Source organism: Triticum aestivum, chromosome 5A (assembly GCF_018294505.1).
Source record: "Triticum aestivum cultivar Chinese Spring chromosome 5A, IWGSC CS RefSeq v2.1, whole genome shotgun sequence".
Taxonomy (NCBI): domain Eukaryota; kingdom Viridiplantae; phylum Streptophyta; class Magnoliopsida; order Poales; family Poaceae; genus Triticum; species Triticum aestivum.
The window spans coordinates 611,540,562-611,612,650 of NC_057806.1; the positions used below are offsets into that span (position 1 = coordinate 611,540,562).

Below are 72,089 nucleotides of genomic sequence, written 5' to 3' on the forward strand. Positions count from 1 at the left end.
GATACAGAAAGTTGCGGCGGTGGAATTAGGTTTTTGGCTCCGTCCCCGATCGTTTGGGGTACGTGGATATATATATAGGAGGGAGAAGTACGTCGGTGGAGCTTCGAGGGGCCCACGAGGTAGGGGGCACGCCCTAGGGGGGCGCGCCCCCTACCCTCGTGACCACCTCGTGGCTTCCTTGACGGAGGGACCAAGTCTCCTGGATCTTATCTGATGAGAAAATCACGTTTCCGAAGGTTTCATTCCGTTTGGACTCCGTTTGATATTCCTTTTCTTCGAAACCCTAAAACAGGCAAAAAAAGCAATTCTGGGTTGGGCCTCCGGTTAATAGGTTAGTCCCAAAAATAATATAAAAGTGGAAAATAAAGCCCAATAATGCCTAAAACAGTAGATAATATAGCATGGAGTAATCAAAAATTATAGATACGTTAGAGACGTATCAGTCGGTCAGATGCATTGCGCGATGGTGGTATGTGTTCTGGCGCCTCGTCGTCGAACTGAGGTACTAATTTGCGTTTCGGGTAGCTTTTGGCCAGGCGATTGAGGCTGTATTCTTCGGCTGCTAGGACGTCGGTCCATTTAGCGTTGAGCAGATCTTGGTCAGCTTGAAGCTGTTGATGCTTCTTTTTCAGGCTCCTTGCAGTTGTTATTAGCTGGCGCTTGAAGCGCTCCTGCTCAAGAGGTTCCTCAGGCACGATGAAATCCTCGGTGCCGAGACTCGCCTCATCCTCGGAGAGCGGAAGATAATTACTGTCATTCGATTCCTCGTGTGTGGCCTGTCTACCAGGGCTAACCTGCCCATCTTCTCGTTCATCTCGTTTGGTAGCTGCATCAACGGGGTCTTCGTTGTCTTCGGCACCTTTCGGAGTGTTATCTTCTCATGTGCCGGTGTTGCTATCTTTACTACGCCACCGCTGACGCCGGCGTTTCGATTGTATCTCAGGAGGTTTATCCTCAACTGGGTCTTCTTTGTCATCGCCGCTATTATCCTTTGGTGCATCCACCATGTACACATTGTACGAGGAAGTGGTCGTCCAGCATCCGGTGAACGGCGTGTCCTGGGCCTCTTCTTCTCTGGCATCATTGTCCATACGTCGATGTCATCGGAGCCGTAATCGAGCATGTCGGTTAAGTCTTCGACGGTGGCTATAAAGTGGGTGGCGGTTGGGGAGCGAAATTCCCTATCATCAGCTTCTAGTTCGAACCGGATATAGTTCGGCTGTGAGTCCCCTGCCAAGGACAGGTTCTTTAACGAGCTTAGCACGTCGCCCAAGGGTGAGTGATGGAAGATGTCTGCGGCACTGAACTCGAAGATCGTTAAACGATCAAGTTTGGCATCTGTGGACTCACATTGTTTGGAACTTACACCCGGAGACGAGTCCGGGGTTCCGGTGACAAGAATATTGTGTGAGCTTAAGTCCATGTGCGGCTCCAACACCGTGGAATCTGTGGCCTACATGGTGGGGTTGAACCTCTAGTCCTTAGATGGCACCGTATGCTCCGGATCTAAGGCCAGAGCAGTTACAGGAGCTATCTCCTGGATATGGTCCGATGACATATTTAGCTCATGTTCATCGAGGTGACCAGGAGCGATCACCGCGGTCTCGAATTCAGCGAAGATAAGATCTCCACGGATGTCCGTGACGTAGTTCAAGCTCCCAAATCTGACATGGTGGCCAGGGGCGTAGCTATCGATCTGCTCCACATGGCCAAACGAGTTGACTCGCGGTGCGAAGCCGCCGAACACGAAAATCTATCCGAGAAGGAAGGTTTCTCCTTGGACAGCGTCATTATTGACGATTGAAGGGGCCATCGAACCTTTTGAGGACGGCACAGTGGAACTCTCAATGAAAGCACCAATGTCGGTGTCAAAACCGGCGGATCTCGGGTAGGGGGTCCCGAACCGTGCGTCTAAGGTTGATGGTAATAGGAGACAGGGGACACGATGTTTACCCAGGTTCAGGCCCTCTCTATGGAGGTAATACCCTATGTCCTGCTTGATTGATATTGATGAATACGATTATTACAAGAGTTGATCTACCTCGAGATCATAATGGCTAAACCCTAGAGGTCTAGCTTCTATGGCTATGGTAATGAGTCTCTCCCCCTCTCCGGACTAAGCCCTCTGGTTTATATAAACACCAGGAGGATCTAGGGTTACATAAGGTCGGTTACAAAGAAAGGAATCTACATATTTGATCGCCAAGCTTGCCCTCCACACCAAGGAGAGTCCCATCCGAACACAGGTGCAGTCTTCGGTCTTCGTATCTTCACAGCCCATCAGTTCAGCCCATGGCTAACAAGCTGGCCGCCCGAGGACCCCTTAGTTCAGGACTCCCTCAGTGCCCCCCTGCCCCGTATATAAAGGAGCAAGGGGGGAGGCCGGTCGGCCCTAGTAGGGCGCGCCAGGAGGAGGAGTCCTCCTCCTAGTGGGAGTAGGACTCCCCTTTCCTAGTCCCACTAGGAGGGGAAGGAAGGAGTGGGATAGGGGAAAGGCAAGGGGGCGCCGCCCCCCTTCCTTGTCCTATTCGGACTCAAGAGGAGGGGCGCGCGACCCTGCCCTGGCCGGCCCCTCTCTCTCTCTCTCTCCACTAGGGCCCAACAAGGCCCATTAACCCCTGGGGGGGTTCCGGTAATCCCCTCGGCACTCCGGGAAAATCCCAATTTCACCCAGAACTATTCTGATGTCCAAATATAGGCTTCCAATATATCAATATTTATGTCTCGTCCATTTCAAGACTCCTCGTAATGTCCGTGATCATATCCGAGACTCTGAACTACCTTCGGTACATCAAAACACATAAACTCATATTACCGATCATCATCGAACTTTAAGCGTGCGGACCCTACGGGTTCGAGAACTATGTAGACATGACCGAGACTCATCTCCGGTCAATAACCAATAGCGGAACCTGGATGCTCATATTGGTTCCTACATATTCTACGAAGATCTTTATCGGTCAAACTGCATAACAACATACGTTGTTCCCTTTGTCATCGGTATGTTACTTGCCCGAGATTCGATCGTCAGTATCTCAATACCTAGTTCAATCTCGTTACCGGCAAGTCTCTTTACTCGTTCCGTAATGCATCATCCCGCAGCTAACTCATTATTTGCATTGCTTTCAAGGCTTATAGTGATGTGCATTACCGAGAGGGCCCGGAGATACCTCTCCGACAATCGGAGTGACAAATCCTATTCTCGATCTAAGCTAACTCAACAAGCACCATCGGAGACACCTATAGAGCACCTTTATAATCACCCAGTTACATTGTGACATTTGGTAGCACACAAAGTGTTCCTCCGGTACTCGGGAGTTGCATAATCTCATAGTCATAGGAACATGTATAAGTCATGAAGAAAGCAATAGCAACAAACTAAACGATCATCGTGCTAAGCTAACGGATGGGTCAAGTCAATCACATCATTCTCTAATGATGTGATCCCGTTAATCAAATGACAACTCATGTCTATGGTTACGAAACATAACCATCATTGATTCAACGAGCTAGTCAAGTAGAGGCAAACTAGTGACACTTTGTTTGTCTATGTATTCACACATGTACTAAGTTTCCGTTTAATACAATTCTAGCATGAATAATAAACATTTATCATGATATAAGGAAATATAAATAACAACTTTATTATTGCCTCTAGGGCATATTTCCTTTAGTAACGACCTGGTACATCAGGAAAATGTATATGCCTCTTCTGATTCTTCACAGTTTTTCAGAGAGATGGAAGCGCTTCTTCAATGTTCTGTACTTGAGTTAGCACCTTATGCCCCCCCTAGCCGATGTACTTGCTAATGTAGGTCATGAAAAAAATCTGCCGCAAATCTGGTATGACCAAAGAATATCTCAGGCATAGTAAACTAAAGGTTAACTATTTAAGATGAATATTAGAGGATTTGTGGCATTCCTGAAGCCAACTCAAAGCTAGCAGATCAGTTCTACCTGACATAGCATCTCCATTACCAAGGAGCTTCTTCCTTTCTTACAGGGGTATATTTTCGACCAAAAGGCACTTTTTCTCGCAACAATATTGGAAGCCACTCCGCTGACCCACTTCTCTATATTTGTCCTTGACATATTTGCTAGCCCTGAAATTTGTAGGAAAATTTTTTAAGACGCAAACTATGACAGAAAAGTGTGAAGCACACTGATAACAAAATTAGCTCACCCCTTCATACTGCTGTAGAGTAGAGTATTTATGATCTCTGGTCAGTGTCGTAAGTTGATCTTCTTTAATCCCAAAGGCAAGTGCACCATGGGCATGTGCTTCTTCAAAAATCATCACTAAAGCAATCACATCAGAAATTCATGAAAATGGTTTGTAGTGTCTACAACAAGAACAAGGAAAAAAGGACCATAAATGGGCATCCAACATGAACCTAGCATCACCCATACAGGGGGAGGGGGAATGGGGATGTACCTTGACAATTTCCATGGCATCCCGAGAAGAACTTCCTCTTCAAGCACCTCCGTCATGGATCCCTAGAGAAGAGGGGATCCTCAATGAGCACCTCTCCCACTGGCACGATGAGGATCTATGACGGCGTCCCAGTCAACATGTCACCTTGCCTCCAACTCGCGCAGGCCGCGCCCGCCCCGATCGCGCACCACGCCCACCGGTTCTCCAGATCGCGCCCGACCGCCGCGCCGACTTGGCTCTGCTCTACTTGTGACGGCCGTCGTGTCCGCTCCTGATGCGCCGATCTGGTCCGCCGCCATCGGCCGCTGCTGCTCCTCCACTGTCGGCAACCGCAGCTTTCTACTGGTTGCTGCTTCCACGAGCACGTCGGCTACAGCTGCTCCTCCGGGGGCCGCATCGAGCGCTGCTGCTCTCCTCGAGCTGCTGCGCAAGCGAGGGAAAGAGGGAGGAGACATGTGTGGGGAGGAAAAGGCGTTCCGTGCGGGGCGAGGCAGGTACAAAGCTTCCTTTGAAATTTCCTCTCCCACCGTTCACCAAGCAGCGTGTCTCATCTAGTCAGCCCTTGCGCTCGCTCTCCAATCGACGCACAGTAAAATCAAACAGTAAATCGACGTGGCTAGCATGAGTGAGCAGCCTTGATGCATACCTTATTGTTTTTGATAACATAATGTAAACAAAGTAAGACCAAACGATATGTTCAAAACCGGTCATTTTATCTTTAGTAGCAACAATACAATATGTGCCTTGCAACTCTTATCATAGGGTGAGGACACCACAAGATTGAACCCACTACTAAGCACCACTCCCTCTGAAGATCTAATCATGCAATTGGCCAAATATGACTCACAGATCGAAAAGCATACATAGCTATAAAATCACACATACATAAATATGAAGAGACTCAAATAGTTTCAATGAATAATCTGAGCATAAACCCACAATTCATCGGATCCCAACAAACACACCATGAGAGTTACATCGAATAGATATCAAAGGAGATCATTGTATTGAAGATCAAGATATATATATATATATATATATATATAGAGAGAGAGAGAGAGAGAAAGCCATCTAGCTACTACTATGGACCCTTAGGTCCTGAAGGAACTACTCACACATCATCATTGATGCAGCAAGGTCGATGAAGATTGCCTTCCCAATGGTTTCCCCCTTCGACGGAGTACCGGAATAGGCATCCAGATGGGACCTTGGAAGAACAGAAGCTTGCGGCGGTGATAAATTGTTTCAGGTCTCGCTTCAGGGTTTTTGGAATATTAGTAAATTTATAGGCCAGGAATTAGGTCAAACGAAGCCTTGTGGGCCCCACAAGTGCTGATGGCGCCCCCCTATAGGGCGTGCCTAGTGAGCTTGTGGCTCCCTCGTGTGTCTTCTAGTCTCTCCCTGAAGCTTTTAGGGTCTCTCGTAGTCTAAAAAAATCATCGTAAAGTTTCATAGTGTTTGCACTTCATTTGGTATTACGGTTTTTCTGTGAAACAAATAAATACGCAAAAAAATAGAAACTGGCACTGGGCACCAAATTAATAGGCTTGTCCATAGAAATAATACAAAATGAAATATAAAGCATACAAGAATGATAATATAATAGCATGACACAATCTAAAATTATAGATACGTTGGAGACGTATCAATCATCTAGATGTAATTCTTGTAGTGAATCTTTTAATATGTGATCTATATATAGTTACTTTATGTTCAAACCATTATGGTTGTGGATAATTTATAAATATATATTACTCTCCATTTTTTAATCTATTAGTTATCCAGTTTAAGTGAAAGAACAATAGTGCGAGTGATGTGCATTAGATGGGGTATATACCTATTTTCGAAGTAATTTTACAACTAGTAAGAGAGGAAAAAACAGACTAATTTGCCTCACCAATGTAAAAATGGTTGTTTGACTTATCATTCGTAATGAATTGTGTAAGTTTTTTTGACTAGCTTTGGTGTTGATCAATATAGTGGATTTATGGACAAATGAGCCATATAACATCATCCCATGATTTCCATAACTCTTCGATTGATGAATTACATGTGTGTGTGCACGCAGGCACGTGCATGTCTGACATCAAACGCATGAAAAAAATCCATAATAAAAATCTATAGAATACTTAGCTCGCACCTTTATAGCTATTATTTATTCCAAAACTACAAAATATATTTCATACCATCCCTGTTGCAACTAACTAACAAAGCTAATGAGATTGGCAACATCACTTGAAGTGTTGGAAACATTAATAGGGTTTTAATTGCACTGCAGTACCACCTGACTAAGGCTTGAGTAAAAATTGTAGGAATTCTTGTGACATCCTGACTTGATAGAAATGATAGACTACTCATATCAACAAGGAGTACCTTCTTTTCGGTGCCAATCCAAACACTGCAAAATCTGCTCTATTTTCCAATGTTTCACTTGTGTCACGTAAAACCGTTTTTCGTCACAAAAACCGCCCTGGTGACGTTTTCTGGCCGTCACCCCCACCATCACTGAAGCGTCGTGACAGAAAAATAATATGGACAGTGCCACTTCCTCCGTCATGCAAGATCTTGTCTTAGGTGACGAACACAAATTCATCACTGGTGGTCATTTTTGGTAATGGCTCAGACTGTCACCTATGATAGGACAATCTTTCACCTAACATCGTTTTTGGTGACTATAATCCGTCACCAGTAATCAGTCTGTGGGTTTGACCGGTCAAATATTCTGACAGCTGGGGCCAGTAGTTGCTAAAGTGGTTGCTTCCATGTGGGTCCGCCGTGGGTTTTATCGCCGACGGTCCCGTTAGTAATAATTCGTGTGCTAGTTTTGGCCGGTCAATGCTGGTGACATGTGGGCCCAAAGATGCTGATGTGGCTGCTTACATGTGGGACCAGACAATGGTGACGACATACATTTCTGTCACAATTACCGTTGCTCATAGATAAAAAGATTTAATTCATATATTATTAATTTTGCCGGCCAATCTGTATTTAATTTAAAATTTTAGGAAAATAGATTCAAAATTTGAATCACTTAAATATGAGAATTCTAACATTGGTAATAGATCTTTCATTTGAAGTGAGAGCTAACATTTACAATGAGAACCAGAGGGCATAGTATCGGTCAGTACAGATTGGACAAAGGAAAATTAAGTTGACTAAGCATGAGACCATGGGTGTTTCTCAGAAGCTATCTTGTCACAAGTACATGACCCCCTCTTTAGCGGCGTTCGAATGTACACTCTAGCAGTGTCTTAGAGGAATACTGCTACTGTGACGTGGCTGGTAACATGTTAGTAGCAGCGTCTCAATCAAACGTGCTACTAGGTCCTATCTTAGCAGCGTTCGCGCCAGACGCTGCTTGTACTTTCACTTCAGTAGCGTTTGGGGCTGAACGCTGCAAATGTAGTCAAAACTAGCAGCGTGTCTTACGCACTTTGGAACGCTGCTAACATGCAGTATACTTCTGTACCAAATTTGCACTTGCTGCATTTGGTTGGAAATTGGTTCATTGGCAACAAAATAAGGATCCAAATAATGAAGTTGCACATGCACTTTAACCAATAACTAGTATTCGCAAACATCGACTTAAACTGATAATTGTCGTTAGACACTTAATAAAGTACTCCCTCCATCCCATAATATAAGAATGTTTTTGATATTAGTGTAGTGTCAAAAACGTTCTTATATTATGGGACAGAGGGAATACTTAATTAACACATTTCAAAAGCAAAGTACTTAGTAGGACAAGCGCGCAACACGATAGAGGTGTACTTTTACTATGCATCACAAGGAAGTTCTTGACACATGATACTAAGGAAGCTAGCAAGCCTACTCATCATCGTCAGCCTCCTAGTTGTAGATGGTACGCATGAAGGGGACAGGCTCATCAACATGTCCTAGGTGGAGCACGACGATCAACTTGTCACCTTCATCATAGTAGTAGTTGTCACGAATGTCCTTCTAACCATTGACGACAAGATGTCCATCCTCTCATGACATGCAGTACGTGGTTGCGATGTCAATCGTGTTAGAGATGACAATTCGCATGTCACCACTACCCCGATTCTGCATTTTCTCAGGTACCACAACATATGCGAGTATGTTGCAAAACACACAATTAGTAAACATACATGTGTATATTGGAAAACATGAATAACTTGACATTGAATACAAATTGCAATGCAATCTTACTAGGAGTGGCTTGTCCTTCTAGACATTACTCTTTATTAGTAAGTGTACTAATGGCACAAATGACCCATTGTATGGGCCAGCTTGGACATCCACAACACGGTCGTGGATGATGTCCACAAACTCTACTAGATTGTCCATCTCCTGCCAAGTAAGAGTTGTACCTACAGAGACATGCCTCCTATCTAGTATCTTATGTGTGTCTGAAGACACATTCCAGTAAACTGTCCAAATGTATATGTAAGCAAGACGAGTTATGCAAAACAACTAAATTAGCGTTAGTTGCAAAAATGTGCTTCATATTTTATAAACATTTACACGGGGGAAGCACTAGAGGAGTAGGAAGATTCAGGGTCATATGAAGATTTCCTTGGCCAATGATGTAGAAGTTGATCCTCATCCCTACATGACAGTCCTATGTCTTGGTCAATCCTTGCCACCCAGGACAACTGAAGAAGGTGCTGGAAGGGTTGCTTTTATTGATTGGAATTCAGTAGAATTAGATGACCCTACAGATTTGTTCACTGCACCAATGGCTGACATTGATATGGCAATTCTTTTTAGAATTCCAGTAGATGATAGAGATAAGGAGGAAAGGGGTGAATATAATTTGCCTACTGATGCTAACTGTCGGGGATATACCCCGCGGTATGACCCGGCTGGAGTTGTAAACCGGCTGGGACTTGGTAAACCGGCGGATGGTAAACCGGCGAAGAGTTAAGACAGAGAGTCAAGACAGATGGCTAAGACAGACGGTAAACCGGCTGGTGTTAAACCGGCAGACAATGTTAAACCGGCAGACAATGTTAAACCAGCATACAATGTTAAACCGGCAGACGTTAAGAAGCCCAGGAAGGGAGGTCAAAATAGTTTAAGTTAAAGTTTGAGTTGGACTCCACATGTAACCCGCCCCTTCAACATATATAAGGAGGGGCGGGGCTCCTCAAAGGGGGAGAAGCAAGAAACAATCTCTAGGGCTAGACACAACTAGAGGAGAGCCGGTTTACGGCGACTCCCTCGTGATGATAATGAGATCTAGCCTCAAACAACATGTAGGGTTGTTACCGGATGATGTTTCCTGGGGCCCGAAGCTGTCTAAACCCTTGTCTTGTGTTGCGTCTCTCGATTCCGCTCAACCCCTCTCAAGCTACCACATAGATGTGTTGGCCTCGCGACTAAGTCCTCACACTAAGGACATCTGACGTGACAATTCCACGACACTAACAGAGATTCATCCGAAGATGTGGATGGATAGTTGATGGAAGATGCTGCCAATGGTGTTAGTGATGCATGCTACTTGTGATAGGGCGTTGGGGTTTCCCCGAAGAGGAAGGATGATGTAGTATAGTAGCAGATAACATTTCCCTCAGTTAAGAACCAGTGTTATCGAACTGGTAGGAGACTCACGCAAGAAAATGTAAGGAGTATCTGCACACACGCACACACACACACACACACACACACACACAACAAATACTTGCACCCAACGCGGGCAAGAGGTTTGTCAATCCCCTTATAGTCGCTAATTGCAAGGATGAATTCTGATAGTAATAGATAGATAAATTGCAAAGGAAATAAAAGTAAATAAATTACAGCAAATATTTTTTATGGTTTTATTAAATATAAAGTGAATGGGCCGGGGGGCATAGCGTTCACTAGAGGCATCTCTCTCGTGAGAAAAGCAATGGTGGGTAAACAAATTACTGTTGAGCAATTGATAAAAAATTGCATAGTTATGATGCTAATCAATATATAGGCATTACGTCCGAGACAAATATACCAACATCCATCTGCATCTACTACTATTACTCCACCCCAAGACCGCTATTCAGGATGCATCTCAAAGTATTAAGTTCATAACAAACAGAGTAATGCTTGAAGCATGATGACATAATGTAGAAAAAGTAAGACCAAATAATATGTTCGAGCCCCATCGTCTACCCTTAGCAGCAACAATACAAATACGTGTCTTGCAGCTCCTCCTGTCATAGAGTAAGGACACCGCAAGATTGAACCTACTACCAGGCACCTCTCCCACTGAAGATAAATCAATCTAATTGGCCGAAAGAGATAGACAAATCAGAGAGAAATACAAGGCTGTAAATCACACATAATAAATCTCAGCAAAAACTCTATTACTGTCAATGAATAATCTGGCCATAAATTCACAATTCATCGGATCCCAACAAATACACTGCAAATGTTTACATCAGATTAATCTCAGATAAGATCATTGTATTAAAGATCAAAAGAGAGAATGAGAAAGAGCCATCTAGCTACTGCTATGAATCCGTAGGTCCTATGAAAACTACTCACACATCATCATGGAGGCAGGAAGATTGATGAAGATCCCCTCCGTGATGGATTTCCGCTCCGACGTGCAACTCTGCCACTCTTCGTGATCTACATGAACCGAGACACCATATACTAGGTAACCTTGGCCACAACTGAGAATTGTTCATACCTCCATCACCGGGTATCAGCCACAGCCCGCGAACCAAATCAGGCAGCACACATTGAAGATCGGAGTTGGCTTCCCCCGCGCCGCCGAAGACTACCACACAAGTCACTGACGTGCACTGGTGAACACTGTGGCACCGGCCGCCACCATGCTCCGCCTACGCGTCGAGCTAGATCGCTATCTGATTAAACAACCACCGCCGACTTCAGTCGTGCGGGCTATTCTGGTGGCTCCGAAGATGAGATGGTTACCTCGTTGTCGCCGTGCCATAGTCTCCATATCAGCACAACCATTGTTCTTTGTACCCACATTGAGTTGATGCATAAGCTGCAATTTCCTTTCCACGATATTTTCTTGCTTACTAGCAATACAAGGTGCGCAAAGACCCTGGTTTGTTTGGCTGGTTGTGTAGTACCGAAAAGTGTCACCTGGGTCAAGAGCAAGTGAACCAGTCCAACTTGAAACTAACGGACGAACTTTCCCTCGTCAAAACAAAAACGGAAAATAACATTCCACCTGATCGAACGGATACGCTCATCTTCAAGAACAAAGCCAATCGTACGTCACCACGTATCACATCTTTCCTTGATCCACGAGCCCCGGTCTTCTGCGCCAGAAGTGCGGTGTGGCCTCCCAAGCCAGTCACTCGTCCCCTTGGCGCACGCGCGGATTGTGCGTGACGGAAGCGGTGACACACGGACGCGGTTTGCCTGACACCGAGCGAACGAAGCCCCGCGAATTCTCCGGCCGGTACGTAGACGCACACGCACGAGACGTACTAGACCATTCCGGAAGCACGCGATCCCACCCTCTGCTCTCCGCCTATAAATCCTCACCCTCCTCCCACCATACTCACTCCTCACCCGCACACAACACAAACACAAACACACACAGACAAGTCGATTGATCCAACCAACTCAACAGCAATGGCGGGCGAGAAGGGTCTGGTGCTGCTGAACTTCTGGGTGAGCCCGTTCGGGCAGCGCTGCCTCATCGCCCTACGAGTACGTCGAAGAGAACCTCATGGCCGGCAAGAGCGACCGCCTCCTCCGCTCCAACCCGGTCCACAAGAAGGTCCCGGTGCTCCTCCACGACGGCCGCCCCGTGTACGAGTCCCTCATCATCCTCAACTACCTCGACGACGCCTTCCCGGACACCCCCTCCCTCCTCCCCTCCGACCCCTACGAGCGCTCGCAGGCTCGCTTCTGGGCCGACTACGTCGACAAGAAGGTCTACGACTGCGGCACCCGGCTCTGGAAGCTCAAGGGCGAGCCGCACGCGCAGGCGCGGGCCGAGATGCTGGAAATCCTCAAGAATCTGGACGGGGCGCTCGGGGACAAGCTCTTCTTCGGCGGCGACGTCTTCGGGTTCGTGGACGCCGCGTTCGCGCCCTTCACCTCGTGGTTCCACAGCTACGAGAAGTACGGCGAGTTCAGCGTCGCCGAGGTGGCGCCGAGGGTCGCGGCGTGGGCAAAGCGGTGCGGCGAGCGGGAGAGCGTCGCCAAGAGCCTCTACTCGCCGGACAAGATTTACGAGTTCATCGGCGTGCTCAAGAAGATGCACGGCGTCGAGTAAGTCGGCCGGCCGGTCGGAGAAGCAATAAGTTCGATCCACTGAAAAAAAAATAGGGCGCTATAGCCTATTGAGAATTGTCTCGTTAAATAAAACGGTGTACAATGTCTGGCTAATAGCACGCTATAGCGTGATATAGCACGCTAATAGTATATTTTGAGGTTGATGCTATTTTTCTGTAGCGCGCTATTTTTTCATTGGTTCGATCGTGTGTACGATTATTGGTGGTACGTAGTACTGTAGTTGTTCGTTTGGTCGTGTACTTGTGACGTGTGTGTGTCAATGGTAGTCTTCTTCAGTGGGGGCAGCACCGAGTTGCCACCTGCCATTCTATTCCATGTGAAGAATAATTTAATAAAGGGTATATTTGGACTTCTACTGGTGCTGACAATTGGTTCTGTGGCATTTTGTTTCAACATTTGACGAGCGCGGGATTACTTTATCATACTTCAAATCAAATACATATATAATAGAAGGATTGGACCGTTTTGCTGCCCTCGTGTTGTTGGGTTTTCATAGTCTATTTACTATCTGTTTCAATATAAAGGTGTATTTGTTTTCTAGAAAAGTCAAATATTTTTAAGTTTGATCAAATTTGTGAAGAAATATAACAATATTCGTAATATCAAATTGGTATCAATATATTCATCGTGAAATGAACTTTTATATGTCATTTATTTGGTATTGTGAATGTCGATATTTTTGGCTCTGGAGTTCGTATGTCAAAGTCAACGAAATTCAACTTTCAAAAAACAACTACACCTTGTATTTTGAAATTGAGGGAGCATTTGGTTGGCGAGCGGGGGGGGGGGGGGTGATTGAGTGTTTTTATTTATTTATAATGTGGTATTTTGATGGGGCCTTTCGCGGTATGAATTTGTGTTATCTATTAATCAATCAATACTTATGTGGGACAAATTTCTACGTCGATGATTGCATGTACCATTTTGGTGCTACAATACCATGTTAACGTTATTTCCTAGGTGGTGGGAATGTGCGCGGGATTATTATAGTTTTATCGTTTGCTGCTGACTGATTAGAAAAACTGTTGACTTGGTTAAATCATGAACCAAATTCAAAATTGAATACCTCAATTCAATGGAAAAGTTTCAAAATTAAGGTGCATAGTTAATTAAAATAATGAATGAAGGAGATTGTTAAGAAATTATTGACTTGGTCAAAATTAGATGACCCCATTCTAAATTGAAGACCTCAATTCATTATGGGACCTTAAAAATTAGGGGCTAGTGCTATAGAGGATTAGAAGCATGTGTGTGATAGTATCTATTCTAATTTTCAAAAATCGAACCAATATCCGGAGGAGTAAACCATCAACGAATCACAAAATGTAGTAATACATATTTGAAGTGTGTGTGTGTGTGACAATATCTAAGCTAATTTTCAAAATTTGACCCAAAATCCAAAGGAGACACGTAATATCGACTGTAACCCATCAACGAATCATAATGGGCCTTCGAACGACAACATAAATGATTTTTAACATAGATCGACGAAATCACTTGTTAAGGGTTAGGCCAACTCCAAAGCGGCGCCCCTTTCCATCCGTTGGTGCATGTTTGGGTCTGCGCGGCCAAACCAATGGCCTTGCGCGTGACTGCAAACGCAAAATTTGTCTGTCACGTGTCCGTCTGAGCAAATTTGGGACCGATTTTCGTCTAGATGGACACAAGTCGGACACGTCGCGCGTCCTTTCGTCGTGTGCCTCAGGCCGGCGTGTCGGCCGGCCAACCACCAACCCGTCCCCACTTAATCCATGCATGTGGAAGGGTCCCGCACGTCAGCCAGTCAGCCCCCTCCACCCCGGTCCTTTTAATGCCACACGTGCGGGTGGAGGGGCCGGCTGTTGGAGATATGCCCTAGAGGCAATCATGTGATGATGATATTTCCATATGTATTCATGAGTCCTTTGTGTTGTCCTTGAACATCATCAATGCTATGTATCAATAAGTATGTGACTTGTTTGTGAAACTATGTATTGTATGATGATTGTTCTAATGGTCCCTAGTCGATAAGGTTATGCGGACACATATCCTTGACTAGTATACGACTCGGTTGATGACTATGTTTCACGAGTCATGTGCATGGAGATGCTAAACAGATAGTATGGACTCGGGGATGGAGATCACCGAGTCGGACAGACCCACTTTGAGACGCGGCGAGATATAGTCATCCGTTAGTCTCAAGTACAATGTCTATGACATGTCCTAGACCTGAGGTCCTCACATGTTCTCGGGATGAGGATCGACTCACTTAGGGTCTATCAAATGCTATTCCGTAACTGGGTAGTTATAAAGGTAGCTTTTGGGTGAGTCGTGAGACATGCCGCAAGACATGGTTGACCAAGACAGGATTTGCCCCTACTATTTGGAGAGATATTCTCTAGGCCCTCTCGAATGATCAGATTCAGAAAGCATGTCCATGCGACTTGGGTTAAGTGTTAATCCAGTTCGGGAATCTGTATCACGGTTTCGAGAAGAGAGGTCGAGCTATCACAAGGGTGACAAGTACTCGCCTTGAGATCGACAACAAATATCATGAGGTAAAAGGAATGTTGCATATGACACATTGTCGAGGTTCGTCAAACGACTTTACGCACACATGGGAGTTGGCACGTTCTGCTAGGAGCCGCTACCAACTATCGACTTGGTCGTGTCCATGCGTACGTGAACCTATAGGATCGGACACTTATGGGGATGCAGCCCATTCAGATTGGATCCGAGTGGAAAATGGATGTGGACTCCTAGTGGGCTCAAGTGTTGAGCCCACCTCGGATATCTATATAAAGGGGAGTGGGCACACCACTTAGGTTAACCTTTTCTAACCCTGGTTCGCCACCGCCACTCCCTACGTCCATGACGTGCGACTGGACCTAGCAGTCCGCTGCCCGCCACTGCACCCCGCACGTGTGGATACCTTGGAGGCATCGCATCTGTGGTGCTTGGATGAACAGTTCGAGTGAACCGTGAGGTGCCGTTTGCGGGAGATCACCGTTCACGGGTCTTCGCTGTTCGTGGGAGATCACCGTTCACGGGTCACTGTTCGCGGGAGATCACCGTTCATGGGTCTTTGTTGTTCGCGGGAGATTGGCGACGCTAGGAGGAGATGGCCCGGAGATCGGCTACATGCATCACCAACTCTACTTCCACTGTGGTGACTGCGTGTCCAGTGGTAAACCCGATCCCGTGATCTATTTCCATCAGCATGATCTTGGGTGCGCGGTAGAAAATTTTATTTGGCGCTAGCGTAGCGTACCGCGTGTTTCAACAGTGGTATCAGAGCCTCTGCTGTGTGGTGATAGATTCGATGATATGCATATGATATATGTAGATCGGTTCAGGTGCGGGTTGATGAGATCGGTCGCTCACGTCAGTGTTGATGGTTGGTTTCGTGATCTTATTTCCGTGATCGAGACACAGAGGTCGTGACACGAGTTACCCCTACCGGTCGGTTTCCGCCATCGGGGTAGACAGTGGAACGTAAATCCGGATGCAGCACGCGAAGATCAATGAGATTGATCGAATCGGAACATAGATCAACATCGTGGAAATGTGATTTCCGCAGTGCTGAAATTTGTTGGAGTGGTCTCGGTAAAATGGCTGTAACTTTTGCATACAAAGTCCGTTTTTGCTCTACGACATGTCAAACTGAAGCTAACGAAAAGTTGGATTAGCAGCGTAATGTCGGAACAAGATTTTGGCTCTTCTGGCTAGGCCAAAATCCTCTTGGAAATAGAGTTTCGGGAGGTTTTATCTTCGGCGGTAGAACGCGTGACTCGTTTTTGCAGGGAATGCTTGTGATTTGGTATAGCCCTTGAATGTTGCTTGTACATTATTGTTTCATGACCTGCGTGTCTTGAGTGCGGCAACCGAAAGGAGCCATATGATTGTCCATTATTGTATTAATGATCGGCGTGTCAACATAAGAGGCCATGTAATGTAATTTACTTTCAGTAGCTATTAGTTTGTAATAGCATAGTATCTTATGTAACACTTGGCGGTTGACACCATGGCGTGGAGATGGAGATCACCACAAGGACAACCATGCATGGAGATGGAGATCACCATGGGCAGACCGCGCACGTGGAGATAGAGATCATCATGCGTTGTGAAAAGGGGGTTATACCATATCACGCATATATAAACTGCATGTGAAAGTTTATCCCTTTTATGCACCCTTCTTTTCCCTGGTAGATGTTTTAAGTAGGGTGATCCCTCAAAGAATGTCAAGTTTAAATGCCTCCCCAATTGCTGCACCTTCACATGTCAAGTATATTTAGTGATGGGCCTATAAAATTAGGGTGCCACTATATCTCCTTGAAGTGATGGGTTTGTGTCGGACACTTACACGCGAAGCATTGGTTGACTTGTCGTGGCTATCAAAACAGTTTTGGGCCATGAGGCATAGGAGTTGGCGCGGCATGAGATGTCCCCAACAACAAGAATCGTATGGAGATACGATTAGCAAGAGTTGCTTACCGAGTGATCTTGTCTTCTAGCGGTGATGCAAAAGCTCACTAGTTGACATGTTGATCTTGGATCTTGAATCATTAAGTATCAACCGAGGGATGTTGATTTTAGTGGGAGTAATGATCTTATGTTTAATATGAATTACTCTTCAGGAATACATGTCTTAGTGTTTTGCATATTTCTGTTGTAGATCAATGGCACCACCTAATCAAGTTACCCCTTTTGCGTTGAAATCAATCCTGGAAAAAGATAAATTGAATGGAACAAACTTTACCACCTGGTATAGAAACCTGAGAATTGTTCTTAGGCATGAGAAAAAGGAACAAGTTCTAGAGAATCCTCTTCTAGAGGAACCTGCCGATAATGCTAATGCCACGACCAGAAATGCTACCAGAAACTCATTGATGAATCAAACGAGATCAGCTGTCTCATGCTGGCTTCTATGGAGCCCGATCTGCAACAGAAGTTTGAAAATATTGAGGCTTTCGATATGATCGAGAACCTTAAGAGCATGTTTCAAATGCAGGCTAGGACCGAAAGGTTCAATGTCTGGCGATCCTTGATAGATTGTAAGCTGAAAGAGGGTGATCCACTAAGCCCGCACGTGATCAAGATGATCGGGTACATTCAAGCTCTCGATCGGTTGGGCTTCCCACTTGGGGATGAGTTTTCCATAGATATAATTTTGGGTTCTCTTCCGGATAGCTATGGACCGTTCATCTCGAACTACCATATGCATGGGATGGAAAACAAGCTCACTGAATTGCATGGGATGCTCAAAATGGCAGAGCGGATATCAAGAAAGGTACGCATCGTCAAGTGTTGATGGTGCAGAAATCGGCTAAGTTCAAGAAGAGTTGGTCCAAGAAAAAGACTAAGGAGAAGGGCAAGGAGAAGGAGGCAACTCCAACTGCCGCCGCTGCGCCTAAGTCAGGGACGGCCTCGGGGAGTATTTGCTTTCATTGCAAGGAACCCGGTCACTGGAAAAGGAACTGCAGCAAGTGGCTTGCCGAGAAGGGCAAGAAGACTGGAAGTATGACTTCTTCTTTAGGTACACTTGTTGTATATATTATAGACATTTATCTTTCTGATGTTTCTATTAGCTCTTGGGTATATGATACCGGGTCGGTTGTTCACATATGCAACTCAATGCAGGGGCTAAGCAGAACTAGGAATGTCGCAAGAGGAGAAGTTGACATACGCGTCGGGAATAAAGCAAGAGTTGCTGCATTGGCCATCGGCACTATGCAACTTAATTTACCTTCAGGATTTGTAATAGAACTTGATAATTGTTATTATGTTCCTGCTTTGAGTCGAAACATTATTTCTGCCTCATGTTTGATGAGACAAGGTTATGAATTTAGTATTAAGGACAATTGTTGTTCTATTTACTTGAACAATATGTTTCATGGCTTTGCACCGATTGTGAATGGGTTATTTATCCTAGGTATTGAAGGTGAATCAGTCTATAACATAAATGTCAAGAGGCATAAGCCTAATGAGATAAATCTGACTTACATCTGGCATTGTCGACTAGGACACATTAGTCAAAAGTGCATGAAGAAGCTCCATGATGATGGAATTCTAACTTTGTTTGATTTTGAATCATTCGAGACATGCGAGTCTTGCCTACTCGGCAAGATGACTAAGACTCCTTTTGCAAAGAGTTGCGAGAGGGCGTCCGAACTATTGGAACTTATACATGGTGATGTATGTGGACCAATGAGCACGACAGTCAGAGGTGGTTTCCAATACTTCGTGACTTTTACCGGCAACTTGAGTAGATATGGATATGTCTACTTGATGAGGCACAAGTTAGAAACTTTTGAAAACTTCAAGGAGTTTCACAACGAAGTGGAAAATCAACTCAGCAAGAAAATTAAACTTCTACGATCTGATCGTGGCGGTGAGTATATGAGCCAGGAGTTTGATGACCATCTGAAGAGTCATGGAATAGTTCCACAACTGACTCCTCTAGGTACACCATAGAGAAATGGCATGTCAGGATGGAGGAATCGGACTTTGTTGGACATGGTCCGATCAATGATGAGTAAGTCGGATTTACCCTTGTCATTTTTGGGATACGCTCTAGAAACTGCAGCTTTCACACTAAACAGGGTACCGCCTAAATCCGTAGATAAGACACCATATGAGATATGGACTGCGAAGAGTCACAGTTTATCTTTTCTAAAAGTTTGGGGATGTGAAGCATATGTCAAGCGACTCCAGTCAGACAAGCTCACACCCAAATCGAACAAGTGCATATTCGTGGGATATCCAAGGGAAACCTTGGGATATTACTTCTACAACCGTGAAGAGGGCAAAGTTGTCGCTCGACATGGAGTTTTCCTTTAGAAAGAGTTTCTCAATTGGAAGGCTAGTGGGAGGACGGTCCGACTCAAAGAAATTCGAGAACCACACGGGAACGTTCCGGTAGGTGATTCTGTCACGACAGAATTAGTCAGGGAACCTGTGGTGGAGTCGACGTCGGTTCCACAAAGGTTGGAAAGGTTACGCAATTTGCATGACTGCAATGTGTTGTTCTTGGAGAATAACGAGCCGACTACATATGCGGAAGCAATGGAGAGCCCTAATTCCGAGTTATGGATTGAGGCCATGAGATCCGAATTAAAGTCCATGGATGACAATCAAGTTTGGAACTTGGTTAATCTGCCAGATGGCATTCGAGCCATTGAGTGCAAGTGGATCTTTAAGAAGAAAACTGATATGAACGGAAATTTCATAGTCCATAAGGCTCGACTTGTTGCTAAAGGTTATCGACAAGTTCAAGGAGTTGACTACGATGAGACTTACTCACCGGTAGCGATGCCTAAATCAATTCGGATCATTCTTGCTATAGCGACATATTTCGACTATGAGATATGGCAGATGGATGTCAAAACGGATTTCCTTAATGGAAATTTAACCGAGGATGTGTATATGACACAGTCCAGGGTTTTGTCGATCCAAAGAAGTCTAGCATGGTATGCAAGCTTCAGAGATCCATTTATGGATTAAGGCAAGTATCTCGGAATTGGAACATTCATTTTAATGAAGCGGTCAAAGAGTTTGGCTTCATCAAGAACGACTGTGATCATTGTGTATTCAAGAAGGTCAGTGGGAGCTCAGTTGCATTTCTAATCTTATATGTGGATGACATATTATTGATTGGAAATGATGTTCAAATGCTTGAATCTGTCAATGACTCATTGAAAAATAGTTTTTCTATGAAGGACTTGGGAGAATTGATGTCGCTTGAAGCTACGTCGGTATTTCCCCAAAGAGGAAGGGATGATGCAGCACAACGGCGGTAGGTATTTCCCTCGGATATGAAACCAAGGTTCTCGAACCAGTAGGAGAACCAAGCAACAGAACGTAAACAGCCCCTGCACACAAATAACAACCACTCGCAACCCGACGTGTTAAAGGGGTTGTCAATCCCTTTCGGGTAACGGCGCCAGAAATTGGTGCTCCGACGGGAGAAAGTTGTAATAGATTGAATAAATAGATTGCAAATAAAATAAAGTGCAACAAAGTAATTTTGTATTTTGGGATTAATAGATCTGAAAATAAAAGCAAGGAAAAAGTAGATCGCAAAGGCAAATATATGACAAAGAGATCGAACCCACTAGAAAGCACCTCCTCCCTTTCTGTCACTGGGATCAAGCACCGTAAGATCGAACCCACTACAAAGCACCTCTTCCCATTGCAAGATAAATAGATCAAGCTGGCCAAACAAAACCCAAATATCAGAGAAGAAATACGAGGCTATAAGAGATCATGCATAAAAGAGATCAAAGAAACTCAGATACTTACATGGATATAAAAAGATAGATCTGATCATAAACGCAAAGTTCATCGATCCCCACAAACACACCGCAAAAAGAGTTACATCATATGGATCGCCAAGAGACCATTGTATTGAGAATCAATAGAGAGAGAGATAGGGGAAGCCATCTAGCTACTAACTACGGACCCGAAGGTCTACAAAGAACTACTCACGCATCATCGGAGAGGCACCAATGGAGGTGGTGAACCCCATCCGATATGGTGTCTAGATTGGATCTGGTGGTTCTGGACTCTGCGGCGGCTGGATGAATATTTCGTCGACTCCCCTAGGGTTTCTGGAATATTGGGGTATTTATAGAGCAAAGAGGCGGTCCGGGGGGCACCCGAGGTGGGCACAACCCACCAGGGCGTGCCTAGGCCTACTGGCGCGCCCCGGTGGGTTGTGCTCTCCTCGGAGCACCCCCCAGGTGCAGCCAGGGCCCATTACGTTCCTTCTAGTCCATAAAAAATCTCTGCAAAGTTTCGTGGCATTTGGACTCCGTTTGATATTGATTTTCTGCGATGTAAAAAACATGGGAAAACAGCAACTGGCACTTGGCACTATGTCAATAGGTTAGTACCAAAAATGATATAAAATGACTATAAAATGATTATAAAACATTCAAGATTGATAATATAACAGCATGGAACGATAAAAAATATAGATACGTTGGAGACGTATCAAGAAGCAGCTTAAATTTTGGGAATCGAGATCTATAGAGATAGATCGAGAAGGCTTATTGGATTAAGCCAGAGTGTGTATATTGACAAGGTGTTGAAGCGGTTCAACATGCAAGATGCCAAGAAGGGTTTCTTACCCATGTCACATGGCATTAGTCTTATCAAGACTCGGAGTCCTTCGACTCCTGATGAGCGAAGACACATGGATGGGATTCTGTATGCTTCGGCTGTTGGGTCCATCATGTATGCTATGGTATGTACTCGTCCCGATGTTAGCTTTGCTCTTAGCGTGGTGGGCAGATACCAGGCTGATCCAGGTGAGAGTCACTGGACAGCTGTTAAGGATATCCTTAAGTACTTGAGAAGCACTAAGGATATGTTCCTTGTTTATGCAGGTGAGGATGAGCTCGTTGTGAAGACTTACATCGATGCTAGTTTCCAAACCGATAAGGATGATAGTCGATCGCAATATGGGTTTCTGTTCATTCTGAACGGAGGAGCAGTGAGCTGGAGGTACATTGTGGCTTCTGAAGCTGCAAAACAAGATGTTTAGGTGAAGAATTTTATTTCTGATCTTGGTGTGGTTGAGAGCGTGTCCAAGCCATTGGACTGCTATTGTGATATAGTGGTGCCATCGTGCAACTCAAGGAACAACGGAAGAGGTGATGTAAACATATGTGAGGTACATACGGATGCAAATGTTGCTGATCCATTGACGAAGCCTCTCCCACGGCTGAAGCATGAGGTGCACATGAGCTCCATGGGCATACGATGCCTAAATGATTGACTCTAGTGTAAGTGGGGGACTGTTGGAGATATGCCCTAGAGGCAATCATGTGATGATGATATTTCCATATGTATTCATGAGTCATTTGTATTGTCCTTGAACATCATCAATGATATGTATCAATAAGTATGTGACTTGTTTGTGGAACTATGTATTGTATGTTGATTGTTCTAATGGTCCCTAGTCGATAAGGTTATGCGGACACATATCCTTAACTAGTATACGACTCGGTTGATGACTATGTTTCACAAGTCATGTGCATGGAGATGCTAAACCGATAATATGGACCCGGGGATGGAGATCACCGAGTCAGACAGACCAACTTTGAGACGCGGCGAGATATAGTCATCTGTTAGTCTCAAGTACAATGTCTATGCCATGTCCTAGACCTGAGGTCCTCGCATGTTCTCGGGATGAGGATCGACTCACTTAGGGTCTATCAAACGCTACTCCATAACTAGGTAATTATAAAGGTAGCTTTCGGGTGAGTCTGAGACATGCCGCGAGACATGGTTGACCAAGATGGGATTTGCCCCTCCTATTTGGAGAGATATTCTTTGGGCCCTCTCAAGTGATCAGATTCAGAAAGCATGGCCATGCGACTTGGGTTAAATGTTAACCCAGTTTGGGAATCTATATTACGGTTTCGAGAAGAGAGGTTGAGCTATCACAAGGGTGACAAGTACTCGCCTTGAGATCGACAATATATATCGTGAGGCAAAAGAAATGTTGCATATGACACATTGTCGAGGTTTGTCAAACGACTTTACGCACACATGGGAGTTGGCACGTTCTGCTAGGAGCTGCTACCAACTATCGACTTGGTCGTGTCCATGCGTACGTGAACCTATGGGGCGCACACTTAAGGGGCTGCAGCCCATTCGGATTGGATCCTAGTGAAAATGGATGTGTACTCCTAGTGGGCTAAGTGTTGAGCCCACCTCGGAGGTCTATATAAAGGGGAGTGGGCATACCACTTAGGGTTAATCTTTTCTAACCCTGGTTAGCCACCGCCACTCCCTACGTCCATGATGTGCGACCAGACCTAGCAGTTCGCCGCCCCCGCTGCACCCCGCACGTGTGGATACATTGGAGGTATCACATCTGCGGTGCTTGGACGAACAGTTCGAGGGAACCCCGAGGTGCCGTTCGCGGGAGATCACCGTTCACGGGTCTTCACTGTTCCCGGGAGATCACCGTTCACGGGTCTTTGCTGTTCATGGGAGATCGGCGACGCTAGGAGGAGACGGCCCGGATATGCACAAGTGATGACAAGCTGCACAAAAAAGAGAAGTGTTGCTCTGTTGGGCTAGTCTAGATCTCAAACACTATGCCCAGAAACAGGTTGGTCTGGTCGGAGTGTTCCGGTGATCAAACATTGGATTAGGCGATCATGGGAGAGGGCTTCTAGGATTTTTTTCATTTGAATTGTTTAAATGGGTGTTTTTTCCAGAATGCATGCCTGATTCATCCACACTAGGTGGTAGATTCTGTGACCCATGCTTGGTAGTTCCTGTGTCCACGGAGGGGATGGTTTTTAGGCCGAGTGTGATGCACCCTCTCCATTTGACGGCTTTAGCTCGTTGATTTGTGCGTGTCATCCTTGCGCAGGGGTCATGCTAATCTTCTCTGTATCGTTCCAATTTTATCGGATGTCCCCGAAGGGACTTCAGCTTGTTGATTTGCATGTTCTGTTGTCGTTGGTTTTGTGCCCTAGCACATGTCATTGTGTTTAAGTTCTTGTTTCCTTCTTTCACAAAAAAAAGTTCTTGCTTCATTTGTTTTGTTCAGTTGTCAACATTTGTATGGTTATTGGGTCGTCATTTGTTGGAATTATTTTTTGTCTGGTGTTAGATATTGTCACATGCATATTTTTTCAAATTTTGAAATGTTAATTAATAATAATTAAGTAATGTTGTGTGACTTCAATTCTTAGAAGGAATTACAACTTCTGAGTACTTACTTAAAAATTTTAAACCATGTCATGCAAGTTGGATTGACACAACTATCCGGCAAAAATGATTCAAAGTGTGTGAATAATATGACTTTCTCAAATATATTATTTCGATCTTAATTTGGATCTTCGCCCTAATCAAATGATACAGTAGATAAAATGACATCTCTGAATAGACCATTGCAAAAATGGAGTTTATTTGCGTTTAGATTTATTTAAAAAAAATCCAATTGTCAGGAAATCCTTCCCTCTGGATTCCACAGCATGTGTCTTATGCAATGAAGATGAGATGGAGGACAGAACCCATTTATTATTTGCATGCTCATTCAGTCAAAATTTCCGATGGAATATTGATTTTGAATGGAACACTGATTTGACTGTTCATGACATGATCTCTGATGGCAAATTAAGACATAATCTACCTTTCTTCATGGAAATTGTGACTGTTGGATGCTGGAGTATATGGAATCAGAGAAATGGCTTGATATTTGAAGATACACCATGTTCCATAACCTCATGCAAATTTGACTTCATCAAAACTTTCAAGCTCACCATGCTGAGAGCAAAGCCTAGCTTCAAGGATGGCATGTCATCCTGGATAGACAACATTTGAACAATAATGTAATTTATTTTTATACCTTTTGTAACCTTCTCACTCTGGTTGTTCCCCCAACAACCATTGTACCCAGCACCTTTTAGTATTTCTTATAATGAAAATGACACACAGTAGGGTTTTTGCCCTACTGTTTTATGGTCGATTTTTTTCCAATTAATCATATAATAAAAAATGAGGGCAGATAATATGAATCCTCCATAAATAATACTGGAAAAATGTTTAATAGTGTTTGAATATTTGGTTATTTTAATATAAATTTTGGTATTTATAAGACCCTAAAACTACTTTAGGAATTTAAAATAAATTTAAACGATTTGATTACATAAAAACCTATTTATAAAATTTACATGGAGAATGAAATATCTTTCCTAGACTCTCCATATTTTATTGAGCCTATTTTCATTTTCTAGACATTTTTGGCAACTATAAGAGGCCATAATCATTTCCATATAATTATTTAAATACGAAAATTGTCAACGAAAACCACATAAATTCTAATTGGGCCATATGTCCACTTTTGGCTCATCCTATTCTCTCTCTCTCTCTTCCCACGCCCTACACCGTGGCATTTCCTATTTGGCGCTGCAGGCGCCGGTTTCTACTATTTTTGCTAACCGGCGCCTGCAGCAGCTACTCGCGGGCCGTCCCATCTCACCTCCCTTTTTCTGCTGAAAAAGCAAAAACAGCGCGGGTGAAGAAAATCGAACCAAGGACCCCACAGATCGAACCACACCGCAACAACCACCAAGCCAACACGCCCGACGTGGTTACCCATTATTCCGACTTTTCTTATTTCTTATTTCCTCTTTCCTTTTTCCTTTTTTCCTCTTTCCTTTTTTCCTGGTTTGGTGATTTCTTTAAAATTCGTGAAGTTTTCTTAAAATGGACGAGTTATTTTCTCAAAACTGATTTTTTTTTTTGTTTAATTCAATGATTTTTTTTTCAAATTTGATGAGCTTTTTCTAAATTTTTGATTTTTTTTAAATTCACAAACTATTTTCAATTTTGATGAACTTTATTGAAATTTGATGATTTTATTCTCAAAACTGATTATTGTTTCATTCAATTCAATGAACTTTATTCAAATTTGATAATTTTTTTCATTTTTTTGAAAATCCATGAACTCTTTTCAATTTGATGAACTTTTTTGAAATTCGATAAACTTTTTTAAAAAATGGATGAACTTTTTATCATTTTTATGAACTTTTTTCAGAATAAATGAACTTTTTTCAAATCCAATGAATTTCTTTTTCAAATTTGTGAACTTTTTTCAAATCCGGTGAACTTTTTTTCAATCAAAAAATGAAAAAAGTTCATCAATTTGAAAAGAGTTCACGAGTTTGGAAAAAAATCATCATATAAGGAAGAAAAATGAAAAAAGGGAAAAAGGAAAGAAGAACTTAAAATCATCATATAAGGAAGAAAGTGATGTAACCTATTGGATGTGCCGTTGTGGATTAGGAGCTCCCCTACACCGTAGTCCAAGCCCACATTTGGTTTTCCTTTCTTTTCTCTTTTATTTTCCTTTCGGCCTAGTTTTGCCCAATTAAATCCCATAGATATTTAGCCCATGGACACGACGCGACATCTCCTCTGTATGCTATGTATCGCCTAATGCGAGCTGCAGCGTTCGCTCGAGTCAGGGATCCTCGTAAATGGGCGGGCCAAGCTAGGTAGTTGTTCCTCTCTTTTTTCCTAGTTTCACATTTTCTCTTTTTTTGCCTTATTCTTTAACTTTTTATTATATTTGGAAAAATTATAAATATATATATATATATATATATATATTATAAAAATCACTTTATATACAAAAATGGAAAATGGTAATCATGCAATTTCCAAATGTTAATCATGTATAAAAATGGTTTTCATGTATACAAAAAATGTACAATGCATCTGGAAAAGTGGACATAAAAATATATGTTTTTAAAATGCTAATAATGTATTTAAAAAAGTTATGTGTTTTAAAAATGTTAAACATGTATAAAAAATGTTTATGATGTACACCAAAGAAGTACAATATGTATGGAAGAAACTAGACATCAAAGATATATAAAAAAAATATGATTAAAATTGTTAGTCGTGTACCTCAAGAAAGTTAATCGTGTATTCTAAAAATGTTAAACATTTAAATGTATAATGTGTATGGAAAAGTTTACATAAAAAATGTGTGTTTTAAATCATGTGCTAAAAAAATATAGAATGTGTATGGAAGAAACTAGACAATGCGAGAAATAGCTCTCACGCGTTACTACCACCAGGAACATAGGAGGAGCATGCTACAGCCATGGCGCCCCTCACCTCTTCCTCTCCCTCTTACACTTAATTCGTTCATCCTTTCAACTTGCCAGGAACACAAAAAATCCTTAGAATTCCAGGTATAATTCATCTAGGGGAATAAAACCACACTTTGATGACTTAATTATCCAAATCGACCTCATGCACCAAATGCTACTAGTTGTCAACGAAATTCCAATCTCTCTTCGCGACCTATAACCATGGGGAGTTTTGAGCCCCATGGGGAGTTCATCGCAGCCCCATGCCATTGTCATAAGTTTTGACCCCCATGGGCGAGTCGTTTATGTCACTTATGCGTCCAATTTCTTCCATCAGAGAACCTTGCTTTGACCTCTTCAACATCCAGGACATGGTGGTGCACCCATTCAACAACATTGGCCGCGACGACACCAAACCATGCCATGACACTGTTTCTATGGAGCTTCCGTGATGGATTTGCATTGCCGAAGTCGCTTGATGCTACACCTACGTCTCCACCGTGACATCAGGAAGACCGCCGACCTTCCCATAGACACAAAAGACACCCATATCACCAAGTGTTGCTTCATCAGTCCTCGACACACATCGATCAACTACGATGAGCATCTTTCGCTCAACCTCACTCTCTTATTTCTTGTCCAAAGTCAACCTCATGTTTATTAGTTCTCCTTACACATGCTTACCTGAGACCATGATATCCTTTGAACATCAACTTGTATACTCCATGTGCTCTTGAACTCACGTGATTATATTTTGTGTCATCTTTCAAAAGAATCAAACTATTCTTCCACATACTCCCTCCGTTCGGAATTACTTGTCTCGGATATGGATGTATCTAGAACTAAAATACATCTAGATACATCATTTCTGCGATAACTAATTTCGAACGGAGGGAGTACATTCCTAGGATCTTATCATCTATTGTGTGGCATAGTGACATTTAGGTTATACTTGGACCCATTTGAAAATATTCAAAACTCAACTGAAAGCCTTTTTTTAGCACCTCGAGAGGAGGCAGGGGTCCTGCATTTCATTAAAAAAAGAGAATTGTCCAGTTAATTAGAAATAACCGGGCTAAAACCCAACACACACACACACAGAGAGAGAGAGGGGCGATTTAGGAGCTCATTACTGCAGCTGATCATCTCTATTTTGTTATTCAGGACCAAAAACAAACTCTCCTTATAGGTTTCTTTCTTTCTCAACTGCCCCCTGGGTTGTAACAAAATTCTTTGACAGTGCAAGATTGAGAAAGTCAGGGTACTGGCCTACTGATTTTAAACTTCAAAGAGCCTGAGTGAAGCAAAGGGCCAAACTAGTTGGTTCTTTCTGAAATAGGCCGACACATTTGCTGTTCTGAGATCCACTGTGAAGCAGGACAACAACAACAAAAATAAAGTGGAAACACGTACTCCCTCTGTAAAGAAATATATGAGTATTTAGATAACAAAGGGAGTAGTTGCCTCCCACGGCTAGCATGACACTTTAATAATTGAATTCCACATCAGTAAAACGCTAACCACGGGGTCACCATTTGCATGGAGAAAGACGAGATAGCCAATCACCTGCATGGGTATATATATGGCACCCTTGAACACAACTCCAAGCAATGCATGTCTAGAGCCTCAAAGTGTTAGCACCACCTCATTTTTCATAGAGGAAATAGTGGAGAGCAGTATATGAACACGCCGAAGAGGAGTTGGTGACGGAGCCCAGTTTAGTATTGGAATTCACCCTCAAAATGTCATTTGGTGACTGCTACGGCCTACGGTGGTGCCGGAGACAGGTGACGCATGTTACCGCCAAGCTCAGGGAATTCTTCAGCCTCGCTCGAATTTTTACTTCTTGGGTGGTTGTCAACAAAGATTAGAGCTGTCATTTTGGTTTTGTCATGCCAATGTAAATGTGGCTTGTAACTTGGAAGACTTTTATTATATGAATGAGACACATAGGCCGCTCGGACCGGAGTGTGGCGTTGCAAAGACCGGGCTCCATGGAGCTCGTTTTGCAAAAAAAAAAATCAAAATATATATAAAAGTTTCAAAAAATGCCAATTTTTTTGTACAAATACATATGCATATTCTTTAAGTATGTATAAATTTTCAGTAACTAATTTGATCATCTGCATGCTACACAAAAAAGACAAATATCTGACACAAATACAACAAAGAAAAAGCCTATTTCAATCTGTGTATTTATCTTTTTTGTATACACCACATATGAATACATATGTTTATGAAAATTTGTACACATATACTTCAAGTATATGTCTATATGAAAACATTTTTTCAGATTTTTTTGAGTTACGGAAAAGGTATTTTGGCTGAGAAATATATATAGAGCTCAGTGAAGCTCGGCCTCTGCAGCCACTTTTCGGCTCGGACCGCCCCATCTCATCTCCTCCTGCCTACCTAGCAGTTGCCAAAGGAAACTTTCAAGAGAAGTCTCTCTGCCTGATGGTTGCGGCGGGCTCATCTCCTCACGTTGCTAGGAGCCCTTCGGCTCGAGCGCAGCGGCAGCCCTAAACGCTGCACGCTTCGGCGGAGCCCAAGCGCCAGGGCGGCGGCCGTGCTGCTATGCTGCAGGGTTATTGTGGCGCTGGCAACATATCTGGCCCTGCATTGGCCGACGACAAGTCGACAACTGCTGGCGGCGATCTAGCCAGCGGTCGGGATGATGCTTTTTGCATCTTGCTCGTCGGGAGCATCTGGCTTACATCATGTCTTCTGTGGGCAGCGGTGAGGTGGATCTAGTGCGACCTGATTTGATGAGGGTCGGTTTCCTTGTCTCGGACTCCTACCGGTGTGACATTGAATGAGGGGTGCGCGATATAGCCATTTGGCTTCTCACGCCGGTATCCTTTTGGCGGACACCCATCGGCACGGGTACTGGCGGTGGTGCGACTAGATCCACCTCCTTTTGCTCGTCGAGCAGCATGCGGAGGCCCCAAAATAATTCCCGGTGCCTTCCAGTCCCAGGCAACCTGTCTGCATATGTGTGATATATATGGTGGTCGCCACTAGGAGGTGATAAAAAGAAGGTATGGGAAGACCTATAGGCGGCATGTTAGCACGTTGATGTGAAGACGCTTTGCCCGAGTCACTGTATTTATCAGATTATTCATGGTCTCTATGCTATGTGATTCTCAAATATGTCGCTTTATTTTGGTTCGCTTTTATTCGGGAACGCTAGGTTCTCCTATGGCTCAAGTTGTTGTGTGACAAGATGCATCTAATGGTTACTCCTGCTGTCCAGGTGCACCGCGACCAAGGCAGAAGGGAAAATGAGAGAACCTAAAATTTATTTGCTAATTAATACTTCCTCCATTCCATAATGTAGTGCTTCTTCTATCCACGTGTTTCAACTTTGACCGTAAATTTAACTATCAAGACCGATGGTGGTGGGAGCAAAAATTATATCAATGAATTCGTATTCGAAAGAAGTTTTCAATTATATAATTTTTCTCCCGCCGCAGTTGGTCTCATTGGTTAAATTTATGGTCAAAGTTGCACCTCGGAAAACGCGGGCGCACTATATTTTGAAATAGAGGGAGTAGCATTTCATGCAAGGAATTAACCAGTGCATGTCGTGTTTAGTAGTCTTAAGTCACTGAAAACATACATGCCTCACATCTCTTATTGGTTCGTTCCTATATTTATATCAAGAAACAAGAAACGAGGTGAAAGTTAATACATCGCACCTAAGTGTTTTGAGATTATTTGATTTTTGTTAGATGATTTATACACCTAGATGGAGGGAGTACTAAGAAAATGTGAAATTCACAACCGATATTTAGTCAATACAGACCCATCCGACCCGCATTAAACCATCATTCCTTCTACACCTAACCGTATTTTGTTCTGTCATAGACTCGCATGCGTTTCAGAAGATTGCATGTGTCTTCTTGACTGACGACTATATAGAAAGATTCGTTGGATGCAATCACATTTTGTTGGATTTGTTCAATGCTGATTTCCCTACATGCAAAATCAATTCAGTTTTTAGAATATTTTGCAGAGAGAGAGAGAGAGAGGCATCTCTGTTCTCTAAACAGGCCATATAAAGTAACACATGAAGAAGTAGGGCGCTGAAGAATACAAGATGGTTACGTAGCCCTCTTACAAAGTCAATCTTGAGATAGATGACACATGGATAGCACATGCGACTACGTTACCTACGACGAACACCAAGAAAACTAATCACACCCATGCTACGACCTAGCATACCTAAACTCCATAACAACGCCCACAAAGGGAAACCGGCGCAGAGCGTCACCGTTACCGAGTCCACACGAGACAAAGGTCTTCACACGGAGCCTTGACACGGAGAGAATAATCATGACAACATCTTCGAAGAAAGCAGCACCCACGGGTGTCGTCGTCGTCGACTCCAAGGCATAAAGCTTTTGCTCGGCATGTCACACGTGTCACTGCGAGGTCACTAGGAAGAACATGGCGATGCTAGATCCCTAGATCCGGATCAGGACACCGCCCCTCCAAGAAGTGGGCACGTCCGAGCTACCTGCCGCAACACCTCCCGTTGTCCACACAACCCAAGAGGAGAGCCATCACCATCGCAATGATACCCGCCGGAGAGCAACTACGTGGACCACAATCCGGAGCCGCCACCTTGGCATTCCTGTTGCTAGATAGTGTATGCCGCTCACATCACAGTGCACTCAACCACGATAGGAAGAGCGACCATACTCCATCTATTCTTAGCCCGGCATTAGTCCTCGAGTCTGGGTAAGAGCCTCCACTGTAGGAGACCCCCACACCTGCGTCCCCTGCCACGCGTCTCTTTTTGTTCGAAAATACATTATTTCGTCTCAGATATACCCAACCAGCCTCCGCATGGCAACGAAATTATTTGACAGTGCAAGCTTGATGAAGTCTGGTACTGACCTATGGAATTAACAGAGATGGAATAGGAACCAAATTCAGGTATATGAGAACCTGAACTGGAGCTGTAGGACTGTACGTCCATGTGGCCAATTAAGAACAGAAGATGGAGGTGCATGATTATCATATGGATGGCAGTGAGGAAGCGTTCCCTTGTTTCAGTTTGAAGGATACAGAGCTTTGGAATAAATTGCTCACCCGCTTTGGGTGAAGCCATAAGCCAACAAAATAGGGTCTAAATCATCTTGCATTTATCAATCTCGCAATCTATCTAACATCCTGGTTAGTAATCTTGGCTCTAAACAAACATCGTAGCATTACTTATTTATAAAATGCAACCTCGGTTCCTAAACATAAGAGCATTATAATTTGAACTGCGAAAACGACTTACATTTAGGAACAGAGGGTGTAATAAATAGCAATATATGTGTACCGACTTAGCAAGAAGAAAAGTATATAGAAACATATTGTATTGAGAACTCCAGATATCTGTGTCCATATGCGCAGTTAAGGAATTTGGCAATCTTCAGAATACATGCCATTGGGTAGTTGTGACTTGTGACATACTGATATATTTATGAGCCCCAATCGATCATCATTAGAAATCATGAAAATTGAATACTTTAAGAAATTGTAGAATACATCATGATCAACATGGAACAATGTTCATCATGAAAATTGAATACTTTAAGAGCATTATAAATCATGGAACAATAGAAACATATTGTATTGAGAACTCCAGATATCTATCACTGACTCGAAGAACTACGATCTAGCGCCAAATGGAGTCCTTTTTAGGGAAATTAATGCCCTTGCTATGTTGCATTTTAGTTCTTTTTCTATCTCTTTTTGCCCACGGGTTTGTAATAATATTGCGGATGCTCTAGCGACGCACGGGTCGAAGATGGTGCATGTGTCCCAAGCCGTATGGCCGGGCGCTGCTCCTAATTTTATCCGAGACTTGATTGCCGGCAATATTGCTGGGCACAGTGGTTAATTGAAATGAAATTTCATATTTCAAAAAAAAATCAAGCTATTATATCATCTACAGCAACAATTTCTCAAAAAAAAATCTACGGCAACAACTACATGCAGTCATTTCTATAAAAAATGCAGCCATGCATTTCTGTATACTGTTACTGGTGCACGCTACAAATCCATGTGGGGTGCGAATTGACGGGGGATTTCAGGGTCGCAGATTCACTGGCGGCATCGGCAGGCCTTGGTGGAGAGCAGAGAACACATTACAGAAGGTCAGGCGGGAGTTGAGTTGTGGCCTTTGGGCCAAGACACATGGCTGCGGTTCTTAGAAGAATCGGTGCGACTCTGCGGTCTTGACTGGACTACATTCATGCGACGGACACATGCACATGACCGAATTCTCATGGAACACCAGGTTGAGGCCCCAAAATAATTCCCGGTACCTTCTAGGCCTAGCCAACACAACGGCATGCTTGATATCTTCTCTTTGGATGTATATATGATCTATGTTGAACGTCACTAGAGGAACCGGGAGCACGGAGGAGGCTTGGAAAGCTAGGACATGCATATTGTTGATGTGAAGACACTTTGCCCAATTCATTCCATTTATTATCAGATTATTAGTACTCAATATGGTGACGATGTCATGTATTCAACATTTATCCAATAGTTTAAACTCAAGATGGAGTTTGAGTTGAAACCATGCAATGGTCTGGTTTGCTTATCTATCTAGGTTAAGAGCTTAATCGATTTGGTACCAATAATTAGCAAGTCAAATGTTGGCAGATCTACAAAAATCGGTTAAAATTGCTTGACTACCAACTACAACGCCCTTATACTACTATTATTATGTATTGGAGGGAGTAATTCTCACCATCTCTAAAAAAAAATTGGCAACTTTAGATTGGCAGTGCCGAATCTTGGCATTAAATCAAAAGTAACTAATTTCCCCTCAAAATTAAATGCAATCCCGCAATACCAGGCTAGTACTAGCTCCTTTCGATGACGTCACCCCATATCACATCTTTCCCCCAATCCAGGATCCCCGATCTTCTCCGCCGACGTGCCCGCAGCCCGCAGTGTGGCCTCCCAGCCAGCCAGCCACTCGTCCCGCTCACACAGACGTGCCATGCCGGCCCATGCCCTCGTGCGCCGGTTACGTGACGCAAGCGGTGACACACCGAACGAAGGCCCAGAATCCTCCAGCCGGTACGTACACCACCCGTTCGATTCGATCTCCTCTCACACACGTTCTAGCTCTAGTCAAAACGTGCCAGACTATTCCGGATACACACGATCCCACCCTCCCCTCCCCCCTATAAATCCTCCGCTCACCTCATCTTCATCCTCACTCATCACCCACACAGCCTACACAACACAAACACAAGCACAGATCGGTCGAGATTCAAGGCAACCGGGAGCAATGGCGGGCGAGAAGGGGCTGGTGCTGCTGGACTTCTGGGTGAGCCCGTTCGGGCAGCGCGTGCGCATCGCGCTGGCCGAGAAGGGCCTGCCCTACGAGTACGCGGAGGAGGACCTGATGGCCGGCAAGAGCGACCGCCTCCTCCGCGCCAACCCGGTGCATAAGAAGATCCCGGTGCTCCTCCACGACGGCCGTGCCGTCAACGAGTCCCTCATCATCCTCCAGTACCTGGAGGAGGCCTTCCCGGACGCGCCCGCTCTGCTCCCCTCCGACCCCTACGCGCGCGCGCAGGCCCGCTTCTGGGCCGACTACGTCGACAAGAAGGTCTACGACTGCGGCTCCCGCCTCTGGAAGCTCAAGGGCGAGCCGCAGGCGCAGGCGCGCGCCGAGATGCTGGACATCCTCAAGACCCTCGACGGCGCGCTCGGGGACAAGCCCTTCTTCGGCGGTGAGAAATTCGGGTTCGTCGACGCCGCCTTCGCGCCCTTCACCGCCTGGTTCCACAGCTACGAGAGGTACGGCGAGTTCAGCCTGCCGGAGGTGGCGCCCAAGATCGCCGCGTGGGCCAAGCGCTGCGGCGAGCGGGAGAGCGTCGCCAAGAGCCTCTACTCGCCGGACAAGGTCTACGACTTCATCGGCCTGCTCAAGAAGAAGTACGGCATCGAGTAGGCGCGCCGACGGACGGACGGACGGGCCATGCAGGCGACAGCCGGCCCGCCGTCCGGAGGGAAGCAACAAATAAATCAGGGAGCGATTTGGGTGGCCTACAATGCGTACGTCTGGATAGAGTATTTCTTTCTTTCTTTCTTCGTGGAATAAAGTGCTCCGTGTGTGTGTGGTTGGTGGTTGTTGGTTGGATCAGTCAGTGTGTGTGGGTGCGTGTTGTGTACTCAGTACTCGTGATGTGTGTGTGTGTCAATGTGTCAACCCTGGTCTTCGGTGGGGGCAGCACCGAGTTGCCACCTGCCATTCCATTTCCATTCCGGGCGATGAATAAATTAAAAAAGAGTCTCATTTGTTTAAATACGGACCGTCTACCAAACACTCACAAGGGTACGCTGGTGCGGAAGCAGACCGTCTTTGCGATCCGCTAAATCGTCGGATTCTCGCTATGTTTTAAGTTTTTTTTTTCAAGTGTGTCTAGGGCACATCTAGATGTGCTTTAATTATTGCACATCTAAATGAGTGAATCAAGTATAAAGAGAAGAAGAAGAAAAATTCACACGAATCTCAACGTAAGATCAATGACATAGAATTTAAATATACAATACTTATGACACATCTAGAAATGCTTTAACAAAACTGTTTTTTAAACTTGATCATTAAACTTGTGGGATTCCTCACATGGTTTACGTTTTGAATTTCTGAAACTCGATAATTTTACAGTATTGCTAAAGCACATCTAGATATACCATAAGTATTGCATATCTAAGTCCTATGCTAATGGTCTTACATGAAGATTCGTGCAACCATTTTTGCTAGTATTTTTTCTTTTTCTTTCTAGTTTGATTGAGTCATTTAGATGTGCAATAACTAGAGCACATCTAGATGTGCCCTAGACACATTCATAATTTTGTTGTTCCCTTCTAATATTACTACTGTGTACTAGTATAAATGTCTGTGTGTTGCAACAGGCTTGAAATCTTGCAAGCCTGCTCCATGTGTCATTAGGTACAATTTCTTGTTTTACCCCACCATGGAGTAGTTGGAATCGCTGTGATTTATTAACCATCATGACATGGAACCATATTTTACAAATCTTATATTCATACAACCTTCCTTAGCTAAAAGATAGGCAACTTTGTTCGCCAAATGACGCACCCAGCAAATCTTGGACTCCGCAAAGTCCTGAAGAATTTACTTGTCATTACGCACCATTTTTTATATTCAGTTTCAATAAATGTTTGTATTAATGTTGCATTGATTATTACTTCTCGATTGATTTTTTTGTTAAAAAGCCATCTAGACAAAAATGCATGTGCGTTGTAACGGAGAAAAAAGAGCCCTTAGATCATTTGTTCACCTTCAAATCAAGGTCACCTTGTGACTGCTCAATTGTATATACTCCATTCGTCCATCTATATAGGGTCTAAGGCATTTTCATGTAACTTTGATTGCATGTTAGAGCAATAATATATGATATGCAAGTTACACAAACCATACTCTCAAATACGTACGTGAAAGGTGCTTCCAATGATATAATTTTCACATTATACATCTCATATAATATTAATCTTATGAATAGTCAAAGACAATCTCGAAAAATGCATTAGGCCATATATATATGTGGATGGAGGGGGTAGCAGGTTTGCATTAAATATTAATTTGTCAACAATTCCCGGTATAGTTTTTATTCTTGAAGTATAGGTGATAAAGATGTGAAATTGCTGAGAAAGACATAATTGAGGATAAAAAAATCATAGAACAAGACATTAAAAAATGATAATCACCATCGAGTAATCACTGTGCAAGAAAGAGCAGCTAACTACCCTTATTGTAAGTAATATACAATGCATCAAGCCACTTAATATTTTTATGCATCATCTCTACTCCTAATGAAGCAGTTGGTAGTCTCGCTTCCAGGGTTTTTTTCGTCCCACCAAAGCCGGTTTTTTTTCGTCCTCAATCCCACCTCCCACGTCCCAGCGATTCCCCCCAGGACCCGCAAACCAAAAAAATGTTATGCATCGACGATTTCCAGCGGAAAACCTCCGGTCGATGGAGGAAAGAACGGAGTAAAAAAATCTACGAAATAAAACCTACGAAAATTAACCAGACGCCAGCACCCACGAGCGATTCCTTGTGCCCTCGAAGCACTCGCCCGCACGAGTCGTTCGCCGCCTTCATTCGTCCCTACGTCCGCCGCCGCCCTCCCAGTGCAAAGCAAGATCAGATCTGCAGCCGATCTCGTTGAAGGTCCGCGGCGGATCACTTTCACGTCGATCCCCTTCTGGAGTCTCACGCGGATCCCCTGATCTGGCGCTGTTGTCGTTCAGGATTCAGGATCCGCCGCCGATTGCTTCCAGGACCCGCCGCCGAACGCTTCCACGACCCGCCGCCGATCGCTTCCACGACCCCCGCCGACGCTCCACGACCCGCCGCCGATCGCTTCCACGACCCGCCGCCGATCGCGTCTAGGATCCGCCACCGATAGCGATGAAGGTATTACACAGTACACAGTTTATCATACAGCCAACGCATGCTCATACAGGCAATAGAAAGTTTATACACACATGATCTTTACTTTCTGTCACATTAAAATCACTCTTTTAGTGGGAAAGTCTATGCTAAGGAAACATCACATTGTAGGACATAATTGATCCTGTTGAAGAGTAGCACAGGTGAAAAAGACCAAAAAGGACAAGAGTGCTGATCCATTAACTTGCCTGTAGGTCACTCTAGACATGAGCGTGTGTAAAACCTTAATGTTCCCGTGCTCAGTTCCAGTAGTAAGATCCTAAATGTTGTGCCAGGTAGAAGTTATTTTGGTACCTGGTGTCAAAGAATTTCTAGGAAATAAACATTTCTCATAGTTCGGACCATAAGCAATGATCCTCTAGATAAGCAATAGTGTCAAACTATGAGAGGATATTACATTACATAGTCTGACACTGTGTAACCCTCTTTAATTTGAGTTTGAAACACACAAGGGTTTTGCATATGCAACAAGCTATCTTGAAAAAGTAATCTTAATGAAAGGTTCACTCCATGTCTATACTGTCTAAAAGAGGACCATGTCAGCAAACACAGGTTTTCAGTGTTGTTTTTACCTTGCTAGGTGTTGGACGACAATGCAACGGAGGAGGTGGATGCTGCCAAGATGCAATAGGCAGCTCCAGAGTACTGGGAAGCTGCTCCCACTCGTGTTGGTGGTTGCCATAGGTTGTGTGTGCGCCATAATCAAATGAGTTAGGGGCAGAAAATTGCTGTGAATACCAATGGTAGCCGGCTCCACTGCAGTTGTTGAAGGATGGCAGGGGTGCCTGAAATCATAGGCAACAGCTGATGGTAAGATGATGGAAAAATAGACACCTAGGCAACACATCAAAAGTAGCCCATCACAGCATAGCAGAAATACATAATTTCATCTTTGTTGCTTATTACTCCCTCCATCCCATAATGTAAGACGTTATTACATCCAACATCTTACATTATGGGACAGAGGGAGTATATTCCAATGAACTCAAATAATGAATTTAATATAACAGTTTAGTTGCTTTTAGGCTTACTGATTACATATTTTTAAACTTGGTGCCCGTAGTTTTTTTTCATCTTTTACTTTTAAAACACATAATGCAAAATTGGACAGAACATGTCAAGTTGGATCCATCAACCATGACAACACATGTGAGAGAATTTCTAATAAGAATATGTATCTTGCGAGTAATTTTTAACAAGTGAAGATGGTCCGTTCCAGGGCTACAGAGCTACAGGTCAATAGAGGAGATAGCAGAATATCATAAGCTTCATCAATGTTTTTACCTCATGAGGTCCAACCTCACTGTTATAAGTCAACTGCTGTTTTGATGGTGGTGGCTGCTGCCATAGTGCCTGGTGACGACCATGTACAGGGGCGAACGATGCATAACCAGGGTCACATGGTCCATCTGGCTTGTTGAAGTATTGCCACACTGGCTGGAATGGGTACATTCTAATTAATTTTGCTTGACGATGATGAGAAAATAGACAACTGTAAAATAGGGTATATGGAATACAACATAACAGATTGTTTTGGGGCCACAATGAATGCCCAGGGGGCTAGCTTGCCACATCCCACTTTTTGAAGCACTGCTGTTGTGGTTGTAAATGGTGCGTTCTAATCAATCTTGCTACCCCCACACGCGCTATTTCAAACTTTCTTGCCATCAGACAATGTTCATTTCATGTCAGGGAGCTGCCATTCCATATGTGTGTATGGGGAACAAACAGATTTCATAATAGGTGTTCTACTGAGCAAGGAAACTGATTTCAGAAACCAGAATTTCCATGTTGACAATATATGTGGTCAGGCAAGATAGCATCAAAAAAGTTTGAAAGTTAGTGCATTCTTTATCCTTAATCATACATGTCGACCGGTCTATTTTTGTTCTAGTTTCCTAGATTTCCTAGCTAAATATGTATAGTTCCTTTCGGTCAGCTAAACGTCAATATGTTGGATGATGTTGTGGAGATGGCCACGAGAGGGGGTTTGCATTTCCAAAGTCAAAGGTGGCCATCGCCTTGACCTGCCTGGACCTCCTGACCTTTCACAACGCTCAAACAGGAAACACATGTTGGAGGAGGAGACCATAGGCTAATTGTAAGCATCAACTATTTGTTAGCTATCAATCTTGTCCTTTGAGCATCTATACTTTATTTCTTAAACCATTATGCATGAGCTTTGCAGGATGATTTGGATGAGTGGATCAGAGGATGACATGAACATGTATTTCCATTCGATCATACCCAAAATGATAACGTATACCCTCACTTAACATGCATGTGCTTGTGTGGAGTGCCTGCAAAATTAATAGCTCAAGTCTCTCAACACGCGGATGTGGAGAGACTTCTCCTAGCGGCCATTGCAACTGTGATATGCATTTCCTTTGCTTTCGGCTCTTATCAAGTTTGTAGCGTCTGGGAATGTGCACATGAAAATCCACACGTAATAGTATTGCAATGCGATTTGGCTGTTATATTTTTTTCACACTGGTTTCTAGAGATGTTCAAGTTATCTCATATACTATATCTAATTATAATGGATAAGTTAGTGTACATACTGATTTGAAGATCCTTTTGCTGTCATACACATATTACTGCAGGACCATAGCGGACCATGGTAATGCGGAAAATCAAATTTCAATATTTAACACTCTTCTATGTGGATCAGTAAGTTTTTTTTATCTACTTTCACTTTTAAATTGCTTGTTGAAGACACTTGATTCACTTTGTGCCTGTTACTTTAATCTTGCTAAGTGCATACAGAAAAAATTCTACTTGCCCCTTGTCATGCACAAAATCGAATAAACATTGCAAATTACTTTACGTGAATCTGATCCTGTAGTTAAATATTATTTGGTCTAAGAAATGAGATGAAGCTTGTCCCTAGAATATATAATGGACTGAAAACAAAACCCAAGATGTGGCAATTCAAACACCCAAAAGAAATTACTTGCATACCTTGTTGAGATGATCTTTTTAAAGTTTATGCGTTTACCAGCTTCGTGAATGAATCACTTGAGCTCATGGTACTATTCTCACTTCCACTCCAACTGACTTCTTACTCCTGAAAGCAAACATAATTGAAGGTCACATAGTATACACAAGAATAAACACATCATTCATCTACTTTATATTTCCTACATTCAGTGTAGTACAAAGGTATAACCGAAAAAAGTAAATGTGCTGAGTCAAGAAAAAATGAAGATAAAGAGAATAGTAAAATACAGAGCTCGCCTAAGAAGTAAGACTGCTTATGAATTGTGACTTGTGACAGAAGAAAATCAGGTAGGTATGCAGGGGTGATTTATTACAGGTGGATAACCACATGATGAAGAATATATTTTAGTAGAGATGAAGAATGCCTACATCTGTAGTATCAGTCCTTTATTTTATCCATTTTAGTAGGGATGAAGAATATACCAGGGGAAACGAGAAGCTTTTTTTGGCATATGCCAACTTTCTAAATGCTTAGCATGCAAAACTTAACAGGAAAGATATAACGTCGATGTGTTCCTGCTTGTTACAGTAAGTCCAGGTGTAGAATTAATTTTTTTTACACTCTACTGGATATAATAGTACATGATTGCGATGCAACTCATGGGAGTTTTGACAGCCAACATCCACTGCTCCCGTATTTGTAATAAGACCAACATCTACAATGTGAGCAGCATGATTTTGTTCTCTCCTTGTCTTGGCTACTGACCAGGGGATCAAAGTGCAACCATTTACTTTAATTTCCTTGTAGATAGCATGGAGTATGGACAAGTTTGGGCCCGTGTCTAGGACTGCGGAGACCACCATATAGGCATCCGATTCGAGTATGACAGTATCTTCCGAACATCCAGGAAAGAAGTGGCTTTAACTTCTTCAAAATCAAAACGAGGTATCTTTAGTATCTTCAGCCACAATACGACCTGCAGGCAGACCACAGGTGGAGTGTGCTTGGATGGCAACTTGGCCGCCAGCTGCACGCCCTTCCAGGTGGCCAGGCAGAGATTCTTTGCCTTGGCAACCGCCTTGGCCTGGAGCCATGCCAGGTCGTCGTCGTCGAGGATGGATGCCGGCAACAACATCGATCTCTGTGATACCGACGGAGTTGGTTGCGGGGCGAGACCATGGCGGGGCGGCACGTCAATCTATGTGATACCGACGGTGTTGGTTGTGGAGCAAGACCATGGCGGGGCGGCGCGAGGCCGTGGTGGGGAGAGGACATGGGCGTGACGCTGTGGAGGCTGGCGGGAGAGGAGGTCGGAAAAGCAGCGCCATGGTGGGGAGAAGCGACTTGTGTGAGCGGCTGCTGTGCAGTGAGGGGGCTACATGTACGGTGAGAGCGGTATGGTGAGGTACTTGTACATATAGGAGTGGCTACCTGTACGGCGAGAGCGGTCCTAAATACACCCAACAAGTGATCTAGACGTACCACATGGCACATGTGGCCAACTATCCATGGCACATGTGGGATGTGGCCTACCTATATATGTTAGGCCTCCTTTGGTTTGGAGGAATTTCATAGGAATTTTAGAGGATAGGATTCTTATAGGATTTTTTCCTTTAGAGCCCTTTGGTTCATAGGAATAGATTCCTATTCCTACATAGGATTGGTTCCTATTCTCCACATTTCATAGGAAAATAAAAATGAGCCTAGACTCAATGGAAAAATTCCTTTGGTGTCAACCAAATGACATCTCGTTTCCTATTCCTACTCATAGGATTTGAGATACATGCCATCTCATTTCCTACAAAATTCCTATTCCTATGATAATCCTATCCTATGAACCCGCCATCCCTCCTCCCCCTCCTTGCTCTCCCTTCGCCCATCACTGATAGCACAAGATCAAATTAGCCAGACCTGGAGGAAAAATTCCCGAGGAGTACCTTGCGTAAGCTAGGAGCATCAAGAAGGCGAGTTCCTCTAGGTTCTGTCTCTTCTCTAAAAGTATAATAGTTATTAGATTATGATCATGTTTTCTTCAGGTATACTACAATTGATTGTAGATTTAATCAAGCAGTCCTAGTAGGTGGGCTGCAACTGAAGAAACATAGATTCATCACACATTTTAGGCTGCATAGCCAAGCAAACTATTTTCATAGCCAAGCAAACTTCCACCACAACATGATGAACCTCTGTCAGCATAGGTGCACCTGATGGACCCCCCATCCAACTTCCACCACAAAAACTCATCCTTGGGCAAAGATTAACAAAATAAATATTGGCTTAGATGACTCTAAGGACTTGTAGTGTCTCTAAGTCATGAAGATATAGTCACATGATCGACCTCTGTTAGCTACAAAGATTATTTGGCATTAGATGACTCTAATGACTTGTAAGCACAATGCAAAATTCAGTCATGAAGCTCACCACACACATGTACATATGTACTGAAATCTAAAACATGTCAAAGCAGTAGACAAGCAGTTTTTAGAGCAAGCGGTAGACAAGCAGTTTTTAGAGCAAGCAGTAGACAAGCAGTTTAGTTCAAGCAGTTTTACTCATAAATTGCCATCACAACTCTTATCTGGGTGAATTTAGTTTGCAGTAGATGCACTGAAATTTACTGAATTTTGTTTGCAGTAGGAGTATTTGCAGTTCTGAATATATCGTTCACCCAGACAAATCGTGATCAATTTATTGTTCACCCAAACAAGCAACAAGAAAGCCTATAAAGTTATACTAACCAGGTTCTTTTCAATTATTCCTTTACATTCAGTACAACCTACAACTAAAGTACATAATCTAATAACTACCATAATCAAGAGATGCCAAAGCTATTCAGAAAGAAACCAATTAGTGTTGGCTGGAAGGAACTTCAGTGGCAAGCTCTGGATATAACTAAATGACCAAGCCAACCATCAAATCACAAACTTGCGAAACTAACAAGACATAATATTCCCACATGTAACTGTTCCACCTCAAGGCGCTCATAACCAACACCTAAACTGAAGATGAGCTATGAATCAAACAGACAATATATGTAACAAGTGATGTATAATGGGTGCCCGAGCACATTGCAACTGATTTACCCTCCTGACCGACAATTAGCACGACGCTGATGGTGCTTATGAGCGCATGAGAGAGATCACTAGAAGAATGAAATCAGTAGCCAGAACCCAGAGAAAGAAGACGTAGCTTGCAACAACCATGTAAAGAACGCCAGAGTGACTGAAAGTGTGAACTGACTGCAGTCCAGACGCCGGTATTCCGCGCAGAAGTTCATATCCTTCATGAAGAAAATCGTCACGCTGGCAGAGGCACAGAATCCAGAGAACATGAGAATCGCCATGACCTACAATGCATTCACAAGTGAAGTGATCACCCACATACCGTTGGTCAACCAAGAAGTAATGCAAAGCACCCATAACAACAAGTCTATTTAAGGCTGCCTTATTCTCATACAGGGAGGCAAAACAAAAGCTTGCCCAATAGAGAAGCATGACTTGCATTTTTCTTGAATTTCATTTTTTCCTAAGAACTAATTAATGTTGATAAAAAATATTGGGTTCAGTTGTTTCAGTGCATCCCTTCAGATAATTTAGGCGCAACTGCATGGACAATAGCAGTGACAAAGTGCACGACTTACCCAATCAATTATAACAAAGAACAATAGAAAATCCGGGGCATGAAGATCCCTGTTATTCCTCAGAGAAAATATATCCTGACAAGCCAAGCACAAACTCCACAAAAGCTGCACGATCAACACTAGATTCATGTAGCTGAAATAAAGAGAGACCATAATATACTCGTTAGTTGATGTCGACAAAACAAACTTAAGCTCCTGCCCAAGCAATTCTGAGAGTAATAAAGACACTTAAGACTTTATGTAGTTCATAGTCTCAATGATATGAACTTGATATGAAAAAGATACATCATTGGCGCACACTGGCACACTTGTACTCCTACAACAGTCAAGACATGTCACATGCTGACACAGAACCTAACTTGCACAATCCTCATAATTTTTTTATCATGGGAGTAGGTACTGAATGAAAACACGAGGTTTCGTTGTGAGTTTCAGATGGTACAGACTGGTCCCTGACTAGATGGCATCAAGTGAAGCTTAACTCGGAAAAATTCTAGGGACAGGTCAATTGATAGGATGGCCTAACCTGCATGTTTCCTAACTTGTGTAAGTTCTCAACAAGTGCACATGCCTAGAAGTTGGGCTCTGTCTGTGTGACATATAATCTTTGGGAATATTCAACTTGAATATTGGACGGCAACAAGAGTTTTGACACTGACAATCAGGATTCACTGGAAAACTAAAATGATGCAGCGCACATATTAGACAAATACTTGCGAAACTAAATATTTGCCACAAGTTTGCTAGAAACTTAATGATTTGCCCCTGACAAAATTCCCCCACGGTGAAATATCCAAACTCACCTGGCCTGGCTTGCACGATAGCGACGACGGCGAAGTGGTAAGCTGCGCTGCTCCCCCAGCCGCTGCTGCTCCGCCGCGGGGTCGCTGTCCTTCTCATCATCTCGTTGCCTAGGCGCTCCACCACCCCCTGCTACTCCGACCACCCGCTCCCCCTGTCGCTCCTGCTGAACCAGCTGGCCACGGTCGAGGACGACAGGCGCCAGCCGCGACCCGCCCAAGCTGCGCGATGAGGACGACAGGTGCCGGGCCGCGGCGGTCACCCTCGGGGCGGCCATGCCGGCCGAGCACTAGACCTCGTCCATGACGCACGACGACGGTGATGTGGAAGCCCCGGGTCTCGTGAGTGGGAGGGAAGGGGATGGGATGGAGCGGCGGTGGGAGACGATGGAGCCTCAACAAGCTCGCACCTGATTGTCGTCGGGTGTGTGGAGGGGAAGGGATGAGAAGGGGCGGCGGTCGTGGTTGATGAGGTCGCCGGCTGTGGGGGAGAGGGGAGGGAGGGGAGTGGGTGAGATCCAGTGAGTGGAGTGGATGAGGTCGCCGGCTGGGTTGGGTGCTTTTCTTTTTTTGAGTAAATTTTTTCTGTAATACTGCTGGGTTGGGTGCTTGTTGGGCCGTGCTGTATAGCCAATTTGGGCCTTTGATCGGCAATGTTTTCTCTCCGAAGAAAAAAATACACTAAAGTATATACATGGATCATATGAATAAATGTTTTAACCTTCAAAAACAAATACGAATAAATGTTGTTTTCTCAAAAAAATGAATAAATGTTTTTATACTTATTACATATATTCAAAGTAACACAAAAAAGTAAAATTGTAGGGGAAAAACCGAATATACTTGGTTTATGTTGGATTGCTTGCATGTTTTTATCTTTTGTCGGACAATTTTCCTTAGTCTGCATAAAAAATAAACTCTTCTACCAAAAAATATAAATAGTTTAAAATGATTTAAGAAATTTCAGATGATATATTATTTATATATGCACATTATAGTTGGTTGTTTCCTCCGAAATAAATGCAACATCTTTGACTAATAATATGAAAAACAGTTTTTCGTTTTTACAAAATAAAACAGCTGTGTTTGTTTCACTCTTACTTTTATTATATATTGTATATGTTTATATGATGCAGTAGAAAATATCATTTATATTTCATCGCAGATAAAGAGTGATGGGTTCCGACATACACACTGATGTAACCAGGCTGGATGCAACGATGACAGACCAGACTGAAACACCACGAGAAGAGGTATATAGCTAATTCTTCTTTGTTTGTGTCTTATATATGATAATACAAAATGTTTATATTTTACATATTATTATTTTTCAGAATATAGGAGACATAGATATGGATTTTGGAGATGCACAAAAAGAATGCATCGACAAGGGTTCTGAAGTGGCGACGCTGAAAGGGGCCGAAAACTCACCGAGTTTTTCAAAACAAAATGATGTGGGGGCGGTGATATCTCATAAAAAACCAAAAAAGAATGCCAATGTAAATGTTATTGCACAAGGTATTATTTTCAATGTTATTATCGATCTTTCCTTCGACATATTGTTTTATGTATTCAACCAATTTGTCTACTTTTTTATACTAATTTGGCTCGTTTTTGTATCATGTCCATAGACTATATTTGCACTCCTAGATATATTACAGTCGTTGAATCAATCATGTCTGCCCCCAAGAAAATCATGTTCGTGGACATTGAAGATGCCTTCTTCGAAGGGCCATTGGCCGTATTTTATTAGATGGGAAAAGAGAGAGTACAAGGTTATAATCTAGGAGAACTAGACCTGTAACTACAACAATACAACCGGCACCCCAGCTCGACCGCACAGGAAGCATCTGACTCTACAAATCGACCAAGAAGGCCAGCTAAATCACGTCGTCAGGTCATAAATGCATCCTGCTGCCCTCCATGTGTGGATATCCTGTATTACCAGGTCCCGAACCCTGTCAGCCGAGCTAGCGACATTGTCAAAAATCCTCGCGTTTCTTTCCTTCCAAATCCTCCAATGGAGAAGGATGACAATAGTATCGAATTTCTTCTTCATTGGTTTTGGGATCCCCTCCCTCGCCTTCAGCCACCAATCCTCTGTAGAACTGAAATTGACCTCCGGTATTATGAAATCTGCCCCTGTCCAATCCCTGAACCTCGTCCAAACCTGCCTGGTAAAGTCACAGTGCACAAAAAGATGTGAGCAAGTCTCCGGGACAGATGAGCATAGTGTGCAGGTGCCATTTGACGGCCAGTTCCTTCTCTCTAAGTTATCCGCCGTCAGACATCTTTCGTGAACTGCCAACCACATGAAAAATTTACACCGTGGTGGTGCTTTGGATTTCCATATCAGCTTGTGGCAGGCAAAGCGAGTGTTCCCGAGGAAGAACAATTGATACACGCTCTTGACCGAGAACTGATGATCATTCGTGAGTTTCCAGACGAGCCGGTCCCTTGAACCAATTGTGAGAGATGTGGCCTGAACAATATCCCAGATCCTCAGATATTGGGAACGACAATTTGGAGTGCCTTATGAAGGATGATATATTCTTACACGATGATGCAAGACCAATTTGCATAAACTTTGTAATTAATAATATAAAGAACATATAATATCGTAAGACATAGATATAATCTAAACGTGGAGTTACAGGTGATAAATGCTTACATATATTGCATGATGGCTCACGACCATCTACAAGACAGGGTGGGTGAAAAGTTCTATATTATTAGTTGTTTCAAGCCAGATGAAAGAAGACGGAGACACGAACATTGACCCATCAAAATATCATCACATTGTACAACATGTTAATACTTATCTACAACAAGATATGGTTGGTATCGCCTCATTATCCATGTATATGACGATGTTTTTTTACTCAGTCCATGATGCGGGATTCAACACGAGGTCAAAAGTTCTACGATAAGGAAACTATTCAGAAGTTGGCAAATTTGTTTGATAGCTGGCCTGGGATAGACAACATCTCATCGTGCAACATGGTAAGTAAGGTCTTTTGTCCATTGTTTGTCATGGTTTATTATTGTCTGTAATAGCTACGACTTGTAGATTTATCTTCCATATGAATCCATCGGCCGATACATCTTGTATGTCATCGACAAAGAGGCACGTTGTGTATCTATTCTGGACCCTATTCATACAACACAATTGTTGGAGATGAAAATTATGAGGCACTTAGTGAAATTAAAAAGTTTTGCGCGGAAATTCAAAGAAGCACTAGAAATAAAGCAACCAGGATGGCATTCCGATATATCAAAATGACAACGTTTATCTCCTGATGGTATTCCAACGAGCGTAGACGTGTAATAAATTTAGAATATAAACATTTATTTTTTATCATCATATTTAATACAATAACAATTTAGGAAATTGCAAGGATTTGTTAGGCTATTTTGTCTTTTATTTTATGCTTTTGTGGGACGGTAAAAACCTGGCGAAGCCGGTTTGTGCGGTGAATACTGTGCATTACACATGTTTTTAAACCTTCCACATGAAGTATTCATGTTAACTACGTATATTACTTGTGCAGAATAGGTATGAATTGAGAAAGCAATTTTTATTATGCTTGCTCAAACATCATGCGAATGAAGCTAAAGACAACTTGCCTGATATTGTGAGAGAATTTCTTAAGCGCATCAAGTAGATCTCAATACTTTGCAATAAATTTTTAATTGGATCATCACTTATACGTATACATTGTTAATTTGCTACTTTGTTATCACTTTTGATTCCAAATGAAGTGGACTTCAATTATTATGCAATTGTGATTGTGTTATATTGTCTCTATCTATGACTATTTCACAAGCCCGTGGTAACGCACGGGCATTCTACTAGTAATATCAATATAAGCCTATTAACAATTTGCATCCGTGGTCAACAAACAACACAATGAATTACTATAGGCCGGGCATCCTCGTTAAAAACAGTCAACATGAAAAGATTGCTCCACTAATCATATATATATATATATATATATTAAAAAAACCTCTTGGGCAGCGGATCGAGTTAATATAAGAATTCATCTTATCTGGCCACATGGCTTTCTCTGCTACTTCAGCATGGTGCCTTTGATGCTCCACCATGCATGATTTATCTTGTGCATCCAGTGCAATGTTTTGACCGAAAAGTGAAGAAAATATATAGTAGTCCATACATTGACGCATGCATATATCTCTAATCATAATTATCACGCATAAAGGTTCTACCAATGCATGGCTATTGTGTATGCACTTGTTTCGCAGGACTCCATTACTCCATAATGTGAGTGACCTTCTACAAGTAGGCCATCCTGATCGCGTCCACTGACATGTTGAGGCTTGCAGCATCAGCTCGTGCAACTCATGTTAGAGCCTAGAGGCATACCTGATAAGTTTGGCGAGGAAGGGCTTCCTCGTGCCCAACGTGGCCTCGAGGGTGGCAACCTTATTTACCATGAAGTGCCGAGATCTCTCGCACACGGCGATGCAGGACGCCGAAGCCTCCTCGAGCTCGAACACCTAGATGGCGAGGCGAGCGGGGGAGTCCAAGGAGTACTTGCCGGGGGAGTAATCGCCTCGAGTGTATCATTGTGATGGTGAAAGTGGCGACGACGGAAGAGAGAGTTCGCCGGATTGCGTGGTGACGGATGAGGCCGTGCCGCTGTGGAAGTTTGTCTCGACTAGGCCGGGGAGGTCGCACGCATGCATACATGTATGTTCATAGGTCATGCATGCATCGGCATGCTTGCTCTAGCCAGCTACCCGACTTGGATGGCGAGTCGATGGCTTCATGTTTCTCCTCCACTCCCGCAGAAGGGATCAATGGAAGCATAATTCCTCCTCCAACCAGCTACCCGACCTGGATGGCGAGTCGATGGCTTCTTGTTTCTCCTCCACTCCTGCAGAAGGGACCAATGGAAGCATAATTCCTCCTCCAACGGTGCCACCTCTCACGACCTTCTCATCGATCCCCTCCTTCTTGATTGGATGACATCTCCCCAAAGTGTGACTGGAGGAAGGCGCGATAGGGGCCGATGAACGTACCGAGGTGGCGGATCGCATCGTGAGCACACGAGTTATCTGGGACAGCGCGAGTCATGGAGGCGAGGACGGATCGCAGGCGAGGCCTGACATATGCTCAGAGTTCTCGAGCATATAGTTTGTTTTCTCCCCTGGCTGAAGTAATATATAGGTACATGAGGGCAAGAGTTCGGATGCTGAACGCTTCGATCATGAAAACGGATCTGGAAACAGGAACATGCTGGGCGACAGAAAAAGAGGCAAGCGATTGTGTATTACAAAACGAATGACAAAACTGGCTTAGTCGTGCAATCAGCCCCGGCTCCTAATTAACTGGGCTGGCCCATACGTAGTGATTGATCTGCGAAAACCAAGCACACAACGTATGAAGGCCCACGTGGAGCGATCCATAGGTGAAATCGTACAATTGATTGATGATCCAGAGACGTTGGAGACCTTGGCGATTCGTGAAGCTTTGGCCCTTGCTGAGCACCTTCTCTTCCATGATATTTCAGTGGCATCGGACTGTAAAGTGGCGGTCGAAGCAATCAAGAGAGGTACAAGTGCACAATATGGAGCCGTGATACATGAAATAATAGACAGCTCTAGAGTTTTTTCTTCTTGTTTGATTAATCATGAGTTTAGGACCTCGAATGTTGAGGCTCACAAGCTTGCAAAGCATGCGTTATCCCTGGGTTTTGGCCGCCATGTCTGGTTAGATCACCCAGGAAATTTAGATTTCGTTCCTGTAAACATTTGTGACGGATGAATAAAAGCTTTGCGAGTTTGTCTCAAAAAAAAGATTGATGACCAAACATAGGAAACGAAGCATAAGATTAGTACCACCTCGGATATAGAAAATAATATGGGCGAAATGGACGGACGACGAACGGACGAAAAACAGACAAAATTACGATGGTAAGAAGCAATAGCCCTTTTATTAGTAGGTAGAGATATAGATGTAGATGCACGTGTAATTTTAACATTATATGGGTGATTTTTTGTAGGAAAAAACATAGATCTATTTTTTTTAGAATCACCGGGGAAGGAGTCCCTCCACCTGAATATATTGCTCAAAGTGGTCATAATGCCAGGAGAGTGATCCAGTTTATAAGAAAAAACGGACGAAAACCTTAACAAATTAATCCGGTTTATAAGAAAAACCTAGCCGAAAACCATATAAGTAACACTGAAAACCATGTAAGTAACAAGTGTTACAAGAAGAGAGAGGAACATGACGCCCAAGATAAGGCAAGACCTAGCTAACAGACTAACAGGACCAGGTAGACAAGGGGTGTATAAGGGATCACAATACCAAGACTCTACAAACAACCTAACGCACCGGCACCGGTGTGTGTATCAAACCCCAGGGCACAACAAAGGAGCTTCCACAATCAACGACTGCCAAAGCTTAACACGAACCTTGACTGACAGCTCCACCATGGAAGTTCAAGACGATTAGCAAGTCGGGGAGGCGTCATTGCGTCGTCATTGAGCAAAGGTGAACCAAGACGAGACCAAGAGCTCTAAGCTCGCCTCAACAGAATGGGGTCTTGAGCATGCATAGCAGCAGGACGGAGACCACACATAGGATAGCCGAAGAGAAACACATGAAGAAGAACACACCACCATCGGTCCTGAGCAGGCCACACCACCACCAGCACGCGGACCACCCTCAACCACACGCAGCAACTGCAGACGTCATTTGGGTCTCCAAGATGACGCCTCCGAGGAGGTAGTGTTACCGAGGACACAACACCGCCATCCGATCCGGCATTGCCTGATCCTAGGTTTTCACCCGGAGACCACAAAGCAAAAGTTGTAGGTGCTAGAGCTCCACAACGGCACCTCCTGCAAGGAAAACGACGTCCATAGATGTCATTGCCGCTGGCATCAACATAGTCGATGCAGGGTTCTCACCCGGAGTTTGAGCACATCCCTACAATAAAACGACACCTGACCACCACCACCATCTAACCCTTCGAGAGACGAAGAAGCACGGCAAGCCGCAGGAGCCAACCGCACCCTGGGGAAACCACCGACACCAAACGTCAGCACTAGGTGCCAAAACCATCAACGACTGACCGAGCGCAGGCCCCCGGACGCAGCGTAGGCCACCATACCCTACCGAGCACCATGCTGGCAATAAAGATGGCAATTTTATCCATGGATTTGGATACCCATGGATATCCGACCCGGTTGGGCAAGGTTATGAAGCACATTTTCGCCCATGGGTCCATGGATATGGATACCCACGAACAGCCGGGTTGGGCATGGTTATAGTTTGTGCTCCATGGATATCCAATGGATACCCGTATGACATGTGGGGCCATATGCCAGTGATAGTAGAAAGAGCGAATCAATGGGAAATGGCAGGAAATATGCAACTTGTTCCATGAGCTATATGCTGGAGAATCAACATCTGGTATGTCACACTTAAGGACTCATCGTATTACTTGTTGCCTACTTATGCATGTAGCTTATGTTGTCATTTGCGAGTGAATGATGATGAGTTAATTTGCTCTTTGGGAAGGCTTCATGCTGACTTTTCTATGCCCATGGAGCTCCATGGGTATGTGGGTATCCAATGGGTTTGGACATGGGCACAAGTTTTGCCCATGTATAATTTGGTGGATGGGCAGAGGGTAGGAAGATGAGTCATGGGTTGGATTTGGACCAGCTCCACCCGCCCCAAACCTGACCCATTGCCATCCCTAGCTTGCAAGGAGCAGAGGAGCACTGCCCTAGGCTAGGAACCACCATGGTTGGGGCCGGAGCCATACATCAGGTGCGGCGGCACACCCCATGCGCTCCACGATGACCCGTCGGAGACCAGAACCGAAGCGCCCGCGACGCCAACAGAAGGCAGTGTGATCAAGACCGCCACCAGCTCCCACCACCCCACCACCTCCACCAGCAGTACTCACCACCACCCTCCTCTGTCCCAAGCCGAACAACCACCGGCCGATCCAACCGGATCCAGCAAGTCCAGCGGAACGCACCACCAGCAACCTTCCAGATCAGGAGCGGAGCCATAGGAAGGACATCACCGCGCGCGCCTAGGATGGACCACCAGGGCACGGGAGGCCGGCACCGCGCCCCCTGATGACCCACAAGTATAGGGGATCTATCGTAGTCCTTTTGATAAGTAAGAGTGTCGAACCCAACGAGGAGCAGAAGAAAATGATAAGCGGTTTTCAGCAAGGTATTCTCTGCAAGCACTGAAATTATAGGTAATAGATAGTTTTGTGATAAGATAATTTGTAACGAGCAACAAGTAACAAAAGTAAATAAAATGCAGCAAGGTGGCCCAATCCTTTTTGTAGCAAAGGACAAGCCTGGACAAACTCTTATATAGAAGAAAGTGCTCCCGAGGACACATGGGAATTATCGTCAAGCTAGTTTTCATCACGTTCATATGATTCACGTTCGGTACTTTGATAATTTGATATGTGGGTGGACTGGTGCTTGGGTACTATCCTTACTTGGATAAGCATCCCACTTATGATTAACCCCCATTGCAAGCATCCGCAACTACAACAGAAGTATTAAGGTAAACCTAACCATAGCATGAAACATATGGATCCAAATCAGCCCCTTACGAAGCAACACATAAACTAGGGTTTAAGCTTCTGTCACTCTAGCAACCCATCATCTACCTATTACTTCCCAATGCCTACCTCTAGGCCCAAATAATGGTGAAGTGTCATGTAGTCGACGTTCACATAACACCACTAGAGGAGAGACAACATACATCTCATCAAAATATCGAACGAATACCAAATTCACATGACTAATAATAGCAAGACTTCTCCCATGTCCTCAGGAACAAAAGTAACAACTCACAAAGCATATTCATGTTTAGAATCAAAGGGGTATTAATATGCATATAGGATCTGAACATATGATCTTCCACCAAATAAACCAATTAGCATCAACTACGAGAAGTAATCAACACTACTAGCAACCTACAGGTACCAATCCCAGACTTAGAGACAAGAATTGGATAGAAGAGATGAACTAGGGTTTGAGAGGAGACGGTGCTGGTGAAGATGTTGATGGAGATTGGCCCCCTCCCAATGAGAGGATCATTGGTGATGACGATGGCGATGATCTCCCCCTCCCGGAGGGAAGTGTCCCCGACAGAACAGCTCCGCCAGAGCCCTAGATTGGTTCCTCCAAGGTTCCGCCTCGTGGCGGCGGAGTCTCTCCCGAAAGCTTGCTTATGATTTTTTTCCTCAACGAAAGACTCCATATAGCAGAAGATGGGCATCGGAGGGCCACCAGGGGGCCCACAAGGCAGGGGGCGCGCCTAGGGGGGTAGGGCGCGCCCCCACCCTCGTGGCTGGTGAGTGGCCCCCCTCTGCTACTTCTTGCGCTCAGTATTTTTTATATATTCTGGAAATAACTTCCGTGAAGTTTCAGGACTTTTCGAGTTATGCAGAATAGGTCTCTAATATTTGCTCCTTTTCCATCCCAGAATCCCAGCTGCCGGCATCCTCCCTCTTTATGTAAACCTTGTAAAATAAGAGAGAATAAGCATAAGTATTGTGACATAATGTGTAATAATAGCCCATAATGCAATAAATATCGATATAAAAGCATGATGCAAAATGGACGTATCAACTCCCCCAAGCTTAGACCTTGATGTCTACTGCACAACCTTCTTCTTGTAGACGTTGTTGGGCCTCCAAGTGCACAGGTTTGTAGGACAGTAGCAAATTTCCCTCAAGTGGATGACCTAAGGTTTATCAATCCGTAGGAGGCGTAGGGTGAAGATGGTCTCTCTCAAGCAACCCTGCAACCAAATAACAAAGAGTCTGTTGTGTCCCCAACACACCCAATACAATGGTAAATTGTATAGGTGCACTAGTTCGGCGAACAAATGGTGATACAAGTGGTATATGGATGGTAGATAATAGTTTTTGTAATCTTAAAATATAAAAACAGCAAGGTAACGAATGATAAAAGTGAGCGTAAACGGTATTGCAATGCGTTGAAACAAGGCCTATGGTTCATACTTTCGCTAGTGCAAGGTCTCTCAACAATAATAACATAATTGGATCACATAACTATCCCTGAACATGCAACAAAGAGTCACTCCAAAGTCACTAATAGCGGAGAACGAACGAAGAGATTATGGTAGGGTACGAAACCACCTCAAAGTTATTCTTTCCAATCAATTCGTTGGGCTATTCCTATAAGTGTCACAAACAGCCCTAGAGTTCGTACTAGAATAACACCTTAAGACACAAATCAACCAAAACCCTAGTGTCACCTAGATACTCCAATGTCACCTCAAGTATCCGTGGGGTATGATTATACGATATGCGTCACACAATCTCAGATTCATCTATTCAACCAACACATAGAACCTCAAAGAGTATCCCAAAGTTTCTACCGGAGAATCACGACGAAAATGTGTGCCAACCCCTATGCATAGGTTCATGGGCGGAACCCGCAAGTTGGTCACCAAAACATACATCAAGTGAATCACGTGATATCCCATTGTCACCACAGATATGCACGGCAAGACATACATCAAGTGTTCTCAAATCTTTAAAGACTCAATCCGATAAGATAACTTTCAAAGGGGAAACTCAATCCATTACAAGAGAGTAGAGGGGGGAAGAAACATCATAGGATCCAAATATAATAGCAAAGCACGCGATACATCAAGATCGTATCACCTCAAGAACACGAGAGAGAGAGAGAGAGATTAAACACATAGCTACTGGTACATACCCTCAGCCCCGAGGGAGAACTACTCCCTCCTCGTCATGGAGAGCACCGTGATGATGAAAATGGCCACCGGAGAGGGATTGCCCCCTCCGGCAGGGTGCCAGAACGGGTCTAGATTGGCTTTTGGTGGCTACGGAGGCTTCTGGCGGCAGAACTCCCGATCTATTGTGCTCCCCAATCATTTTAGGGGATATGGAGATATATAGGCGGAAGAAGTACGTCAGGGGAGCCACGAGGGGCCCACGAGGGTGGAGGGCGCGCCCAGGGGGGTGGGCGCGCTCCCTGCCTCGTGGCTTCCTCGTTGCTTCCCTTACGTGGACTCCAAGTCTCCCGGGTTGCTTTCCTACCGAAAATAACTTCCGTGAAGTTTCAGGTCAATTGGACTCCATTTGATTTTCCTTTTCTGTGATACTCTAAAACAAGGAAAAACAGAAACTGACACTGGGCTCTAGGTTAATAGGTTAGTCCCAAAAATCATATAAAATAGCATATAAATGCATATAAAACATCCAAGGTTGATAATAAATAGCATGGAACAATAAAAAATTATAGATACGTTGGAGACGTATCAGCATCCCCAAGCTTAATTCCTGCTCGTCCTCGAGTAGGTAAATGATAAAAACAGAATTTTTGATGTGGAACGCTACCTAACATATTCATCATGTATTTCTATTTATTGTAGCAAGAATATTCAGATCCATAAGATTCAAGAGAAAAGTTTAATATTGACATAAAAATAATAATACTTCAATCATACTAACAAAGCAATCATGCCTTCTCAAAATAACATGGCCAAAGAAAGCTATCCCTACAAAATCATATAGTCTGGCTATGCTCCATCTTCACCACACAACATATTTAAATCATGCACAATCCCGATGACAAGCCAAGCAATTGTTTCATACTTTTGATGTTCTCAAACCTTTTCAATCTTCACGCAATACATGAGCGTGAGCCATGAACATAGCACTATAGGTGGAATGGAATGGTGGTTGTGGAGAAGACAAAAAGGAGAAGATAGTCTCACATCAACTAGGCGTATCAACGGGCTATGGAGATTCCCATTAATAGATATCAATGTGAGTGAGTAGGGATTGCCATGCAACGGATGCACTAGAGCTATAAATGTATGAAAGCTCAACAAAAGAAACTAGTGGGTGTGCATCCAACTCGCTTGCTCACGAAGACCTAGGGCATTTTGTGGAAGCCCATCATTGGAATATACATGCCAAGTTTTATAATGAAAATTTCCCACTAGTATATGAAAGTGATAAAACAAGAGATTGTCTATCATGAAGATCATGGTGCTACTTTGAAGCACAAGTGTGGTAAAAGGATAGTAGCATTGCCCCTTCTCTCTTTTTCTCTCATTATTTTTTTTGTTTGGGCCTTTCTCTTTTTTTATGGCCTCTTTTTTTTCTCTTTTTTTATTTGGGCTTCTTTGGCCTCTTTTATTTATTTATTTTCGTCCGGAGTCTCATCCCGACTTGTGGGGGAATCATGGTCTCCATCATCCTTTCCTCACTGGGACAATGCTCTAATAATGATGATCATCACACTTTTATTTACTTACAACTCAATAATTACAACTCGATACTTAGAACAAGATATGACTCTATATGAATGCCGCCGGCGGTGTACCGGGATGTGCAATGATGCATGAGTGACATGTATGAAAGAATTATGAACGGTGGCTTTGCCACAAATACAATGTCAACTGCATGATCATGCAAAGCAATATGACAATGATGGAGCGTGTCATAATAAACGGAACGGTGGAAGGTTGCATGGCAATATATCTCAGAATGGCTATGGAAATGCCATGATAGGTTGGTATGGTGGCTGTTTTGAGGAAGGTATATGGTGGGTTTATGGTACCGACGAAAGTTGCGTGGTACTAGAGAGGCTAGCAATGGTGGAAGGGTGAGAGTGCGTATAATCCATGGACTCAACATTAGTCATAAAGAACTCACATACTTATTGCAAAAATCTATTAGTTATTGAAACAAAGTACTAAGTGCATGCTCCTAGGGGGATAGATTGATAGGAAAAGACCATCGCTCGTCCCCGACCGTCACTCATAAGGAAGGCAATCAATAAATAAATCATGCTCCGACTTCATCACATAACGGTTCACCATACGTGCATGCTACGGGAATCACAAACTTCAACACAAGTATTTCTCAAATTCACAACTACTCAACTAGCATGACTCTAATATCACCATCTTCATATCTCAAAACAATTATCAAGCATCAAACTTCTCATAGTATTCAATGCACTTTATATGATAGTTTTTATTATATCCCTCTTGGATGCCCATCATATTAGGACTAATTTCATAACCAAAGCAAATTACCATGCTGTTCTAAAGACTCTCAAAATAATATAAGTGAAGCATGAGAGTTCATCTATTTATACAAAATAAACCACCGCCGTGCTCTAAAAAGATATAAGTGAAGTACTAGAGCAAATGACAAACTACTCCGAAAGATATAAGTGAAGATCAATGAGTAGTAGAATAATTATGCAACTATGTGAAGACTCTCTAACATTAAATAATTTCAGATCTTGGTATTTTATTAAAACATCAAGCAAAGCAAAATAAAATTACATTCTAAGAATAGCAAACATCATGTGAAGAAGCAAAAACTTAGGATCAACCGAAACTAACCGATAGTTGTTGGAGAAGAAAGGTGGGATGCCAACCGGGGCATACCCAAGCTTAGAAGCTTGAGACTTCTTGAAATATTATCTTGGGATGCTTTGGGCATCCCCAAGCTTGAGCTTTTGTGTCTCCTTAATTCCTCTCATATCACGGTCTCCCTAAATCTCAAAAGCTTCATCCACACAAAACTCAACAAGGACTCGTGAAATAAGTTAGTATAAACCATTGCCAAAACCTTATCATACTCTATTGTAGAAAATCACTAAAATTATTATTCAACATTGCATACTAAATGCCTCTGCATATTTAATAGTCCTATCCTCAAATAGAATCATTAAAGAAGCAAACATATGCAAACAATGCAAACATAACAGCAATCTGCCTAAACTGGATAGTCTGTAAAGAGTGCAGCAAGATCCATACTTCCCTAACTCCAAAAATTATGAAAGAAAATTACCACTGTAGTAAATTTATCAGATCTTAATATGCAAAAGGTTTCAACATTTTATCACATTCTGAATTTTCTAGGAAATTATTGCAACAGCGGTAAACTTTCTGTTTTCAAACAGCAACATGAAGACTTGTAACATAGGCATAGTAAAGACTATCAATGCCACTTTTATTGAAATAAAGATGCAAAACATTGTTATAAATAACATCAAGAAAATCCTAAAAAAATAAATTGACGCTCCAAGCAAAACACATATCATGTGGTGAATAAAAATATAGCTCCAAGTAAAGTTACCGATGGAAGTAGACGAAAAGGGGATGCCTTCCGGGGCATCCCCAAGCTTTGGCTTTTAGGTGTACTTAGATTATGTTGGGGGTGACATGGGCCTCCCCAAGTTTAGGCTCTTTCCACTCCTTGTTCCATAATCCATCAAATCTTTACCCAAAACTTGAAAACTTCACAACACAAAACTTAAAGTAGAAAATCTCGTGAGCTCCGTTAGCGAAAGAAAACAAAAGACCACTTAAAGGTACTGTAACGAACTCATTCTTTATTTATATTGGTGTTATACCTACTGTATTCCAACGACTCTATGGTTTATAAACTATTTTACTAGCCATATATTCATCAAAATAAGCAAACAACACACGAAAAACAGAATCTGTCAAAAACAGAACAGTCTGTAGTAATCTGTAGCTAGCGCAAGATCTGGAACCCCAAAAATTCTAAAATAAATTTCTGGACGTGAGTAATTTATCAATTAATCATCTGAAAAAAGAATTAATTAAATAGAACTTTACAAATAAAAATGGCAGCAATTCTCGTGAGCGCTAAAGTTTCTGTTTTTTACAGCAAGATCAACAAGACTTTCCCCAAGTCTTCCCAACGGTTCTACTTGGCACAAACACTAATTAAAACATAAAAACTCAAAATAAACATAGGCTAGATAAATTATTTATTACTAAACAGGAGCAAAAAGCAAGGAATAAAAATAAAATTGGGTTGGCTCCCAACAAGCGCTATCGTTTAACGCCCCTAGCTAGCCACGATGATTTCAATGATGCTCACATAAAGGATAAGAATTGGAACATAAAGAGAGCATCATGAAGAATATGACTAACACATTTAAGTCTAACCCACTTCCTATGCATAAGGATTTTGTGAGCAAACAACTTATGGGAACAATAATCAACTAGCATAGGAAGGCAAAACAAGCATAACTTCAAAACTTTAAGCACATAGAGAGGAAACTTGATATTATTGTAATTCCTACAAGCATATATTCCTCCCTCATAATAATTTTCAGTAGCATCATGAGTGAATTCAACAATATAACCAGCACCTAAAGCATTCTTTTCATGATCTACAAGCATATAATTTTTATTACTCTCCACATAAGCAAAATTCTTCTCATTCGGAATAGTGGGAGTATCATAAGAAACTCGAATACTATAAATTGTTTCCATATTAAAAGAGTAATGTTTAGAAAAAGGGGAATCATAATCATGACAAGTTTTATAAATATAATCATCACTACATTTTATAGCATATGTATCATCACAATAATCATCATAAGTAGGAGGCATGCTATCATCATTATAAATTTGCATATCAATACTTGGGAGACTAAAAATTTAAACTTAGCATCCCCAAGCTTGGGACAAACATTAATTGCAGCAAATATATTCTCAAAAACATTATCTTCATGAAATATAGCATCCCCAATCTTGGGCCTTTTCATATCATAAGCATAATCACTCTCATCATTAATAGTATGGATAGCACCAATAGTATAGCAATTATCATATTCTTCCAAGCAAGTGCCAAAAAGATTTTCAAGATCATAAGAAGTATCATTATCTTCCACAATTATATTTTCATGAGGCACAATAGTAATAGGAGCAACATTATTTGGGAGAGATATCTTTTTACCTCTCTTCCTTTTTATTTTCTTCTTCTTCTTCACCACATCATGTGTGGGTTCAATCCTCTTTTTGGAGCTCCTTATTAATGAGATTGGTTGAATAGGAGGCTCTTACTCGTTACCTGATTCATCATAAGAAATAATAGGAGGGTATTGGGAAGTCTCTTCCCTTTCATTAGTATTCTCTTCATCTTCTATTTGTTTTCTTTTCTTTATGTAGTTGGCAATATAAGGATTTTCAATACAATTCACTGCACAATACATATAAATTTCCTCTAGATCAAAGCCAAGAAGTTTATAACGGGCAAATTCTAGAAGATCCCCAGTTATATGTTTCATTTCTTCATAACCCATAAGCAAACTAAGTTCATTATAATGTGCAAGGGAAATCACGTCATCACAAATTTTGGACACGATTAGATCATGAAACAATTTGCATCGGATGGTTAAATGACCACGTTCATTGCAAAGCTCACAAGTATGGCAAAGAAAATTTAAATTTTTAGCACAATCATCTAGCCTTTCTTGCAACAATTTAGTTTCTAAGTACTTATGCCTCTTGCAATATCTATCTTCCCTATTTGGTGTGTACTTACAAACCCAATGCACTCCACAAAAATTGACAAGTTTATATGAGACATTTTCATCATAACTAGTGCAATCATTATTAGTATCATGGATATTCAAAGAATTCGTACTAACAACATTGCAATCATGCTCATCATTCACATATTTTATGCCAAGCATTCTATGTAATTCTTCTTCTAGTATTTGAGCACAATTTTCCTTTCCATCATACTCATGAAAGATATTAAAAAGATGAAGCGTATGAGGTAAACTCAATTCCATTTTTTGTAGTTTTCTTTTATAAACTAATCTAGCGCTAAAACAAGAAACTAAAGGACTCGATTTTAGGATCTAAAGATATACCTTCAAGCACTCACCTCCCCGGCAACGGCGCCATAATAGAGCTTGATGTCTACTACACAACCTTCTTCTTGTAGACGTTGTTGGGCCTCCAAGTGCAGAGGTTTGTAGGACAGTAGCAAATTTCCCTCAAGTGGATGACCTAAGGTTTATCAATCCGTAGGAGGCGTAGGATGAAGATGGTCTCTCTCAAGCAACCCTGCAACCAAATAACAAAGAGTCTCTTGTGTCCCCAACACACCCAATACAATGTTAAATTGTATAGGTGCACTAGTTCGGCGAAGAGATGGTGATACAAGTGGTATATGGATGGTAGATAATAGTTTTTGTAATCTGAAAATATAAAAACAGCAAGGTAACGAATGATAAAAGTGAGTGTAAACGGTATTGCAATGCGTTGAAACAAGGCCTAGGGTTCATACTTTCGCTAGTGCAAGTTCCCTCAACAATACTAACATAATTGGATCACATAACTATCCCTCAACATGCAACAAAGAGTCACTCCAAAGTCACTAATAGCGGAGAACGAACGAAGAGATTATGGTAGGGTATGAAACTGATACGTCTCCAACGTATCTATAATTTTTGATTGCTCCATGCTATATTATCTACTGTTTTGGACATTATTGGGCTTTATTATCCACTTTTATATTATTTTTGGGACTAACCTATTAACCGGAGGCCCAGCCCAGAATTGCTGTTTTTTGCCTGTTTTAGGGTTTCGAAGAAAAGGAATATCAAACGGAGTCCAAACGGAATGAAACCTTCGGGAACGTGATTTTCTCAACGAATAAGACCAGAGAGACTTGGACCGTACGTCAAGAAAAGAAACAGGAGGCCACGAGGTAGGGGACGCGCCCACCCCCACCAGGCGTGCCCTCCACCCTCGTGGCCCCCCTGTTGCTCCACCGACGTACTCCTTCCTCCTATATATATCCACTTACCCCCAAACGATCAGAGACGGAGCCAAAAACCTAATTCCACCGCCGCAACCTTCTGTATGCACGAGATCCCATCTTGGGGCCTGTTCTGGAGCTCCGTTGGAGGGGGCATCGATCACGGAGGGCTTCTGTCAAATACTAGCCATAGATTTATAAACTATTTTACTAGCCATAGATTCATCAAAATAAGTAAACAACACATGAAAAACAGAATCTGTCAAATACAGAACAGTCTCTAGTAATATGGATCAAACGTATACTTATGGAACTCATAAAATTCTCAAATAAATTGCTGGACCTGAGGAATTTATCTATTAATAATCTGCAAAAATAATTAATTAAATATCACTCTCCAAATAAAAATTGCAGCACTTCTCGTGAGCGCTAAAGTTTCTGTTTTTGACAGCATGATCAACAAGACTTTCCCCAAGTCTTCCCAAAGGTTCTACTTGGCACAAACACTAATTAAAAGCATAAAACCACATCTAAACAGAGGCTAGATTAATTAATTATTACTAAACAGGAACAAAAAGCAAGGAACTAAAATAAAATTGGGTTGTCTCCCAACAAGCGCTATCGTTTAATGCCCCTAGCTAGGTATGATGATTTCAATGATGCTCACATAAATGATAAGAATTGTAACATAAAGAGAGCATAATGAAGAATATGACTAGCACATTTAAGCCTAACCCACTTCCTATGCATAGGGATATTGTGAGCAAACAATTTATGGGAACAAGAATCAACTTGCATAGGAAAGTAAAACAAGCATAACTTCAAAATTTTAAGCACATAGAGAGGAAACTTGATATTATTGCAATTCCTACAAGCATATGTTCCTCCCTCATAATAATTTTCAGTAGCATCATGAATTAATTCAACAATATAACCAGCACCTAAAGCATTCCTTTCATGATCTATAAGAATAGAAAAATTATTACTCTCCACATAAGCAAAATTCTTCTCATGAATAATAGTGGGAGCAAACTCAACAAAATAACTATCATGTGATTGAAAATTAAGATCAAGATGACAAGTTTCATGGGTATCATTACTATTTAAAGCATACGTGTCATCACAATAATTATCATAGATAGGAGGCATGCCTTCATCATAATAAATTTGCTCATCAAAGCTTGGGGGACAAAAAATAACATCTTCATCAAACATAGCTTCCCCAAGCTTGTTTCTTTGCATATCATTAGCATCATGGATATTCAAGGAATTCATACTAACAACATTGCAATCATGCTCATCATTCAAATATTTAGTGCCAAACATTTTATAGATTTCTTCTTCTAGCACTTGAGCACAATTATCCTTTCCATCATACTCACGAAAGATATTAAAAGGGTGAAGCGTATGAGACAAACTCAATTCCATTTTTTATAGTAATTTTCTTTTATAAACTAAACTAGTGATAAAACAAGAAACTAAAAGACTCGATTGCAAGATCTAAAGATATACCTTCAAGCACTCACCTCCCCGACAACGGCACCAAAAAAGAGCTTGATGTCTACTACACAACCTTTTTCTTGTAGACGTTGTTGGGCCTCCAAGTGCAGAGGTTTGTAGGACAGTAGCAAATTTCCCTCAAGTGGATGACCTAAGGTTTATCAATCCGTAGGAGGCGTAGGATGAAGATGGTCTCTCTCAAGCAACCCTGCAACCAAATAACAAAGAGTCTCTTGTGTCCCCAACACACCCAATACAATGGTAAATTGTATAGGTGCACTAGTTCGGCGAAGAGATGGTGATACAAGTGCAATATGGATAGTAGATAATAGTTTTTGTAATCTGAAATTATAAAAACAGCAAGGTAGCAAGTGATAAAAGTGAGCGTAAATGGTATTGCAATGATAGGAAACAAGGCCTAGGGTTCATACTTTCGCTAGTGTAAGTTCCCTCAACAATACTAACATAATTGGATCATAAAACTATCCCTCAACATGCAACAAAGAGTCACTCCAAAGTCACTAATAGCAGAGAACAAATGAAGAGATTATGGTAGGGTACGAAACCACCTCAAAGTTATTCTTTCCAATCAATCCGTTGGGCTATTCCTATAATTGTCACAAACAGCCCTAGAGTTCGTACTAGAATAACACCTTAAGATACAAATCAACCAAAACCCTAATGTCACCTAGATACTCCAATGTCACCTCAAGTATCCGTTGGTATGATTATACGATATGCATCACACAATCTCAATTCATCATTCAACCAACACATAGAACCTCATAGAGTGCCCCAAAGTTCTACCGGAGAATCACGACGAAAACGTGTGCCAACCCCTATGCATAGGTTCATGAACCCACAAGTTGGTCACCCCAACATACATCAAGTGGCACGCGGTATCCCATTGTCACCACAGATATTCACTGCAAGACATACATCAAGTGTTCTCAAGTCTTTAAAGACTCAATCCGATAAGATTACTTCAAAGGGGAAACTCGATTCATTACAAGAGAGTAGAGGGGGGAAGAAACATCATAGGATCCAAATATAATAGCAAAGCTCGCGATACATCAAGATCGTATCATCTCAAGAACACGAGAGAGAGATCAAACACATAGCTACTGGTACATACTCTCAGCCCCGAGGGAGAACTACTCCCTCCTCGTCATGGAGGGCACTGGGATGATGAAGATGGCCACCGGTGAGGGTTCCCCCCTTCGGCAGGGTGCCGGAACAGGGCCCCGATTGACTTTTGGTGGCTACGAAGGCTTCTGGCGGCGGAACTCCCGATCTATCTTGCGTTCTGGAAGTTTTAGGTCACGTGGGTATATATGGGTGCAGGAGGTACGTCAGGGGAGCCACGAGGGTCCCACGAGACAGGGGGGCGCGCCCTAGGTGGGCGCCCCCACCCTCATGAGCACCTCGTTCCTTCCTTGACGTAGGGTCCAAGTCCATCGGGTGTGTTTCCTTCCAAAAATTACTTCTCCAGTTGATTTCATTCCGTTTCGACTCCGTCTGATATTCCTTTTCTTTAAAACACTGAAATAGGCATAAAACAACAAATCTGGGCTGGGCCTCCGGTTAATAGGTTAGTCCCAAAAGTAATATAGAAGTGGATAATAAAGCCCAATATTGCCCAAAACAGTAGATAATATAGCATGGAGCAATCAAAAAATTATAGATACGTTAGAGACGTATCAGCCACCATTCATAATTCTTTCATACATGTCACTCATGTATCATTGCATATCCCGGTACACCGCCGGAGGCTCATATATAGTCATATTTTGTTCTAAGTATCAAGTTGTAATTATTGAGTTGTAAGAAAAATAAAAGTGTGATGATCATCATTATTAGAGCATTGTCCCAGTGAGGAAAGGATGGTGGAGACTATGATTCCCCCCACAAGTCGGGATGAGACTCCGGACGAAAAAGAAAGAAAGAAAGAAAAGAGGCCATAAAAAAGAGAAAAGGCCTAAATAAAAAAGAAAAGAAAAAAATGAGAGAAAAAGAGAGAAGGTACAATGTTACTATCCTTTTACCACACTTGTGCTTCAAAGTAGCACCATGATCTTCATAGTAGAGAGTCTCTCATGTTATCACTTTCATATACTAGTGGGAATCTTTCATTATAGAACATGGCTTGTATATTCCAATGATGGGCTTCCTCAAAATGCCCTAGGCCTTCATGAGCAAGCAAGTTGGATGCACACCCACTTAGTTTCTTTTTGAGCTTTCATATACTTATAGCTCCAGTGCATCCGTTGCATGGCAATCCCTACTCACTCACATTGATATCTATTGATGGGCATCTCCATAGCCCGTTGATATGCCTAGTTGATGTGAGACTATCTTCTCCCTTTTTGTATTCTCCACAACCACCACTCTATTCCGCCTATAGTGCTATATCCATGGCTCACGCTCATGTATTGCGTGAAAATTGAAAAAGTTTTGAGAATGTCAAAAGTATGAAACAATTGCTTGGCTTGTCATCGGGGTTGTGCATGATTTAAATATTTTGTGTGGTGAAGATAGAGCATAGCCAGACTATATGATTTTGTAGGGATAACTTTCTTTAGCCATGTTATTTTGAGAAGACATAATTGCTTTGTTACTATGCTTGAAGTATTATTATTTTTATGTCAATATGAACTTTTGTCTTGAATCTTTCGGATCTGAATATTCATACCACAATTAAGAAGAATTACATTAAAATTATGCCAAGTAGCATTGCGCATCAAAAATTCTGTTTTATCATTTACCTACTCGAGGACGAGCAAGAATTAAGCTTAGGGATGCTTGATATGTCTCCAACGTATCTATAATTTTTGATTGCTCCATGCTATATTATCTACTGTTTTGGACATTATTGGGCTTTATTATCGACTTTTATATTGTTTTTAGGACTAACCTATTAACCGGAGGCCTAGCCCAGAATTGTTGTTTTTTGCCTGTTTTAGGGTTTCGAAGAAAAGGAATATCAAACGGAGTCCAAACGGAATGAAACCTTCGGGAACGTGATTTTCTCAACGAATAAGACCAGAGAGACTTGGACCCTACGTCAAGAAAAGAAATAGGTGGCCATGAGGTAGGGGGCGCGCCCACCCCCACGAGGCGCGCCCTCCACCCTCGTGGGCCCCCTGTTGCTCCACCGACGTACTCCTTCCTCCTATATATATCCACGTACCCCCGAACGATCAGAGATGGAGCCAAAACCCTAATTCCACCGCCGCATCCACGAGATCCCATCTTGGGGCCTGTTTCGGAGCTCCGCCGGAGGGGGCATCGATCATGGAGGGCTTCTACATCAACACCATAGCCTCTACGATGAAGTGTGTGTAGTTCACCTCAGACCTACGGGTCCATAGTTAGTAGCTAGATGGCTTCTTCTCTCTTTTTGGATCTCAATACAACATTCTCCCCCTCTCTTGTGGAGAACTATTCGATGTAATCTTCTTTTTGCGATGTGTTTGTTGAGACCGATGAATTGTGGGTTCATGATCAAGTCTATCTATGAATAATATTTGAATCTTCTCTGAATTCTTTTATGTATGATTGGTTATCTTTGCAAGTCTCTTCGAATTATCAGTTTGGTTTGGCCTACTAGATTGATCTTTCTTGCAATGGGAGAAGTGCTTAGCTCTGGGTTCAATCTTGCGTGTCCTTTCCCGGTGACAGTAAGGGCAGCAAGGCACGTATTGTATTGTTGCCATCGAGGATAACAACATGGGGTTTTCTTCATATTACATGAGTCTATCCCTCTACATCATGTCATCTTGCTTAAGGCGTTACTCTGTTTTTAACTTAATACTCTAGATGCATGCTGGATATTGGTCGATGAGTACAGTAATAGTAGTAGATGCAGGCAGGAGTCGGTCTACTTGTCTCGGTCGTGATGCCTATATACATGATCATACCTAGATATTCTCATAACTATGCTCAATTCTGTCAATTGCTCAATAGTAATTTGTTCACCCACCGTAGAATACTTATGCTCTCGAGAGAAGCCACTAGTGAAACCTATGGCCCCCGGGTCTATCTTTATCATATTGATCTCCTATTACTTAGTTATTTCCTTTGCTATTTACTTTGCCTTTATTTTACTTTGCATCTTTATCATAAAATACGAAAAATATTATCTTATCATATCTCACTCTCGTAAGTGGCCTTATAGGGATTGACAACCCCTATTTGCGTTGGTTGCGAGGATTTATTTGTTTTGTGCAGGTGCGAGGGACTCGCGCATAGCCTCCTACTGGATTGATACCTTGGTTCTCAAAAACTGAGGGAAATACTTACGCTACTTTGCTGCATCATCCCTTCCTCTTCGGGGAAAACCAACGTAGTGCTCAAGAGGTAGCAGAAACCACCTCAAAGTTATTCTTTCCAATCAATCCGTTGGGCTATTCCTATAAGTGTCACAAACAGCCCTAGAGTCTGTACTAGAATAATACCTTAAGACACAAATCAACCAAAACCCTAATGTCACCTAGATACTCCAATGTCACCTCAAGTATCCGTGAGTATGATTATACGATATGCGTCACACAATCTCAGATTCATCTATTCAACCAACACATAGAACCTCAAAGAGTGCCCCAAAGTTTCTACCAGAGAATCACGACGAAAACGTGTGCCAAACCCTATGTATAGGTTCATGGGCGTAACCCGCAAGTTGGTCACCAAAACATACATCAAGTGAATCACGTGATATCCCATTGTCACCACAGATATGCACGGCAAGACATACATCAAGTGTTCTCAAATCTTTAAAGACTCAATCCGATAAGATAACTTTCAAAGGGGAAACTCAATCCATTACAAGAGTAGAGGGGGGAAGAAACATCATAGGATCCAAATATAATAGCAAAGCTCGCGATACATCAAGATCGTATCACCTCAAGAACACGAGAGATAGAGAGAGAGATCAAACACATAGCTACTGGTACATACCCGCAGCCCCGAGGGAGAACTACTCCCTCCTCATCAGGGAGAGCACCGGGATGATGAAGATGGCCATCGGAGAGGGATTGCCCCCTCCGACAGGGTGCCAGAACGGGTCTAGATTGGCTTTCGGTGGCTACGGAGGCTTCTGGCGGTGGAACTCCCGATCTATTGTGCTCCCCGATCGTTTTAGGGTATATGGAGATATATAGGCGGAATAAGTACGTCAGGGAAGCCACGAGGGGCCCACGAGAGTGGAGGGCGCGCCTAAGGGGGTGGGCGTGCCCCCTACCTCGTGGCTTCCTTGTTGCTTCCCTTATGTGGACTCCAAGTCTCCCGGGTTGCTTTCCTTCCAAAAATAAGTTCCGTGAAATTTCAGGTCAATTGGACTCCGTTTGATTTTCCTTTTCTGCGATACTCTAAAACTAGGAAAAAACAGAAACTGGCACTGGGCTCTAGGTTAATAGGTTAGTCCCAAAAATCATATAAAATAGCATATAAATGCATATAAAACATCCAAGGTTGATAATATAATAGCATGGAACAATAAAAAAATTATAGATACGTTGGAGACATATCAGACCTCGCTTGTCCTCAAGCGAAAGCCGAAATCGAAAAATATGTACACATGTTTAGAGACAGAGGTGTCGATAAAAATAAAATACGGACATGAGGGCATCATGATCATTCTTAGAACAGCAACATATATATATTGTCATATGATCTCTTATGCTAAAATAACAATTCAATCACAATTTCAAGTATGAAGCATAAACTTCATTGAGAACCAACAAACTCTAATCTCAGTCATTGAGGCAATTGCAATTTATCATAACATATGAAAGAGTCAATATAAGAGCTTTTCAGCAAGTCCACATACTCAACCATCTTTTAGTCTTTCACAATTGCTAACACTCCCGCAATATTTATGGGTATGAAGTTTTAATCGGACACAGAGAAAGATAGGGGCTTATAGTTTTGCCTCCCAACATTTTACCTCAAGGGTAATGTCAACAACAATTGTTCATGAAGACTCACATCCAATTAGCTATATATATTGGGATCTTTCCAACATATTGTGCTTGCCAAAAGATAAAATGTAAAAAGGAAAGGTGAAGATCACCATGACTCTTATGTAAGGTAGGAGATAAAAGTAAAAGATAGGCCCTTCGCAGAGGGAAGCAGAGGTTGTCATGCGCTTTTATGGCTGGATGCACAAAATCTTAATGCGAAAGAACGTCACTTTATATTGCCACTTGTGATATGGACCTTTATTATGCAGTCCGTCGCTTTTATTTCTTCCATATCACAAGATCGTATAAAGCTTATTTTCTCCCACACTAATAAGTCATACATATTTAGAGGGAAATTTTTATTGCTTGCACCGATGACAACTTACTTGAAGGATCTTACTCAATCCATAGGTAGATATGGTGGACTCTCATGGCAAAACTGGGTTTAGGGATATTTGGAAGCACAAGTAGTATCTCTACTTGGTGCAAAGAATTTGGCTAGCATGAGGGGAAATGCAAGCTCAATAATGTTGGATGATCCATGATAATATAATTTATCTCAGATGTAAGAAAACATAACCCATTACGTTGTCTTCCTTGTCCAACGTCAACTCTTTAGCATGTCATATTTTAATGAGTGCTCACAATCATAAAAGATGTCCAAGATAGTGTATTTATATGTGAAGACCTCTCTTTCTTTATTACTCCCTATTAATTGCAACGATGACCAAAACTATGTTTGTCAAATCTCAACAACTTTTATTCATCATACTCTTTATATGTGAGCTCATTACTCTCCATAAGATCCATATGATCTCTTTTATTTCTTTTTATTCTTTCTTTTTCTTTTATTCACTCAAGATCATAGCAAGATAATCAAGCCCTTGACTCAACACTAATCTTTATTATATAGCTCACGGACTCGATTACATAGAGGGATCATAAAGCAAAACTCAAAACTAGATCATACCAAAAACTTTATTCTACTAGATCAAGATATTACTAAAAGAATCAAACTAAGAAAAATGATAAAGATAGAGATGTGATGGTGATACGATACCGGGGCACCTCCCCCAAGCTTGGCAGTTGCCAAGGGGAGTGCCCATACCCATATGATTATGTCTCCTTTGTTGGTGAAGAAGATGGTGGTGATGATGAAGTAGGTTTGTCGTCCATCTTCCAAGGCATAGGCTCACCATCATAGGAGGATGAACGAGTCTCCTGGATCCTCAAATCTGCAGCCAAACTCATCCTCTTGAATCTATATTCATACTCACAGTTTTGGTTTTGCAGGTCATAGATTTGGGCTTGGAGGTGCTCGATCTTCTCGTGAAGCTTGAAGATGGTCTCCCCAATGTTCTTGGCATTCAGCTTGTGGTTGTTGGTGAACTCCACGATCATCATATGGTTGGCGTTGAGTCCACGTTCCACCATCTCCTGGCACTTGAAAACTTGTTGCTCCATTGCCTTGAGCCTTGTCTCCACGCTTCCGGTCCTCCTTGGTCCCTCAACATCGCGGATGTGCAGCACCCCCTCATGTATCTCAATGGTTTGAGAGTGTTGCGGCACTTCCGCGAGGTAGGGGTTGATGACCTTCTCGAAAAACTTGTCCTTGGGGCACTTAGAGACGTCATGATGATCTAGATCTGTCAGAAAAACAGCTCGAAACAAGAACAGAGGACAATTGTGTGATACGGGAGTCAAAACCTTCGGGAGATTATATAATGAATTTTTACCGACCAAAATACGTAACGTGCAAGAAAACGGAGTCCGAGAGCGCACGAGGTTCCCACGAGGCGGGGGGCGCGCCCAGGGGGTAGGGCGCGCCCTCC

The 72,089-nt window shown here is 42.7% G+C and overlaps 1 protein-coding gene, 1 non-coding gene and 1 pseudogene across 3 annotated transcripts; 2 read left to right on the forward strand and 1 right to left on the reverse strand.

Annotated features, from left to right (window-relative positions):
* Window positions 1–12,010: 12,010 nt before the first annotated feature.
* Window positions 12,011–13,032, forward strand: LOC123107949 (probable glutathione S-transferase GSTU1; annotated as a pseudogene). Its single transcript, XR_006451811.1, has one exon. The product of XR_006451811.1 is annotated as a probable glutathione S-transferase GSTU1 (transcript).
* Window positions 13,033–24,003: 10,971 nt separating this feature from the next.
* On the reverse strand, window positions 24,004–24,107 carry LOC123109130 (U6 spliceosomal RNA). Its single transcript, XR_006452426.1, has one exon. It is a non-coding gene; the product is annotated as a U6 spliceosomal RNA (small nuclear RNA).
* A 10,375-nt stretch (window positions 24,108–34,482) lies between these two features.
* Window positions 34,483–35,615, forward strand: LOC542991 (probable glutathione S-transferase GSTU1). The gene has a single exon (XM_044527358.1). The coding sequence runs from the start codon at window positions 34,592–34,594 to the stop codon at window positions 35,258–35,260; it is 669 nt and encodes a 222-aa protein (XP_044383293.1). The 5' UTR covers window positions 34,483–34,591; the 3' UTR covers window positions 35,261–35,615.
* The last annotated feature ends 36,474 nt before the right edge of the window (window positions 35,616–72,089 follow it).

What these genes read in the sequence shown, in the direction of transcription:
- LOC542991 (XM_044527358.1), top strand. Translation starts at nt 34,592, where the DNA reads ATGGCGGGCGAGAAGGGGCTGGTGCTGCTGGACTTCTGGGTGAGCCCG.